Below are 67,732 nucleotides of genomic sequence, written 5' to 3' on the forward strand. Positions count from 1 at the left end.
CCCTGCGTGTCTGGGCTCCCGTCCACAGCCCCAGCTCAGGGAAGCAGCTCCTCAGCCAAGACCTGTAGGAGGCGTCGGGCGCCCCCGGCTGGAAGCCTAGTGCACAGCATGAGGAAAGCGATCCTCCTTGGGAGAAGAGGAGGCAGCCCAGATGCGTGGGGCTGCAATCACTGCTTGGGCGGAGCCGAGTGCGCCTCCAGTATGGCAGAGCTCCAGGTCTGCTCAGAGGCCCGATCTGGCAGAGGGCTGGCGTGAGGCTGCTCTGCCCTGGGCGAGCCTTGCCCAGACTTGCCTCGCGGCTAGGCTTCCAGTCCAGAAAAGAGCGGGCTGCGCGAGACTGGGAGATGCTACTGGCGCCTTCCTGGCCTCAGCTCCACTCCTGCCTTGCCTTTGCACCTAGTGCCCAGGCGTTCTTGTGGAGGGCTTAGTTGACGGTGGGTTGCACACTGACAAGCGCTCCAGCTTGAGGGCTCTATTAGAGGCAAAGTGAGGGCAACTGGAAGTCTATTCTTACGGTTGCTTGACCGCCCAGACTCAGCACAGCACGGAGAGCACAAGGCTCACAGGGCCTCTGGCTGGGGTCTGCAGCCCCACACAAGCGGAGGCTGACTCGGTGAGCGCCCAGAAGGTGCCTGACAGACGTCATTTCCCTAGTGCTCTCCTCCCCAGCAGAGACGTGTGCAGGTGGTTGGGGCCTTCCCCTGCGTGTCTGGGCTCCCGTCCACAGCCCCAGCTCAGGGAAGCAGCTCCTCAGCCAAGACCTGTGGGAGGCGCAGGGGGCCCCGCCTGGAAGCCTAGTTTCCAGCATGCGGGAAGCGAGCCTCCTCGGGAGAAGAGAAGGCAGCCCTGCTGAGTGCGGCTGCATTCACTGCTTTGGCGGAGCCGAGTGCGCCTTCAGTACGGCAGAGCTCCAGCTCTGCTCAGAGGCCCGATCTGGCAGAGTTGCTGGCGTGAGGCTGCTCTGCCTTGGGCGAGCCTTGCCCAAACTTGCCTCGCGGCTAGGCTTCCAGTCCAGAAAGGAGCGGGCTGCGCGACACTGGGAGATGCTACTGGCGCCTTCCTGGCCTCAGCTCCACACCTGCCTTGCCTTTGCACCTAGTCCCCAGGCGTTCTTGTGGAGGGCTTAGTTGCCGGTGGGTTGCACACTGCCAATCGCTCCAGCTTGAGGGCTCTATTAGAGGCAAAGTGAGGGCAACTGGAAATCTATTCTTACGGTTGCTTGACCGCCCAGACTCAGCACAGCACGGAGAGCACAAGGCTCACAGGGCCTCTGGCTGTGGTCTGCAGCCCCACACACGCGGAAGCTGACTCGGTGAGTGCCCAGAAGGTGCCTGACAGACGTCTTTTCCCTAGTGCTCTCCTCCCCAGCAGAGACGTGTGCAGGTGGTTGGGGCCTGCCCCTGCGTGTCTGGGCTCCCGTCCACAGCCCCAGCTCAGGGAAGCAGCTCCTGAGCCAAGACCTGTGGAGAGCGCAGGGGGCCCCGCCTGGAAGCCTAGTTTACAGCATGCGGGAAGCGAGCCTCCTCGGGAGAACAGAAGGCAGCCCTGCTGTGTGCGGCTGCATTCATTGCTTTGGCGGAGCCGAGTGCGCCTCCAGTACGGCAGAGCTCCAGCTCTGCTGAGAGGCCCGATCTGGCAGAGTTGCTGGCGTGAGGCTGCTCTGCCCTGGGCGAGCCTTGCCCAGACTTGCCTCGCGGCTAGGCGTCCAGTCCAGAAAGGAGCGGGCTGCGCGAGACTGGGAGATGCTACTGGCGCCTTCCTGGCCTCAGCACCACTCCTGCCTTACCTTTGAACCTAGTCCTCAGGCGTTCTTGTGGAGGGCTTAGTTGCCGGTGGGTTGCACACTGCCAAGCGCTACAGCAGAGAGGGCTCTATTAGAGGCAATGGGAGGGCAACTGCAGGGCTCCTCCAGCGGTTGCTTGACCGCCCAGACTCAGCACAGCACGGAGAGCACAAGGCTCACAGGGCCTCTGGCTGTGGTCTGCAGCCCCACACACGCTGAGGCTGACTCGGTGAGCGCCCAGAAGGTGCCTGACAGACGTCTTTTCCCTAGTGCACTCCTCCCGAGCAGAGACGTGTGCAGGTGGTTGGGGCCTGCCCCTGCGTGTCTGGGCTCCCGTCCACAGCCCCAGCTCAGGGAAGCAGCTCCTCAGCCAAGACCTGTGGTAGGCGCAGGGGGCCCCGCCTGGAAGCCTAGTTTACAGCATGCGGGAAGCGAGCCTCCTCGGGAGAAGAGAAGGCAGCCCTGCTGTGTGCGGCTGCATTCACTGCTTTGGCGGAGCCGAGTGCGCCTCCAGTACGGCAGAGTTCCAGCTCTGCTCAGAGGCCCGATCTGGCAGAGGGCTGGCGTGAGGCTGCTCTGCCCTGGGCGAGCCTTGCCCAGACTTGCCTCGCGGCTAGGCTTCCAGTCCAGAAAGGAGCGGGCTGCGCGAGACTGGGAGATGCTACTGGCGCCTTCCTGGCCTCAGCTCCACTCCTGCCTTGCCTTTGCACCTAGTCCCCAGGCGTTCTTGTGGAGGGCTTAGTTGCCGGTGGGTTGCACACTGCCAAGCGCTCCAGCTTGAGGGCTCTAGTAGAGGCAAAGTGAGGGCAACTGAAAGTCTATTCTTACGGTTGCTTGACCGCCCAGACTCAGCACAGCACGGAGAGCACAAGGCTCACAGGGCCCGTGGCTGGGGTCTGCAGCCCCACACACGCGGAGGCTGACTCCGTGAGCGCCCAGAAGGTGCCTGACAGACGTCATTTCCCTAGTGCTCTCCTCCCCAGCAGAGACGTGTGCAGGTGGTTGGGGCCTGCCCCTGCGTGTCTGGGCTCCCGTCCACAGCCCCAGCTCAGGGAAGCAGCTCCTGAGCCAAGAACTGTGGGAGGCGCAGGGGGCCCCGCCTGGAAGCCTAGTTTCCTGCATGCGGGAAGCGAGCCTCCTCGGGAGAAGAGAAGGCAGCCCTGCTGTGTGCGGCTGCATTCACTGCATTGGAGGAGCCGAGTGCACCTCCAGTACGGCAGAGCTCCAGCTCTGCTCAGAGGCCCGATCTGGCAGAGTTGCTGGCGTGAGGCTGCTCTGCCATGGGCGAGCCTTGCCCAAACTTGCCTCGAGGCTAGGCTTCCAGTCCAGAAAGCAGCGGGCTGCGCGAGACTGGGAGATGCTACTGGCGCCTTCCTGGCCTCAGCTCCACTCCTGCCTTGCCTTTGCACCTAGTCCCCAGGCGTTCTTGTGGAGGGCTTAGTTGCCGGTGGGTTGCACACTGCCAAGCGCGCCAGCTTGAGGGCTCTAGTAGAGGCAAAGTGAGGGCAACTGAAAGTCTATTCTTACGGTTGCTTGACCGCCCAGACTCAGCACAGCACGGAGAGCACAAGGTTCACAGGGCCTCTGGCTGTGGTCTGCAGCCCCACACACGCTGAGGCTGACTCGGTGAGCGCCCAGAAGGTGCCTGACAGACGTCATTTCCCTAGTGCTCTCCTCCCCAGCAGAGACGTGTGCAGGTGGTTGGGGCCTGCCCCTGCGTGTCTGGGCTCCCGTCCACAGCCCCAGCTCAGGGAAGCAGCTCCTGAGCCAAGACCTGTGGAGGGCGCAGGGGGCCCCGCCTGGAAGCCTAGTTTACAGCATGCGGGAAGTGAGCCTCCTCGAGAGAAGAGAAGGCAGCCCTGCTGTGTGCGGCTGCATTCACTGCTTTGGCGGAGCCGAGTGCGCCTCCAGTACGGCAGAGCTCCAGCTCTGCTCAGAGGCCCGATCTGGCAGAGTTGCTGGCGTGAGGCTGCTCTGTCCTAGGCGAGCCTTGCTCAGACTTGCCTCGCGGCTAGGCTTCCAGTCCAGAAAGGAGCGGGCTGCGCGAGACTGGGAGATGCTACTGGCGCCTTCCTGGCCTCACCACCACGCCTGCCTTACCTTTGCACCTAGTCCTCAGGCGTTCTTGTGGAGGGCTTAGTTGCCGGTGTATTGCACACTGCCAAGCGCTCCAGCAGAGAGGGCTCTATTAGAGGCAATGGGAGGGCAACTGCAGGGCTCCTCCAGCGGTTGCTTGACCGCCCAGACTCAGCACAGCACGGAGAGCACATGGCTCACAGGGCCTCTGGCTGTGGTCTGCAGCCCCACACACGCTGAGGCTGACTCGGTGAGCGCCCAGAAGGTGCCTGACAGACGTCATTTCCCTAGTGCTCTCCTCCCCAGCAGAGACGTGTGCAGGTGGTTGGGGCCTGCCCCTGCGTGTCTGGGCTCCCGTCCACAGCCCCAGCTCAGGGAAGCAGCTCCTCAGCCAAGACCTGTAGGAGGCGTCGGGCGCCCCCGCCTGGAAGCCTAGTGCACAGCATGAGGGAAGCAAGCCTCCTGGGGAGAAGAGGAGGCAGCCCAGATGCGTGGGGCTGCAATCACTGCTTTGGCGGAGCCGAGTGCGCCTCCAGTACGGCAGAGCTCCAGCTCTGCTCAGAGGCCCGATCTGGCAGAGGGCTGGCGTGAGGCTGCTCTGCCCTGGGCGAGCCTTGCCCAGACTTGCCTCGCGGCTAGGCTTCCAGTCCAGAAAGGAGCGGGCTGCGCGAGACTGGGAGATGCTACTGGCGCCTTCCTGGCCTCAGCTCCACTTCTGCCTTGCCTTTGCACCTAGTCCCCAGGCGTTCTTGTGGAGGGGTTAGTTGCCGGTGGGTTGCACACTGCCAAGCGCTCCAGCTTGAGGGCTCTAGTAGAGGCAAAGTGAGGGCAACTGAAAGTCTATTCTTACGGTTGCTTGACCGCCCAGACTCAGCACAGCACGGAGAGCACAAGGCTCACAGGGCCCCTGGCTGGGGTCTGCAGCCCCACACACGCGGAGGCTGACTCGGTGAGCGCCCAGAAGGTGCCTGACAGACGTCATTTCCCTAGTGCTCTCCTCCCAAGCAGAGACGTGTGCAGGTGGTTGGGGCCTGCCCCTGCGTGTCTGGGCTCCCGTCCACAGCCCCAGCTCAGGGAAGCAGCTCCTCAGCCAAGACCTGTGGGAGGCGCAGGGGGCCCCGCCTGGAAATCTAGTTTCCAGAATGCGGGAAGCGAGCCTCCTCGGGAGAACAGAAGGCAGCCCTGCTGTGTGCGGCTGCATTCACTGCTTTGGCGGAGCCGAGTGCGCCTCCAGTACGGCAGAGCTCCAGCTCTGCTCAGAGGCCCGATCTGGCAGAGTTGCTGGCGTGAGGCTGCTCTGCCATGTGCGAGCCTTGCCCAAACTTGCCTCGCGGCTAGGCTTCCAGTCCAGAAAGGAGCGGGCTGCGCGAGACTGGGAGATGCTACTGGCGCCTTCCTGGCCTCAGCTCCACTCTTGCCTTGCCTTTGCACCTAGTCCCCAGGCGTTCTTGTGTAGGGCTTAGTTGCCGGTGGGTTGCACACTGCCAAGCGCTCCAGCTTGAGGGATCTAGTAGAGGCAAAGTGAAGGCAACTGGAAGTCTATTCTTACGGTTGCTTGACCGCCCAGACTCAGCACAGCACGGAGAGCACAAGGCTCACAGGGCCCCTGGCTGGGGTCTGCAGCCCCACACACGCGGAGTCTGACTCGGTGAGCGCCCAGAAGGTGCCTGACAGACATCATTTCCCTAGTGCTCTCCTCCCCAGCAGAGACGTGTGCAGGTGGTTGGGGCCTGCCCCTGCGTGTCTGGGCTCCCGTCCACAGCCCCAGCTCAGGGAAGCAGCTCCTGAGCCAAGACCTGTGGAGGGCGCAGGGGGCCCCGCCTGGAAGCCTAGTTTACAGCATGCGGGACGCGAGCCTCCTCGGGAGAAGAGAAGGCAGCCCTGCTGTGTGCGGCTGCATTCACTGCTTTGGCGGAGCCGAGTGCGCCTCTAGTACGGCAGAGCTCCAGCTCTGCTCAGAGGCCCGATCTGGCAGAGTTGCTGGCGTGAGGCTGCTCTGCCCTGGGCGAGCCTTGCCCAGACTTGCCTCGCGGCTAGGCTTCCAGTCCAGAAAGGAGCGGGCTGCGCGAGACTGGGAGATGCTACTGGCGCCTTCCTGGCCTCAGCACCACTCCTGCCTTACCTTTGCACCTAGTCCCCAGGCGTTCTTGTGGAGGGCTTAGTTGCCGGTGGGTTGCACACTGCCAAGCGCTCCAGCAGAGAGGGCTCTATTAGAGGCAATGGGAGGGCAACTGCAGGGCTCCTCCAGCGGTTGCTTGACCGCCCAGACTCAGCACAGCACGGAGAGCACAAGGCTCACAGGGCCTCTGGCTGTGGTCTACAGCCCCACACACTCGGAGGCTGACTTGATGAGCGCCCAGAAGGTGCCTGACAGACGTCTTTTCCCTAGTGCTCTCCTCCCCAGCAGAGACGTGTGCAGGTGGTTAAGGCCTGCTCCTGCGGGTCTGGGCTCCCGTCCACAGCCCCAGCTCAGGGAAGCAGCTCCTCAGCCAAGACCTGTAGGAGGCGCGGGGCGCCCCCGCCTGGAAGCCTTGTGCACAGCATGAGGGAAGCGATCCTCCTTGGGAGAAGAGGAAGCAGCCCAGATGCGTGGGGCTGCAATCACTGCTTGGGCGGAGCCGAGTGCGCCTCCAGTACGGCAGAGCTCCAGCTCTGCTCAGAGGCCCGATCTGGCAGAGGCCTGGCGTGAGGCTGCTCTGCCCTGGGCGAGCCTTGCCCAGACTTGCCTCGCGGCTAGGCTTCCAGTCCAGAAAGGAGCGGGCTGCGCGAGACTGGGAGATGCTACTGGCGCCTTCCTGGCCTCAGCACCACTCCTGCCTTGCCTTTGCACCTAGTCCTCAGGCGTTCTTGTGGAGGGCTTAGTTGCCGGTGGGTTGCACACTGCCAAGCGCTCCAGCAGAGAGGGCTCTATTAGAGGCAATGGGAGGGCAACTGCAGGGCTCCTCCAGCGGTTGCTTGACCACCCAGACTCAGCACAGCACGGAGAGCACAAGGCTCACAGGGCCTCTGGCTGTGGTCTGCAGCCCCACACACGCGGAGGATGACTCGGTGAGCGCCCAGAAGGTGCCTGACAGACGTCTTTTCCCTAGTGCTCTCCTCCCCAGCAGAGACGTGTGCAGGTGGTTGGGGCCTGCCCCTCCGTGTCTGGGCTCCCGTCCACTGCCCCAGCTCAGGGAAGCAGCTCCTCAGCCAAGACCTGTAGGAGGCGCGGGGCGCCCCCGCCTGGAAGCCTTGTGGACAGCATGAGGGAAGCGAGCCTCCTTGGGAGAAGAGGAAGCAGCCCAGATGCGTTGGGCTGCAATCACTGCTTGGGCGGAGCCGAGTGCGCCTCCAGTACGGCAGAGCTCCAGCTCTGCTCAGAGTCCCGATCTGGCAGAGGGCTGGCGTGAGGCTGCTCTGCCCTGGGCGAGCCTTGCCCAGACTTGCCTCGCGGCTAGGCTTCCAGTCCAGAAAGGAGCGGGCTGCGCGAGACTGGGAGATGCTACTGGCGCCTTCCTGGCCTCAGCTCCACTCCTGCCTTGCCTTTGCACCTAGTCCCCAGGCGTTCTTGTGGAGGGCTTAGTTGCCTGTGGGTTGCACACTGCCAAGCGCTCCAGCTTGAGGGCTCTAGTAGAGGCAAAGTGAGGGCAACTGGAAGTCTATTCTTATGGTTGCTTGACCGCCCAGACTCAGCACAGCACGGAGAGCACAAGGCTCACAGGGCCCCTGGCTGGGGTCTGCAGCCCCACACACGCGGAGCCTGACTCGGTGAGCGCCCAGAAGGTGCCTGACAGACGTCATTTCCCTAGTGCTCTCCTCCCCAGCAGAGACGTGTGCAGGTGGTTTGGGCCTGCCCCTGCGTGTCTGGGCTCCCGTCCACAGCCCCAGCTCAGGGAAGCAGCTCCTGAGCCAAGACCTGTGGAGGGCGCAGGGGGCCCCGCCTGGAAGCCTAGTTTACAGCATGCGGGAAGTGAGCCTCCTCGGGAGAAGAGAAGGCAGCCCTGCTGTGTGCGGCTGCATTCACTTCTTTGGCGGAGCCGAGTGCGCCTCCAGTACGGCAGAGCTCCAGCTCTGCTCAGAGGCCCGATCTGGCAGAGTTGCTGGCGTGAGGCTGCTCTGCCCTGGGCGAGCCTTGCCCAGACTTGCCTCGCGTCTAGGCTTCCAGTCCAGAAAGGAGCGGGCTGCGCCAGACTGGGAGATGCTACTGGCGCCTTCCTGGCCTCAGCACCACTCCTGCCTTACCTTTGCACCTAGTCCCCAGGCGTTCTTGTGGAGGGCTTAGTTGCCGGTGGGATGCACACTGCCAAGCGCTCCAGCTTGAGGGCTCTAGTAGAGGCAAAGAGAGGGCAACTGGAAGTCTATTCTTACGGTTGCTTGACCGCCCAGACTCAGCACAGCACGGAGAGCACAAGGCTCACAGAGCCCCTGGCTGGGGTCTGCAGCCCCACACACGCGGAGGCTGACTCGGTGAGCGCCCAGAAGGTGCCTGACAGACGTCATTTCCCTAGTGCTCTCCTCCCAAGCAGAGACGTGTGCAGGTGGTTGGGGCCTGCCCCTGCGTGTCTGGGCTCCCGTCCACAGCCCCAGCTCAGGGAAGCAGCTCCTGAGCCAAGACCTGTGGGAGGCGCAGGGGGCCCCGCTTGGAAGCCTAGTTTCCAGCATGCGGGAAGCGAGCCTCCTCGGGAGAACAGAAGGCAGCCCTGCTGTGTGCGGCTACATTCACTGCTTTGGCGGAGCCGAGTGCGCCTCCAGTACGGCAGAGCTCCAGCTCTGCTCAGAGGCCCGATCTGGCAGAGTTGCTGGCGTGAGGCTGCTCTGCCATGTGCGAGCCTTGCCCAAACTTGCCTCGCGGCTAGGCTTCCACTCCAGAAAGGAGCGGGCTGCGCGAGACTGGGAGATGCTACTGGCGCCTTCCTGGCCTCAGCTCCACTCCTGCCTTGCCTTTGCACCTAGTCCCCAGGCGTTCTTGTGGAGGGCTAAGTTGCCGGTGGGTTGCACACTGCCAAGCGCTCCAGCTTGAGGGCTCTAGTAGAGGCAAAGTGAGGGCAACTGAAAGTCTATTCTTACGGTTGCTTGACCGCCCAGACTCAGCACAGCACGGAGAGCACAAGGCTCACAGGGCCCCTGGCTGGGGTCTGCAGCCCCACACACGCGGAGGCTGACTCGGTGAGCGCACAGAAGGTGCCTGACAGACGTCATTTCCCTAGTGCTCTCCTCCACAGCAGAGACGTGTGCAGGTGGTTGGGGCCTGCCCCTGCGTGTCTGGGCTCCCGTCCACAGCCCCAGCTCAGGGAAGCAGCTCCTGAGCCAAGACCTGTGGAGGGCGCAGGGGGCCCCGCCTGGAAGCCTAGTTTACAGCATGCGGGAAGTGAGCCTCCTCGGGAGAAGAGAAGGCAGCCCTGCTGTGTGCGGCTGCATTCACTGCTTTGGCGGAGCCGAGTGCGCCTCCAGTACGGCAGAGCTCCAGCTCTGCTCAGAGGCCCGATCTGGCAGAGTTGCTGGCGTGAGGCTGCACTGCCCTGGGCGAGCCTTGCCCAGACTTGCCTCGCGGCTAGGCTTCCAGTCCAGAAAGGAGCGGGCTGCGCGAGACTGGGAGATGCTACTGGCGCCTTCCTGGCCTCAGCACCACTCCTGCCTTACCTTTGCACCTAGTCCTCAGGCGTTCTTGTGGAGGGCTTAGTTTCCGGTGGGTTGCACACTGCCAAGCGCTCCAGCAGAGAGGGCTCTAGTAGAGGCAATGGGAGGGCAACTGCAGGGCTCCTCCAGGGGTTGCTTGACCGCCCAGACTCAGCACAGCACGGAGAGCACAAGGCTCAAAGGGCCTCTGGCTGTGGTCTGCAGCCCCACACACGCTGAGGCTGACTCGGTGAGCGCCCAGAAGGTGCCTGACAGACGTCATTTCCCTAGTGCTCTCCTCCCCAGCAGAGACGTGTGCAGGTGGTTGGGGCCTGCCCCTGCGTGTCTGGGCTCCCGTCCACAGCCCCAGCTCAGGGAAGCAGCTCCTCAGCCAAGACCTGTAGGAGGCGCGGGGCGCCCCCGCCTGGAAGCCTAGTGCACAGCATGAGGGAAGCAAGCCTCCTGGGGAGAAGAGGAGGCAGCCCAGATGCGTGGGGCTGCAATCACTGCTTTGGCGGAGCCGAGTGCGCCTCCAGTACGGCAGAGCTCCAGCTCTGCTCAGAGGCCCGATCTGGCAGAGGGCTGGCGTGAGGCTGCTCTGCCCTGGGCGAGCCTTGCCCAGACTTGCCTCGCGGCTAGGCTTCCAGTCCAGAAAGGAGCGGGCTGCGCGAGACTGGGAGATGCTACTGGCGCCTTCCTGGCCTCAGCTCCACTTCTGCCTTGCCTTTGCACCTAGTCCCCAGGCGTTCTTGTGGAGGGCTTAGTTGCCGGTGGGTTGCACACTGCCAAGCGCTACAGCTTGAGGGCTCTAGTAGAGGCAAAGTGAGGGCAACTGAAAGTCTATTCTTACGGTTGCTTGACCGCCCAGACTCAGCACAGCACGGAGAGCACAAGGCTCACAGGGCCCCTGGCTGGGGTCTGCAGCCCCACACACGCGGAGGCTGACTCAGTGAGCGCCCAGAAGGTGCCTGACAGACGTCATTTCCCTAGTGCTCTCCTCCCAAGCAGAGACGTGTGCAGGTGGTTGGGGCCTGCCCCTGCGTGTCTGGGCTCCCGTCCACAGCCCCAGCTCAGGGAAGCAGCTCCTCAGCCAAGACCTGTGGGAGGCGCAGGGGGCCCCGCCTGGAAATCTAGTTTCCAGAATGCGGGAAGCGAGCCTCCTCGGGAGAACAGAAGGCAGCCCTGCTGTGTGCGGCTGCATTCACTGCTTTGGCGGAGCCGAGTGCGCCTCCAGTACGGCAGAGCTCCAGCTCTGCTCAGAGGCCCGATCTGGCAGAGTTGCTGGCGTGAGGCTGCTCTGCCATGTGCGAGCCTTGCCCAAACTTGCCTCGCGGCTAGGCTTCCAGTCCAGAAAGGAGCGGGCTGCGCGAGACTGGGAGATGCTACTGGCGCCTTCCTGGCCTCAGCTCCACTCCTGCCTTACCTTTGCACCTAGTCCCCAGGCGTTCTTGTGTAGGGCTTAGTTGCCGGTGGGTTGCACACTGCCAAGCGCTCCAGCTTGAGGGATCTAGTAGAGGCAAAGTGAGGGCAACTGGAAGTCTATTCTTACGGTTGCTTGACCGCCCAGACTCAGCACAGCACGGAGAGCACAAGGCTCACAGGACCCCTGGCTGGGGTCTGCAGCCCCACACACGGGGAGTCTGACTCGGTGAGCGCCCAGAAGGTGCCTGACAGACGTCATTTCCCTAGTGCTCTCCTCCCCAGCAGAGACGTGTGCAGGTGGTTGGGGCCTGCCCCTGCGTGTCTGGGCTCCCGTCCACAGCCCCAGCTCAGGGAAGCAGCTCCTGAGCCAAGACCTGTGGAGGGCGCAGAGGGCCCCGCCTGGAAGCCTAGTTTACAGCATGCGGGACGCGAGCCTCCTCGGGAGAAGAGAAGGCAGCCCTGCTGTGTGCGGCTGCATTCACTGCTTTGGCGGAGCCGAGTGCGCCTCTAGTACGGCAGAGCTCCAGCTCTGCTCAGAGGCCCGATCTGGCAGAGTTGCTGGCGTGAGGCTGCTCTGCCCTGGGCGAGCCTTGCCCAGACTTGCCTCGCGTCTAGGCTTCCAGTCCAGAAAGGAGCGGGCTGCGCGAGACTGGGAGATGCTACTGGCGCCTTCCTGGCCTCAGCACCACTCCTGCCTTACCTTTGCACCTAGTCCCCAGGCGTTCTTGTGGAGGGCTTAGTTGCCGGTGGGTTGCACACTGCCAAGCGCTCCAGCAGAGAGGGCTCTATTAGAGGCAATGGGAGGGCAACTGCAGGGCTCCTCCAGCGGTTGCTTGACCGCCCAGACTCAGCACAGCACGGAGAGCACAAGGCTCACAGGGCCTCTGGCTGTGGTCTGCAGCCCCACACACGCGGAGGCTGACTTGGTGAGCGCCCAGAAGGTGCCTGACAGACGTCTTTTCCCTAGTGCTCTCCTCCCCAGCAGAGACGTGTGCAGGTGGTTAAGGCCTGCTCCTGCGGGTCTGGGCTCCCGTCCACAGCCCCAGCTCAGGGAAGCAGCTCCTCAGCCAAGACCTGTAGGAGGCGCGGGGCGCCCCCGCCTGGAAGCCTTGTGCACAGCATGAGGGAAGCGATCCTCCTTGGGAGAAGAGGAAGCAGCCCAGATGCGTGGGGCTGCAATCACTGCTTGGGCGGAGCCGAGTGCGCCTCCAGTACGGCAGAGCTCCAGCTCTGCTCAGAGGCCCGATCTGGCAGAGGCCTGGCGTGAGGCTGCTCTGCCCTGGGCGAGCCTTGCCCAGACTTGCCTCGCGGCTAGGCTTCCAGTCCAGAAAGGAGCGGGCTGCGCGAGACTGGGAGATGCTACTGGCGCCTTCCTGGCCTCAGCACCACTCCTGCCTTGCCTTTGCACCTAGTCCTCAGGCGTTCTTGTGGACGGCTTAGTTGCCGGTGGGTTGCACACTGCCAAGCGCTCCAGCAGAGAGGGCTCTATTAGAGGCAATGGGAGGGCAACTGCAGGGCTCCTCCAGCGGTTGCTTGACCACCCAGACTCAGCACAGCACGGAGAGCACAAGGCTCACAGGGCCTCTGGCTGTGGTCTGCAGCCCCACACACGCGGAGGATGACTCGGTGAGCGCCCAGAAGGTGCCTGACAGACGTCTTTTCCCTAGTGCTCTCCTCCCCAGCAGAGACGTGTGCAGGTGGTTGGGGCCTGCCCCTGCGTGTCTGGGCTCCCGTCCACTGCCCCAGCTCAGGGAAGCAGCTCCTCAGCCAAGACCTGTAGGAGGCGCGGGGCGCCCCCGCCTGGAAGCCTTGTGGACAGCATGAGGGAAGCGAGCCTCCTTGGGAGAAGAGGAAGCAGCCCAGATGCGTTGGGCTGCAATCACTGCTTGGGCGGAGCCGAGTGCGCCTCCAGTACGGCAGAGCTCCAGCTCTGCTCAGAGTCCCGATCTGGCAGAGGGCTGGCGTGAGGCTGCTCTGCCCTGGGCGAGCCTTGCCCAGACTTGCCTCGCGGCTAGGCTTCCAGTCCAGAAAGGAGCGGGCTGCGCGAGACTGGGAGATGCTACTGGCGCCTTCCTGGCCTCAGCTCCACTCCTGCCTTGCCTTTGCACCTAGTCCCCAGGCGTTCTTGTGGAGGGCTTAGTTGCCGGTGGGTTGCACACTGCCAAGCGCTCCAGCTTGAGGGCTCTAGTAGAGGCAAAGTGAGGGCAACTGGAAGTCTATTCTTATGGTTGCTTGACCGCCCAGACTCAGCACAGCACGGAGAGCACAAGGCTCACAGGGCCCCTGGCTGGGGTCTGCAGCCCCACACACGCGGAGCCTGACTCGGTGAGCGCCCAGAAGGTGCCTGACAGACGTCATTTCCCTAGTGCTCTCCTCCCCAGCAGAGACGTGTGCAGGTGGTTTGGGCCTGCCCCTGCGTGTCTGGGCTCCCGTCCACAGCCCCAGCTCAGGGAAGCAGCTCCTGAGCCAAGACCTGTGGAGGGCGCAGGGGGCCCCGCCTGGAAGCCTAGTTTACAGCATGCGGGAAGTGAGCCTCCTCGGGAGAAGAGAAGGCAGCCCTGCTGTGTGCGGCTGCATTCACTTCTTTGGCGGAGCCGAGTGCGCCTCCAGTACGGCAGAGCTCCAGCTCTGCTCAGAGGCCCGATCTGGCAGAGTTGCTGGCGTGAGGCTGCTCTGCCCTGGGCGAGCCTTGCCCAGACTTGCCTCGCGTCTAGGCTTCCAGTCCAGAAAGGAGCGGGCTGCGCGAGACTGGGAGATGCTACTGGCGCCTTCCTGGCCTCAGCACCACTCCTGCCTTACCTTTGCACCTAGTCCCCAGGCGTTCTTGTGGAGGGCTTAGTTGCCGGTGGGATGCACACTGCCAAGCGCTCCAGCTTGAGGGCTCTAGTAGAGGCAAAGAGAGGGCAACTGGAAGTCTATTCTTACGGTTGCTTGACCGCCCAGACTCAGCACAGCACGGAGAGCACAAGGCTCACAGGGCCCCTGGCTGGGGTCTGCAGCCCCACACACGCGGAGGCTGACTCGGTGAGCGCCCAGAAGGTGCCTGACAGACGTCATTTCCCTAGTGCTCTCCTCCCAAGCAGAGACGTGTGCAGGTGGTTGGGGCCTGCCCCTGCGTGTCTGGGCTCCCGTCCACAGCCCCAGCTCAGGGAAGCAGCTCCTCAGCCAAGACCTGTGGGAGGCGCAGGGGGCCCCGCTTGGAAGCCTAGTTTCCAGCATGCGGGAAGCGAGCCTCCTCGGGAGAACAGAAGGCAGCCCTGCTGTGTGCGGCTACATTCACTGCTTTGGCGGAGCCGAGTGCGCCTCCAGTACGGCAGAGCTCCAGCTCTGCTCAGAGGCCCGATCTGGCAGAGTTGCTGGCGTGAGGCTGCTCTGCCATGTGCGAGCCTTGCCCAAACTTGCCTCGAGGCTAGGCTTCCACTCCAGAAAGGAGCGGGCTGCGCGAGACTGGGAGATGCTACTGGCGCCTTCCTGGCCTCAGCTCCACTCCTGCCTTGCCTTTGCACCTAGTCCCCAGGCGTTCTTGTGGAGGGCTAAGTTGCCGGTGGGTTGCACACTGCCAAGCGCTCCAGCTTGAGGGCTCTAGTAGAGGCAAAGTGAGGGCAACTGAAAGTCTATTCTTATGGTTGCTTGACCGCCCAGACTCAGCACAGCACGGAGAGCACAAGGCTCACAGGGCCCCTGGCTGGGGTCTGCAGCCCCACACACGCGGAGGCTGACTCGGTGAGCGCACAGAAGGTGCCTGACAGACGTCATTTCCCTAGTGCTCTCCTCCACAGCAGAGACGTGTGCAGGTGGTTGGGGCCTGCCCCTGCGTGTCTGGGCTCCCGTCCACAGCCCCAGCTCAGGGAAGCAGCTCCTGAGCCAAGACCTGTGGAGGGCGCAGGGGGCCCCGCCTGGAAGCCTAGTTTACAGCATGCGGGAAGTGAGCCTCCTCGGGAGAAGAGAAGGCAGCCCTGCTGTGTGCGGCTGCATTCACTGCTTTGGCGGAGCCGAGTGCGCCTCCAGTACGGCAGAGCTCCAGCTCTGCTCAGAGGCCCGATCTGGCAGAGTTGCTGGCGTGAGGCTGCACTGCCCTGGGCGAGCCTTGCCCAGACTTGCCTCGCGGCTAGGCTTCCAGTCCAGAAAGGAGCGGGCTGCGCGAGACTGGGAGATGCTACTGGCGCCTTCCTGGCCTCAGCACCACTCCTGCCTTACCTTTGCACCTAGTCCTCAGGCGTTCTTGTGGAGGGCTTAGTTTCCGGTGGGTTGCACACTGCCAAGCGCTCCAGCAGAGAGGGCTCTATTAGAGGCAATGGGAGGGCAACTGCAGGGCTCCTCCAGGGGTTGCTTGACCGCCCAGACTCAGCACAGCACGGAGAGCACAAGGCTCAAAGGGCCTCTGGCTGTGGTCTGCAGCCCCACACACGCTGAGGCTGACTCGGTGAGCGCCCAGAAGGTGCCTGACAGACGTCATTTCCCTAGTGCTCTCCTCCCCAGCAGAGACGTGTGCAGGTGGTTGGGGCCTGCCCCTGCGTGTCTGGGCTCCCGTCCACAGCCCCAGCTCAGGGAAGCAGCTCCTCAGCCAAGACCTGTAGGAGGCGCGGGGCGCCCCCGCCTGGAAGCCTAGTGCACAGCATGAGGGAAGCAAGCCTCCTGGGGAGAAGAGGAGGCAGCCCAGATGCGTGGGGCTGCAATCACTGCTTTGGCGGAGCCGAGTGCACCTCCAGTACGGCAGAGCTCCAGCTCTGCTCAGAGGCCCGATCTGGCAGAGGGCTGGCGTGAGGCTGCTCTGCCCTGGGCGAGCCTTGCCCAGACTTGCCTCGCGGCTAGGCTTCCAGTCCAGAAAGGAGCGGGCTGCGCGAGACTGGGAGATGCTACTGGCGCCTTCCTGGCCTCAGCTCCACTTCTGCCTTGCCTTTGCACCTAGTCCCCAGGCGTTCTTGTGGAGGGCTTAGTTGCCGGTGGGTTGCACACTGCCAAGCGCTACAGCTTGAGGGCTCTAGTAGAGGCAAAGTGAGGGCAACTGAAAGTCTATTCTTACGGTTGCTTGACCGCCCAGACTCAGCACAGCACGGAGAGCACAAGGCTCACAGGGCCCCTGGCTGGGGTCTGCAGCCCCACACACGCGGAGGCTGACTCAGTGAGCGCCCAGAAGGTGCCTGACAGACGTCATTTCCCTAGTGCTCTCCTCCCAAGCAGAGACGTGTGCAGGTGGTTGGGGCCTGCCCCTGCGTGTCTGGGCTCCCGTCCACAGCCCCAGCTCAGGGAAGCAGCTCCTCAGCCAAGACCTGTGGGAGGCGCAGGGGGCCCCGCCTGGAAATCTAGTTTCCAGAATGCGGGAAGCGAGCCTCCTCGGGAGAACAGAAGGCAGCCCTGCTGTGTGCGGCTGCATTCACTGCTTTGGCGGAGCCGAGTGCGCCTCCAGTACGGCAGAGCTCCAGCTCTGCTCAGAGGCCCGATCTGGCAGAGTTGCTGGCGTGAGGCTGCTCTGCCATGTGCGAGCCTTGCCCAAACTTGCCTCGCGGCTAGGCTTCCAGTCCAGAAAGGAGCGGGCTGCGCGAGACTGGGAGATGCTACTGGCGCCTTCCTGGCCTCAGCTCCACTCTTGCCTTGCCTTTGCACCTAGTCCCCAGGCGTTCTTGTGTAGGGCTTAGTTGCCGGTGGGTTGCACACTGCCAAGCGCTCCAGCTTGAGGGATCTAGTAGAGGCAAAGTGAGGGCAACTGGAAGTCTATTCTTACGGTTGCTTGACCGCCCAGACTCAGCACAGCACGGAGAGCACAAGGCTCACAGGACCCCTGGCTGGGGTCTGCAGCCCCACACACGGGGAGTCTGACTCGGTGAGCGCCCAGAAGGTGCCTGACAGACGTCATTTCCCTAGTGCTCTCCTCCCCAGCAGAGACGTGTGCAGGTGGTTGGGGCCTGCCCCTGCGTGTCTGGGCTCCCGTCCACAGCCCCAGCTCAGGGAAGCAGCTCCTGAGCCAAGACCTGTGGAGGGCGCAGAGGGCCCCGCCTGGAAGCCTAGTTTACAGCATGCGGGACGCGAGCCTCCTCGGGAGAAGAGAAGGCAGCCCTGCTGTGTGCGGCTGCATTCACTGCTTTGGCGGAGCCGAGTGCGCCTCTAGTACGGCAGAGCTCCAGCTCTGCTCAGAGGCCCGATCTGGCAGAGTTGCTGGCGTGAGGCTGCTCTGCCCTGGGCGAGCCTTGCCCAGACTTGCCTCGCGTCTAGGCTTCCAGTCCAGAAAGGAGCGGGCTGCGCGAGACTGGGAGATGCTACTGGCGCCTTCCTGGCCTCAGCACCACTCCTGCCTTACCTTTGCACCTAGTCCCCAGGCGTTCTTGTGGAGGGCTTAGTTGCCGGTGGGTTGCACACTGCCAAGCGCTCCAGCAGAGAGGGCTCTATTAGAGGCAATGGGAGGGCAACTGCAGGGCTCCTCCAGCGGTTGCTTGACCGCCCAGACTCAGCACAGCACGGAGAGCACAAGGCTCACAGGGCCTCTGGCTGTGGTCTGCAGCCCCACACACGCGGAGGCTGACTTGGTGAGCGCCCAGAAGGTGCCTGACAGACGTCTTTTCCCTAGTGCTCTCCTCCCCAGCAGAGACGTGTGCAGGTGGTTAAGGCCTGCTCCTGCGGGTCTGGGCTCCCGTCCACAGCCCCAGCTCAGGGAAGCAGCTCCTCAGCCAAGACCTGTAGGAGGCGCGGGGCGCCCCCGCCTGGAAGCCTTGTGCACAGCATGAGGGAAGCGATCCTCCTTGGGAGAAGAGGAAGCAGCCCAGATGAGTAGGGCTGCAATCACTGCTTGGGCGGAGCCGAGTGCGCCTCCAGTACAGCAGAGCTCCAGCTCTGCTCAGAGGCCCGATCTGGCAGAGGGCTGGCGTGAGGCTGCTCTGCCCTGGGCGAGCCTTGCCCAGACTTGCCTCGCGGCTAGGCTTCCAGTCCAGAAAGGAGCGGGCTGCGCGAGACTGGGAGATGCTACTGGCGCCTTCCTGGCCTCAGCACCACTCCTGCCTTGCCTTTGCACCTAGTCCTCAGGCGTTCTTGTGGAGGGCTTAGTTGCCGGTGGGTTGCACACTGCCAAGCGCTCCAGCAGAGAGGGCTCTATTAGAGGCAATGGGAGGGCAACTGCAGGGCTCCTCCAGCGGTTGCTTGACCGCCCAGACTCAGCACAGCACGGAGAGCACAAGGCTCACAGGGCCTCTGACTGTGGTCTGCAGCCCCACACACGCGGAGGATGACTCGGTGAGCGCCCAGAAGGTGCCTGACAGACGTCTTTTCCCTAGTGCTCTCCTCCCCAGCAGAGACGTGTGCAGGTGGTTGGGGCCTGCCCCTGCGTGTCTGGGCTCCCGTCCACAGCCCCAGCTCAGGGAAGCAGCTCCTCAGCCAAGACCTGTAGGAGGCGCGGGGCGCCCCCGCCTGGAAGCCTTGTGCACAGCATGAGGGAAGCGAGCCTCCTTGGGAGAAGAGGAAGCAGCCCAGATGCGTTGGGCTGCAATCACTGCTTGGGCGGAGCCGAGTGCGCCTCCAGTACGGCAGAGCTCCAGCTCTGCTCAGAGTCCCGATCTGGCAGAGGGCTGGCGTGAGGCTGCTCTGCCCTGGGCGAGCCTTGCCCAGACTTGCCTCGCGGCTAGGCTTCCAGTCCAGAAAGGAGCGGGCTGCGCGAGACTGGGAGATGCTACTGGCGCCTTCCTGGCCTCAGCTCCACTCCTGCCTTGCCTTTGCACCTAGTCCCCAGGCGTTCTTGTGGAGGGCTTAGTTGCCGGTGGGTTGCACACTGCCAAGCGCTCCAGCTTGAGGGCTCTAGTAGAGGCAAAGTGAGGGCAACTGGAAGTCTATTCTTATGGTTGCTTGACCGCCCAGACTCAGCACAGCACGGAGAGCACAAGGCTCACAGGGCCCCTGGCTGGGGTCTGCAGCCCCACACACGCGGAGGCTGACTCGGTGAGCGCCCAGAAGGTGCCTGACAGACGTCATTTCCCTAGTGCTCTCCTCCCCAGCAGAGACGTGTGCAGGTGGTTTGGGCCTGCCCCTGCGTGTCTGGGCTCCCGTCCACAGCCCCAGCTCAGGGAAGCAGCTCCTGAGCCAAGACCTGTGGAGGGCGCAGGGGGCCCCGCCTGGAAGCCTAGTTTACAGCATGCGGGAAGTGAGCCTCCTCGGGAGAAGAGAAGGCAGCCCTGCTGTGTGCGGCTGCATTCACTTCTTTGGCGGAGCCGAGTGCGCCTCCAGTACGGCAGAGCTCCAGCTCTGCTCAGAGGCCCGATCTGGCAGAGTTGCTGGCGTGAGGCTGCTCTGCCCTGGGCGAGCCTTGCCCAGACTTGCCTCGCGTCTAGGCTTCCAGTCCAGAAAGGAGCGGGCTGCGCGAGACTGGGAGATGCTACTGGCGCCTTCCTGGCCTCAGCACCACTCCTGCCTTACCTTTGCACCTAGTCCCCAGGCGTTCTTGTGGAGGGCTTAGTTGCCGGTGGGTTGCACACTGCCAAGCGCTCCAGCTTGAGGGCTCTAGTAGAGGCAAAGAGAGGGCAACTGGAAGTCTATTCTTACGGTTGCTTGACCGCCCAGACTCAGCACAGCACGGAGAGCACAAGGCTCACAGGGCCCCTGGCTGGGGTCTGCAGCCCCACACACGCGGAGGCTGACTCGGTGAGCGCCCAGAAGGTGCCTGACAGACGTCATTTCCCTAGTGCTCTCCTCCCAAGCAGAGACGTGTGCAGGTGGTTGGGGCCTGCCCCTGCGTGTCTGGGCTCCCGTCCACAGCCCCAGCTCAGGGAAGCAGCTCCTGAGCCAAGAACTGTGGGAGTCGCAGGGGGCCCCGCTTGGAAGCCTAGTTTCCAGCATGCGGGAAGCGAGCCTCCTCGGGAGAACAGAAGGCAGCCCTGCTGTGTGCGGCTGCATTCACTGCTTTGGCGGAGCCGAGTGCGCCTCCAGTACGGCAGAGCTCCAGCTCTGCTCAGAGGCCCGATCTGGCAGAGTTGCTGGCGTGAGGCTGCTCTGCCATGTGCGAGCCTTGCCCAAACTTGCCTCGCGGCTAGGCTTCCAGTCCAGAAAGGAGCGGGCTGCGCGAGACTGGGAGATGCTACTGGCGCCTTCCTGGCCTCAGCTCCACTCCTGCCTTGCCTTTGCACCTAGTCCCCAGGCGTTCTTGTGGAGGGCTAAGTTGCCGGTGGGTTGCACACCGCCAAGCGCTCCAGCTTGAGGGCTCTAGTAGAGGCAAAGTGAGGGCAACTGAAAGTCTATTCTTATGGTTGCTTGACCGCCCAGACTCAGCACAGCACGGAGAGCACAAGGCTCACAAGGCCCCTGGCTGGGGTCTGCAGCCCCACACACGCGGAGGCTGACTCGGTGAGCGCACAGAAGGTGCCTGACAGACGTCATTTCCCTAGTGCTCTCCTCCACAGCAGAGACGTGTGCAGGTGGTTGGGGCCTGCCCCTGCGTGTCTGGGCTCCCGTCCACAGCCCCAGCTCAGGGAAGCAGCTCCTGAGCCAAGACCTGTGGAGGGCGCAGGGGGCCCCGCCTGGAAGCCTAGTTTACAGCATGCGGGAAGTGAGCCTCCTCGGGAGAAGAGAAGGCAGCCCTGCTGTGTGCGGCTGCATTCACTTCTTTGGCGGAGCCGAGTGCGCCTCCAGTACGGCAGAGCTCCAGCTCTGCTCAGAGGCCCTATCTGGCAGAGTTGCTGGCGTGAGGCTGCTCTGCCATGTGCGAGCCTTGCCCAGACTTGCCTCGCGGCTAGGCTTCCAGTCCAGAAAGGAGCGGGCTGCGCGAGACTGGGAGATGCTACTGGCGCCTTCCTGGCCTCAGCACCACTCCTGCCTTACCTTTGCACCTAGTCCTCAGGCGTTCTTGTGGAGGGCTTAGTTTCCGGTGGGTTGCACACTGCCAAGCGCTCCAGCAGAGAGGGCTCTATTAGAGGCAATGGGAGGGCAACTGCAGGGCTCCTCCAGGGGTTGCTTGACCGCCCAGACTCAGCACAGCACGGAGAGCACAAGGCTCAAAGGGCCTCTGGCTGTGGTCTGCAGCCCCACACACGCTGAGGCTGACTCGGTGAGCGCCCAGAAGGTGCCTGACAGACGTCATTTCCCTAGTGCTCTCCTCCCCAGCAGAGACGTGTGCAGGTGGTTGGGGCCTGCCCCTGCGTGTCTGGGCTCCCGTCCACAGCCCCAGCTCAGGGAAGCAGCTCCTCAGCCAAGACCTGTAGGAGGCGCGGGGCGCCCCCGCCTGGAAGCCTAGTGCACAGCATGAGGGAAGCAAGCCTCCTGGGGAGAAGAGGAGGCAGCCCAGATGCGTGGGGCTGCAATCACTGCTTTGGCGGAGCCGAGTGCGCCTCCAGTACGGCAGAGCTCCAGCTCTGCTCAGAGGCCCGATCTGGCAGAGGGCTGGCGTGAGGCTGCTCTGCCCTGGGCGAGCCTTGCCCAGACTTGCCTCGCGGCTAGGCTTCCAGTCCAGAAAGGAGCGGGCTGCGCGAGACTGGGAGATGCTACTGGCGCCTTCCTGGCCTCAGCTCCACTTCTGCCTTGCCTTTGCACCTAGTCCCCAGGCGTTCTTGTGGAGGGCTTAGTTGCCGGTGGGTTGCACACTGCCAAGCGCTACAGCTTGAGGGCTCTAGTAGAGGCAAAGTGAGGGCAACTGAAAGTCTATTCTTACGGTTGCTTGACCGCCCAGACTCAGCACAGCACGGAGAGCACAAGGCTCACAGGGCCCCTGGCTGGGGTCTGCAGCCCCACACACGCGGAGGCTGACTCAGTGAGCGCCCAGAAGGTGCCTGACAGACGTCATTTCCCTAGTGCTCTCCTCCCAAGCAGAGACGTGTGCAGGTGGTTGGGGCCTGCCCCTGCGTGTCTGGGCTCCCGTCCACAGCCCCAGCTCAGGGAAGCAGCTCCTCAGCCAAGACCTGTGGGAGGCGCAGGGGGCCCCGCCTGGAAATCTAGTTTCCAGAATGCGGGAAGCGAGCCTCCTCGGGAGAACAGAAGGCAGCCCTGCTGTGTGCGGCTGCATTCACTGCTTTGGCGGAGCCGAGTGCGCCTCCAGTACGGCAGAGCTCCAGCTCTGCTCAGAGGCCCGATCTGGCAGAGTTGCTGGCGTGAGGCTGCTCTGCCATGTGCGAGCCTTGCCCAAACTTGCCTCGCGGCTAGGCTTCCAGTCCAGAAAGGAGCGGGCTGCGCGAGACTGGGAGATGCTACTGGCGCCTTCCTGGCCTCAGCTCCACTCTTGCCTTGCCTTTGCACCTAGTCCCCAGGCGTTCTTGTGTAGGGCTTAGTTGCCGGTGGGTTGCACACTGCCAAGCGCTCCAGCTTGAGGGATCTAGTAGAGGCAAAGTGAGGGCAACTGGAAGTCTATTCTTACGGTTGCTTGACCGCCCAGACTCAGCACAGCACGGAGAGCACAAGGCTCACAGGACCCCTGGCTGGGGTCTGCAGCCCCACACACGGGGAGTCTGACTCGGTGAGCGCCCAGAAGGTGCCTGACAGACGTCATTTCCCTAGTGCTCTCCTCCCCAGCAGAGACGTGTGCAGGTGGTTGGGGCCTGCCCCTGCGTGTCTGGGCTCCCGTCCACAGCCCCAGCTCAGGGAAGCAGCTCCTGAGCCAAGACCTGTGGGAGGCGCAGAGGGCCCCGCCTGGAAGCCTAGTTTACAGCATGCGGGACGCGAGCCTCCTCGGGAGAAGAGAAGGCAGCCCTGCTGTGTGCGGCTGCATTCACTGCTTTGGCGGAGCCGAGTGCGCCTCTAGTACGGCAGAGCTCCAGCTCTGCTCAGAGGCCCGATCTGGCAGAGTTGCTGGCGTGAGGCTGCTCTGCCCTGGGCGAGCCTTGCCCAGACTTGCCTCGCGTCTAGGCTTCCAGTCCAGAAAGGAGCGGGCTGCGCGAGACTGGGAGATGCTACTGGCGCCTTCCTGGCCTCAGCACCACTCCTGCCTTACCTTTGCACCTAGTCCCCAGGCGTTCTTGTGGAGGGCTTAGTTGCCGGTGGGTTGCACACTGCCAAGCGCTCCAGCAGAGAGGGCTCTATTAGAGGCAATGGGAGGGCAACTGCAGGGCTCCTCCAGCGGTTGCTTGACCGCCCAGACTCAGCACAGCACGGAGAGCACAAGGCTCACAGGGCCTCTGGCTGTGGTCTGCAGCCCCACACACGCGGAGGCTGACTTGGTGAGCGCCCAGAAGGTGCCTGACAGACGTCTTTTCCCTAGTGCTCTCCTCCCCAGCAGAGACGTGTGCAGGTGGTTAAGGCCTGCTCCTGCGGGTCTGGGCTCCCGTCCACAGCCCCAGCTCAGGGAAGCAGCTCCTCAGCCAAGACCTGTAGGAGGCGCGGGGCGCCCCCGCCTGGAAGCCTTGTGCACAGCATGAGGGAAGCGATCCTCCTTGGGAGAAGAGGAAGCAGCCCAGATGAGTAGGGCTGCAATCACTGCTTGGGCGGAGCCGAGTGCGCCTCCAGTACGGCAGAGCTCCAGCTCTGCTCAGAGGCCCGATCTGGCAGAGGGCTGGCGTGAGGCTGCTCTGCCCTGGGCGAGCCTTGCCCAGACTTGCCTCGCGGCTAGGCTTCCAGTCCAGAAAGGAGCGGGCTGCGCGAGACTGGGAGATGCTACTGGCGCCTTCCTGGCCTCAGCACCACTCCTGCCTTGCCTTTGCACCTAGTCCTCAGGCGTTCTTGTGGAGGGCTTAGTTGCCGGTGGGTTGCACACTGCCAAGCGCTCCAGCAGAGAGGGCTCTATTAGAGGCAATGGGAGGGCAACTGCAGGGCTCCTCCAGCGGTTGCTTGACCGCCCAGACTCAGCACAGCACGGAGAGCACAAGGCTCACAGGGCCTCTGACTGTGGTCTGCAGCCCCACACACGCGGAGGATGACTCGGTGAGCGCCCAGAAGGTGCCTGACAGACGTCTTTTCCCTAGTGCTCTCCTCCCCAGCAGAGACGTGTGCAGGTGGTTGGGGCCTGCCCCTGCGTGTCTGGGCTCCCGTCCACAGCCCCAGCTCAGGGAAGCAGCTCCTCAGCCAAGACCTGTAGGAGGCGCGGGGCGCCCCCGCCTGGAAGCCTTGTGCACAGCATGAGGGAAGCGAGCCTCCTTGGGAGAAGAGGAAGCAGCCCAGATGCGTTGGGCTGCAATCACTGCTTGGGCGGAGCCGAGTGCGCCTCCAGTACGGCAGAGCTCCAGCTCTGCTCAGAGTCCCGATCTGGCAGAGGGCTGGCGTGAGGCTGCTCTGCCCTGGGCGAGCCTTGCCCAGACTTGCCTCGCGGCTAGGCTTCCAGTCCAGAAAGGAGCGGGCTGCGCGAGACTGGGAGATGCTACTGGCGCCTTCCTGGCCTCAGCTCCACTCCTGCCTTGCCTTTGCACCTAGTCCCCAGGCGTTCTTGTGGAGGGCTTAGTTGCCGGTGGGTTGCACACTGCCAAGCGCTCCAGCTTGAGGGCTCTAGTAGAGGCAAAGTGAGGGCAACTGGAAGTCTATTCTTATGGTTGCTTGACCGCCCAGACTCAGCACAGCACGGAGAGCACAAGGCTCACAGGGCCCCTGGCTGGGGTCTGCAGCCCCACACACGCGGAGGCTGACTCGATGAGCGCCCAGAAGGTGCCTGACAGACGTCATTTCCCTAGTGCTCTCCTCCCCAGCAGAGACGTGTGCAGGTGGTTTGGGCCTGCCCCTGCGTGTCTGGGCTCCCGTCCACAGCCCCAGCTCAGGGAAGCAGCTCCTGAGCCAAGACCTGTGGAGGGCGCAGGGGGCCCCGCCTGGAAGCCTAGTTTACAGCATGCGGGAAGTGAGCCTCCTCGGGAGAAGAGAAGGCAGCCCTGCTGTGTGCGGCTGCATTCACTTCTTTGGCGGAGCCGAGTGCGCCTCCAGTACGGCAGAGCTCCAGCTCTGCTCAGAGGCCCGATCTGGCAGAGTTGCTGGCGTGAGGCTGCTCTGCCCTGGGCGAGCCTTGCCCAGACTTGCCTCGCGTCTAGGCTTCCAGTCCAGAAAGGAGCGGGCTGCGCGAGACTGGGAGATGCTACTGGCGCCTTCCTGGCCTCAGCACCACTCCTGCCTTACCTTTGCACCTATTCCCCAGGCGTTCTTGTGGAGGGCTTAGTTGCCGGTGGGTTGCACACTGCCAAGCGCTCCAGCTTGAGGGCTCTAGTAGAGGCAAAGAGAGGGCAACTGGAAGTCTATTCTTACGGTTGCTTGACCGCCCAGACTCAGCACAGCACGGAGAGCACAAGGCTCACAGGGCCCCTGGCTGGGGTCTGCAGCCCCACACACGCGGAGGCTGACTCGGTGAGCGCCCAGAAGGTGCCTGACAGACGTCATTTCCCTAGTGCTCTCCTCCCAAGCAGAGACGTGTGCAGGTGGTTGGGGCCTGCCCCTGCGTGTCTGGGCTCCCGTCCACAGCCCCAGCTCAGGGAAGCAGCTCCTGAGCCAAGACCTGTGGGAGTCGCAGGGGGCCCCGCTTGGAAGCCTAGTTTCCAGCATGCGGGAAGCGAGCCTCCTCGGGAGAACAGAAGGCAGCCCTGCTGTGTGCGGCTGCATTCACTGCTTTGGCGGAGCCGAGTGCGCCTCCAGTACGGCAGAGCTCCAGCTCTGCTCAGAGGCCCGATCTGGCAGAGTTGCTGGCGTGAGGCTGCTCTGCCATGTGCGAGCCTTGCCCAAACTTGCCTCGCGGCTAGGCTTCCAGTCCAGAAAGGAGCGGGCTGCGCGAGACTGGGAGATGCTACTGGCGCCTTCCTGGCCTCAGCTCCACTCCTGCCTTGCCTTTGCACCTAGTCCCCAGGCGTTCTTGTGGAGGGCTAAGTTGCCGGTGGGTTGCACACCGCCAAGCGCTCCAGCTTGAGGGCTCTAGTAGAGGCAAAGTGAGGGCAACTGAAAGTCTATTCTTATGGTTGCTTGACCGCCCAGACTCAGCACAGCACGGAGAGCACAAGGCTCACAGGGCCCCTGGCTGGGGTCTGCAGCCCCACACACGCGGAGGCTGACTCGGTGAGCGCACAGAAGGTGCCTGACAGACGTCATTTCCCTAGTGCTCTCCTCCACAGCAGAGACGTGTGCAGGTGGTTGGGGCCTGCCCCTGCGTGTCTGGGCTCCCGTCCACAGCCCCAGCTCAGGGAAGCAGCTCCTGAGCCAAGACCTGTGGAGGGCGCAGGGGGCCCCGCCTGGAAGCCTAGTTTACAGCATGCGGGAAGTGAGCCTCCTCGGGAGAAGAGAAGGCAGCCCTGCTGTGTGCGGCTGCATTCACTGCTTTGGCGGAGCCGAGTGCGCCTCCAGTACGGCAGAGCTCCAGCTCTGCTCAGAGGCCCGATCTGGCAGAGTTGCTGGCGTAAGGCTGCACTGCCCTGGGCGAGCCTTGCCCAGACTTGCCTCGCGGCTAGGCTTCCAGTCCAGAAAGGAGCGGGCTGCGCGAGACTGGGAGATGCTACTGGCGCCTTCCTGGCCTCAGCACCACTCCTGCCTTACCTTTGCACCTAGTCCTCAGGCGTTCTTGTGGAGGGCTTAGTTTCCGGTGGGTTGCACACTGCCAAGCGCTCCAGCAGAGAGGGCTCTATTAGAGGCAATGGGAGGGCAACTGCAGGGCTCCTCCAGGGGTTGCTTGACCGCCCAGACTCAGCACAGCACGGAGAGCACAAGGCTCACAGGGCCTCTGGCTGTGGTCTGCAGCCCCACAAACGCTGAGGCTGACTCGGTGAGCGCCCAGAAGTTGCCTGACAGACGTCATTTCCCTAGTGCTCTCCTCCCCAGCAGAGACGTGTGCAGGTGGTTGGGGCCTGCCCCTGCGTGTCTGGGCTCCCGTCCACAGCCCCAGCTCAGGGAAGCAGCTCCTCAGCCCAGACCTGTAGGAGGCGCGGGGCGCCCCCGCCTGGAAGCCTAGTGCACAGCATGAGGGAAGCGAGCCTCCTTGGGAGAAGAGGAGGCAGCCCAGATGCGTGGGGCTGCAATCACTGCTTGGGCGGAGCCGAGTGCGCCTCCAGTACGGCAGAGCTCCAGCTCTGCTCAGAGGCCCGATCTGGCAGAGGGCTGGCGTGAGGCTGCTCTGCCCTGGGCGAGCCTTGCCCAGACTTGCCTCGCGGCTAGGCTTCCAGTCCAGAAAGGAGCGGGCTGCGCGAGACTGGGAGATGCTACTGGCGCCTTCCTGGCCTCAGCTCCACTCCTGCCTTGCCTTTGCACCTAGTCCCCAGGCGTTCTTGTGGAGGGCTTAGTTGCCGGTGGGTTGCACACTGCCAAGCGCTCCAGCTTGAGGGCTCTAGTAGAGGCAAAGTGAGGGCAACTGGAAGTCTATTCTTATGGTTGCTTGACCGCCCAGACTCAGCACAGCACGGAGAGCACAAGGCTCACAGGGCCCCTGGCTGGGGTCTGCAGCCCCACACACGCGGAGGCTGACTCGGTGAGCGCCCAGAAGGTGCCTGACAGACGTCATTTCCCTAGTGCTCTCCTCCCCAGCAGAGACGTGTGCAGGTGGTTGGGGCCTGCCCCTGCGTGTCTGGGCTCCCGTCCACAGCCCCAGCTCAGGGAAGCAGCTCCTGAGCCAAGACCTGTGGAGGGCGCAGGGGGCCCCGCCTGGAAGCCTAGTTTGCAGCATGCGGGAAGTGAGCCTCCTCGGGAGAAGAGAAGGCAGCCCTGCTGTGTGCGGCTGCATTCACTGCTTTGGCGGAGCCGAGTGCGCCTCCAGTACGGCAGAGCTCCAGCTCTGCTCAGAGGCCCGATCTGGCAGAGTTGCTGGCGTGAGGCTGCACTGCCCTGGGCGAGCCTTGCCCAGACTTGCTTCGCGGCTAGGCTTCCAGTCCAGAAAGGAGCGGGCTCCGTGAGACTGGGAGATGCTACTGGCGCCTTCCTGGCCTCAGCACCACTCCTGCCTTACCTTTGCACCTAGTCCTCAGGCGTTCTTGTGGAGGGCTTAGTTTCCGGTGGGTTACACACTGCCAAGCGCTCCAGCAGAGAGGGCTCTATTAGAGGCAATGGGAGGGCAACTGCAGGGCTCCTCCAGCGGTTGCTTGACCGCCCAGACTCAGCACAGCACGGAGAGCACAAGGCTCACAGGGCCTCTGGCTGTGGTCTGCAACCCCACACACGCTGAGGCTGACTCGGTGAGCGCCCAGAAGGTGCCTGACAGACGTCATTTCCCTAGTGCTCTCCTCCCCAGCAGAGACGTGTGCAGGTGGTTGGGGCCTGCCCCTGCGTGTCTGGGCTCCCGTCCACAGCCCCAGCTCAGGGAAGCAGCTCCTGAGCCAAGACCTGTGGAGGGCGCAGGGGGCCCCGCCTGGAAGCCTAGTTTACAGCATGCGGGAAGTGAGCCTCCTCGGGAGAAGAGAAGGCAGCCCTGCTGTGTGCGGCTGCATTCACTGCTTTGGCGGAGCCGAGTGCGCCTCCAGTACGGCAGAGCTCCAGCTCTGCTCAGAGGCCCGATCTGGCAGAGTTGCTGGCGTGAGGCTGCTCTGTCCTAGGCGAGCCTTGCCCAGACTTGCCTCGCGGCTAGGCTTCCAGTCCAGAAAGGAGCGGGCTGCGCGAGACTGGGAGATGCTACTGGCGCCTTCCTGGCCTCACCACCACTCCTGCCTTGCCTTTGCACCTAGTCCCCAGGCGTTCTTGTGGAGGGCTTAGTTGCCGGTGGGTTGCACACTGCCAAGCGCTCCAGCTTGAGGGCTCTAGTAGAGGCAAAGTGAGGGCAACTGGAAGTCTATTCTTATGGTTGCTTGACCGCCCAGACTCAGCACAGCACGGAGAGCACAAGGCTCACAGGGCCCCTGGCTGGGGTCTGCAGCCCCACACACGCGGAGGCTGACTCGGTGAGCGCCCAGAAGGTGCCTGACAGACGTCATTTCCCTAGTGCTCTCCTCCCCAGCAGAGACGTGTGCAGGTGGTTGGGGCCTGCCCCTGCGTGTCTGGGCTCCCGTCCACAGCCCCAGCTCAGGGAAGCAGCTCCTGAGCCAAGACCTGTGGAGGGCGCAGGGGGCCCCGCCTGGAAGCCTAGTTTATAGCATGCGGGAAGTGAGCCTCCTCGGGAGAAGAGAAGGCAGCCCTGCTGTGTGCGGCTGCATTCACTGCTTTGGCGGAGCCGAGTGCGCCTCCAGTACGGCAGAGCTCCAGCTCTGCTCAGAGGCCCGATCTGGCAGAGGGCTGGCGTGAGGCTGCTCTGCCCTGGGCGAGCCTTGCCCAGACTTGCCTCGCGGCTAGGCTTCCAGTCCAGAAAGGAGCGGGCTGCGCGAGACTGGGAGATGCTACTGGCGCCTTCCTGGCCTCAGCACCACTCCTGCCTTGCCTTTGCACCTAGTCCTCAGGCGTTCTTGTGGAGGGCTTAGTTGCCGGTGGGTTGCACACTGCCAAGCGCTCCAGCAGAGAGGGCTCTATTAGAGGCAATGGGAGGGCAACTGCAGGGCTCCTCCAGCGGTTGCTTGACCGCCCAGACTCAGCACAGCACGGAGAGCACAAGGCTCACAGGGCCTCTGGCTGTGGTCTGCAGCCCCACACACGCTGAGGCTGACTCGGTGAGCGCCCAGAAGGTGCCTGACAGACGTCATTTCCCTAGTGCTCTCCTCCCCAGCAGAGACGTGTGCAGGTGGTTGGGGCCTGCCCCTGCGTGTCTGGGCTCCCGTCCACAGCCCCAGCTCAGGGAAGCAGCTCCTCAGCCAAGACCTGTAGGAGGCGTGGGGCGCCCCCTCCTGGAAGCCTAGTGCACAGCATGAGGGAAGCGATCCTCCTTGGGAGAAGAGGTGGCAGCCCAGATGCGTGGGGCTGCAATCACTGCTTGGGCGGAGCCGGGTGCGCCTCCAGTACGGCAGAGCTCCAGCTCTGCTCAGAGGCCCGATCTGGCAGAGGGCTGGCATGAGGCTGCTCTGCCCTGGGAGAGCCTTGCCCAGACTTGCCTCGCGGCTAGGCTTCCAGTCCAGAAAGGAGCGGGCTGCGCGAGACTGGGAGATGCTACTGGCGCCTTCCTGGCCTCAGCTCCACTCCTGCCTTGCCTTTGCACCTAGTCCCCAGGCGTTCTTGTGGAGGGCTTAGTTGCCGGTGGGTTGCACACTGCCAAGCGCTCCAGCTTGAGGGCTCTAGTAGAGGCAAAGTGAGGGCAACTGGAAGTCTATTCTTACGGTTTCTTGACCGCAAAGACTCAGCACAGCACGGAGAGCACAAGGCTCACAGGGCCCCTGGCTGGGGTCTGCAGCCCCACACACGCGGAGGCTGACTCGGTGAGCGCCCAGAAGGTGCCTGACAGACGTCATTTCCCTAGTGCTCTCCTCCCAAGCAGAGACGTGTGCAGGTGGTTGGGGCCTGCCCCTGCGTGTCTGGGCTCCCGTCCACAGCCCCAGCTCAGGGAAGCAGCTCCTGAGCCAAGACCTGTGGGAGGCGCAGGGGGCCCCGCCTGGAAGCCTAGTTTCCAGCATGCGGGAAGCGAGCCTCCTCGGGAGAACAGAAGGCAGCCCTGCTGTGTGCGGCTGCATTCACTGCTTTGGCGGAGCCGAGTGCGCCTCCAGTACGGCAGAGCTCCAGCTCTGCTCAGAGGCCCGATCTGGCAGAGTTGCTGGCGTGAGGCTGCTCTGCCATGTGCGAGCCTTGCCCAAACTTGCCTCGCGGCTAGGCTTCCAGTCCAGAAAGGAGCGGGCTGCGCGAGACTGGGAGATGCTACTGGCGCCTTCCTGGCCTCAGCTCCACTCTTGCCTTGCCTTTGCACCTAGTCCCCAGGCGTTCTTGTGGAGGGCTTAGTTGCCGGTGGGTTGCACACTGCCAAGCGCTCCAGCTTGAGGGCTCTAGTAGAGGCAAAGTGAGGGCAACTGGAAGTCTATTCTTACGGTTGCTTGACCGCCCAGACTCAGCACAGCACGGAGAGCACAAGGCTCACAGGGCCTCTGGCTGTGGTCTGCAGCCCCACACACGCGGAGGCTGACTCGGTGAGCGCCCAGAAGGTGCCTGACAGACGTCTTTTCCCTAGTGCTCTCCTCCCCAGCAGAGACGTGTGCAGGTGGTTGGGGCCTGCCCCTGCGTGTCTGGGCTCCCGTCCACAGCCCCAGCTCAGGGAAGCAGCTCCTCAGCCAAGACCTGTGGAGGGCGCAGGATGCCCCGCCTGGAAGCCTAGTTTCCAGCATGCGGGAAGTGAGCCGCCTCGGGAGAAGAGAAGGCAGCCCTGCTGTGTGCGGCTGCATTCACTGCTTTGGCGGAGCCGAGTGCGCCTCCAGTACGGCAGAGCTCCAGCTCTGCTCAGAGGCCCGATCTGGCAGAGGGCTGGCGTGAGGCTGCTCTGCCCTGGCCGAGCCTTGCCCAGACTTGCCTCGCGGCTAGGCTTCTAGTCCAGAAAGGAGCGGGCTGCGCGAGACTGGGAGATGCTACTGTGCCTTCCTGGCCTCAGCTCCACTCCTGCATTGCCTTTGCACCTAGTCCCCAGGCGTTCTTGGGGAGGGCTTAGTTGCCGGTGGGTTGCACACTGCCAAGCGCTCCAGCTTGAGGGCTCTAGTAGAGGCAAAGTGAGGGCAACTGAAAGTCTATTCTTACGGTTGCTTGACCGCCCAGACTCAGCACAGCACGGAGAGCACAAGGCTCACAGGGCCCCTGGCTGGGGTCTGCAGCCCCACACACGCGGAGGCTGACTCGGTGAGCTCCCAGAAGGTGCCTGACAGACGTCATTTCCCTAGTGCTCTCCTCCCCAGCAGAGACGTGTGCAGGTGGTTGGGGCCTGCCCCTGCGTGTCTGGGCTCCCGTCCACAGCCCCAGCTCAGGGAAGCAGCTCCTGAGCCAAGACCTGTGGGAGGCGCAGGGGGCCCCGCCTGGAAGCCTAGTTTCCAGCATGCGGGAAGCGAGCCTCCTCGGGAGAAGAGAAGGCAGCCCTGCTGTGTGCGGCTGCATTCACTGCTTTGGCGGAGCTGAGTGGGCCTCCAGTACGGCAGAGCTCCAGCTCTGCTCAGAGGCTCGATCTGGCAGAGTTGCTGGCGTGAGGCTGCTCTGCCATGTGCGAGCCTTGCCCAAACTAGCCTCGCGGCTAGGCTTCCAGTCCAGAAAGGAGCGGGCTGCGCGAGACTGGGAGATGCTACTGGCGCCTTCCTGGCCTCAGCTCCACTCCTGCCTTGCCTTTGCACCTAGTCCCCAGGCGTTCTTGTGGAGGGCTTAGTTGCCGGTGGGTTGCACACTGCCAAGCGCTCCAGCTTGAGGGCTCTAGTAGAGGCAAAGTGAGGGCAACTGGAAGTCTATTCTTACGGTTTCTTGACCGCCCAGACTCAGCACAGCACGGAGAGCACAAGGCTCACAGGGCCCCTGGCTGGGGTCTGCAGCCCCACACACGCGGAGGCTGACTCGGTGAGCGCCCAGAAGGTGCCTGACAGACGTCATTTCCCTAGTGCTCTCCTCCCAAGCAGAGACGTGTGCAGGTGGTTGGGGCCTGCCCCTGCGTGTCTGGGCTCCCGTCCACAGCCCCAGCTCAGGGAAGCAGCTCCTCAGCCAAGACCTGTAGGAGGCGTGGGGCGCCCCCGCCTGGAAGCCTAGTGCACAGCATGAGGGAAGCGAGCCTCCTTGGGAGAAGAGGAGGCAGCCCAGATGCGTGGGGCTGCAATCACTGCTTGGGCGGAGCCGGGTGCGCCTCCAGTACGGCAGAGCTCCAGCTCTGCTCAGAGGCCCGATCTGGCAGAGGGCTGGCGTGAGGCTGCTCTGCCCTGGGCGAGCCTTGCCCAGACTTGCCTCGCGGCTAGGCTTCCAGTCCAGAAAGGAGCGGGCTGCGCGAGACTGGGAGATGCTACTGGCGCCTTCCTGGCCTCAGCTCCACTCCTGCCTTGCCTTTGCTCCTAGTCCCCAGGCGTTTTTGTGGAGGGCTTAGTTGCCGGTGGGTTGCACACTGCCAAGCGCTCCAGCTTGAGGGCTCTAGTAGAGGCAAAGTGAGGGCAACTGGAAGTCTATTCTTACGGTTGCTTGACCGCCCAGACTCAGCACAGCACGGAGAGCACAAGGCTCACAGGGCCCCTGGCTGGGGTCTGCAGCCCCACACACGCGGAGGCTGACTCGGTGAGCGCCCAGAAGGTGCCTGACAGACGTCATTTCCCTAGTGCTCTCCTCCCAAGCAGAGACGTGTGCAGGTGGTTGGGGCCTACCCCTGCGTGTCTGGGCTCCCGTCCACAGCCCCAGCTCAGGGAAGCAGCTCCTGAGCCAAGACCTGTGGGAGGCGCAGGGGGCCCCGCCTGGAAGCCTAGTTTCCAGCATGCGGGAAGCGAGCCTCCTCGGGAGAACAGAAGGCAGCCCTGCTGTGTGCGGCTGCATTCACTGCTTTGGCGGAGCCGAGTGCGCCTCCAGTACGGCAGAGCTCCAGCTCTGCTCAGAGGCCCGATCTGGCAGAGTTGCTGGCGTGAGGCTGCTCTGCCATGTGCGAGCCTTGCCCAAACTTGCCTCGCGGCTAGGCTTCCAGTCCAGAAAGGAGCGGGCTGCGCGAGACTGGGAGATGCTACTGGCGCCTTCCTGGCCTCAGCTCCACTCTTGCCTTGCCTTTGCACCTAGTCCCCAGGCGTTCTTGTGGAGGGCTTAGTTGCCGGTGGGTTGCACACTGCCAAGCGCTCCAGCTTGAGGGCTCTAGTAGAGGCAAAGTGAGGGCAACTGAAAGTCTATTCTTACGGTTGCTTGACCGCCCAGACTCAGCACAGCACGGAGAGCACAAGGCTCACAGGGCCTCTGGCTGTGGTCTGCAGCCCCACACACGCGGAGGCTGACTCGGTGAGCGCCCAGAAGGTGCCTGACAGACGTCTTTTCCCTAGTGCTCTCCTCCCCAGCAGAGACGTGTGCAGGTGGTTGGGGCCTGCCCCTGCGTGTCTGGGCTCCCGTCCACAGCCCCAGCTCAGGGAAGCAGCTCCTCAGCCAAGACCTGTGGAGGGCGCAGGATGCCCCGCCTGGAAGCCTAGTTTCCAGCATGCGGGAAGTGAGCCGCCTCGGGAGAAGAGAAGGCAGCCCTGCTGTGTGCGGCTGCATTCACTGCTTTGGCGGAGCCGAGTGCGCCTCCAGTACGGCAGAGCTCCAGCTCTGCTCAGAGGCCCGATCTGGCAGAGGGCTGGCGTGAGGCTGCTCTGCCCTGGCCGAGCCTTGCCCAGACTTGCCTCGCGGCTAGGCTTCTAGTCCAGAAAGGAGCGGGCTGCGCGAGACTGGGAGATGCTACTGTGCCTTCCTGGCCTCAGCTCCACTCCTGCATTGCCTTTGCACCTAGTCCCCAGGCGTTCTTGGGGAGGGCTTAGTTGCCGGTGGGTTGCACACTGCCAAGCGCTCCAGCTTGAGGGCTCTAGTAGAGGCAAAGTGAGGGCAACTGAAAGTCTATTCTTACGGTTGCTTGACCGCCCAGACTCAGCACAGCACGGAGAGCACAAGGCTCACAGGGCCCCTGGCTGGGGTCTGCAGCCCCACACACGCGGAGGCTGACTCGGTGAGCTCCCAGAAGGTGCCTGACAGACGTCATTTCCCTAGTGCTCTCCTCCCCAGCAGAGACGTGTGCAGGTGGTTGGGGCCTGCCCCTGCGTGTCTGGGCTCCCGTCCACAGCCCCAGCTCAGGGAAGCAGCTCCTGAGCCAAGACCTGTGGGAGGCGCAGGGGGCCCCGCCTGGAAGCCTAGTTTCCAGCATGCGGGAAGCGAGCCTCCTCGGGAGAAGAGAAGGCAGCCCTGCTGTGTGCGGCTGCATTCACTGCTTTGGCGGAGCTGAGTGGGCCTCCAGTACGGCAGAGCTCCAGCTCTGCTCAGAGGCTCGATCTGGCAGAGTTGCTGGCGTGAGGCTGCTCTGCCATGTGCGAGCCTTGCCCAAACTAGCCTCGCGGCTAGGCTTCCAGTCCAGAAAGGAGCGGGCTGCGCGAGACTGGGAGATGCTACTGGCGCCTTCCTGGCCTCAGCTCCACTCCTGCCTTGCCTTTGCACCTAGTCCCCAGGCGTTCTTGTGGAGGGCTTAGTTGCCGGTGGGTTGCACACTGCCAAGCGCTCCAGCTTTAGGGCTCTAGTAGAGGCAAAGTGAGGGCAACTGAAAGTCTATTCTTACGGTTGCTTGACCGGCCAGACTCAGCACAGCACGGAGAGCACAAGGCTCACAGGGCCTCTGGCTGTGGTCTGCAGCCCCACACACACGGAGCCTGACTCGGTGAGCGCCCAGAAGGTGCCTGACAGACGTCTTTTCCCTAGTGCTCTCTTCCCCAGCAGAGACGTGTGCAGGTGGTTGGGGCCTGCCCCTGCGTGTCTGGGCTCCCGTCCACAGCCCCAGCTCAGGGAAGCAGCTCCTCAACCAAGACCTGTAGGAGGCGCGGGGCGCCCCCGCCTGGAAGCCTTGTGCACAGCATGAGGGAAGCGAGCCTCCTTGGGAGAAGAGGAAGCAGCCCAGATGCGTGGGGCTGCAATCACTGCTTGGGCGGAGCCGAGTGCGCCTCCAGTACGGCAGAGCTCCAGCTCTGCTCAGAGGCCCGATCTGGCAGAGGGCTGGTGTGAGGCTGCTCTGCCCTGGGCGAGCCTTGCCCAGACTTGCCTCGCGGCTAGGCTTCCAGTCCAGAAAGGAGCGGGCTGCGCGAGACTGGGAGATGCTACTGGCGCCTTCCTGGCCTCAGCTCCACTCCTGCCTTGCCTTTGCACCTAGTCCCCAGGCGTTCTTGTGGAGGGCTTAGTTGCCGGTGGGTTGCACACTGCCAAGCGCTCCAGCTTGAGGGCTCTAGTAGAGGCAAAGTGAGGGCAACTGAAAGTCTATTCTTATGGTTGCTTGACCGCCCAGACTCAGCACAGCACGGAGAGCACAAGGCTCACAGGGCCCCTGGCTGGGGTCTGCAGCCCCACACACGCGGAGGCTGACTCGGTGAGCGCACAGAAGGTGCCTGACAGACGTCATTTCCCTAGTGCTCTCCTCCACAGCAGAGACGTGTGCAGGTGGTTGGGGCCTGCCCCTGCGTGTCTGGGGTCCCGTCCACAGCCCCAGCTCAGGGAAGCAGCTCCTGAGCCAAGACCTGTGGAGGGCGCAGGGGGCCCCGCCTGGAAGCCTAGTTTACAGCATGCGGGAAGTCAGCCTCCTCGGGAGAAGAGAAGGCAGCCCTGCTGTGTGCGGCTGCATTCACTGCTTTGGCGGAGCTGAGTGCGCCTCCAGTACGGCAGAGCTCCAGCTCTGCTCAGAGGCCCGATCTGGCAGAGTTGCTGGCGTGAGGCTGCACTGCCCTGGGCGAGCCTTGCCCAGACTTGCCTCGCGGCTAGGCTTCCAGTCCAGAAAGGAGCGGGCTGCGCGAGACTGGGAGATGCTACTGGCGCCTTCCTGGCCTCAGCACCACTCCTGCCTTACCTTTGCACCTAGTCCTCAGGCGTTCTTGTGGAGGGCTTAGTTTCCGGTGGGTTGCACACTGCCAAGCGCTCCAGCAGAGAGGGCTCTATTAGAGGCAATGGGAGGGCAACTGCAGGGCTCCTCCAGCGGTTGCTTGACCGCCCAGACTCAGCACAGCACGGAGAGCACAAGGCTCACAGGGCCTCTGGCTGTGGTCTGCAGCCCCACACACGCTGACGCTGACTCGGTGAGCACCCAGAAGGTGCCTGACAGACGTCATTTCCCTAGTGCTCTCCTCCCCAGCAGAGACGTGTGCAGGTGGTTGGGGCCTGGCCCTGCGTGTCTGGGCTCCCGTCCACAGCCCCAGCTCAGGGAAGCAGCTCCTCAGCCAAGACCTGTAGGAGGCGCGGGGCGCCCCCGCCTGGAAGCCTTGTGCACATCATGAGGGAAGCGAGCCTCCTTGGGAGAAGAGGAAGCAGCCCAGATGCGTGGGGCTGCAATCACTGCTTGGGCGGAGCCGAGTGCGCCTCCAGTACGGCAGAGCTCCAGCTCTGCTCAGAGGCCCGATCTGGCAGAGGGTTGGCGTGAGGCTGCTCTGCCCTGGGCGAGCCTTGCCCAGACTTGCCACGCGGCTAGGCTTCCAGTCCAGAAAGGAGCGGGCTGCGCGAGACTGGGAGATGCTACTGGCGCCTTCCTGGCCTCAGCTCCACTCCTTCCTTGCCTTTGCACCTAGTCCCCAGGCGTTCTTGTGGAGGGCTTAGTTGTCGGTGGGTTGCATACTGCCAAGCTCTCCAGCTTGAGGGCTCTAGTAGAGGCAAAGGGAGGGCAACTGGAAGTCTATTCTTATGGTTGCTTGACCGCCCAGACTCAGCACAGCACGGAGAGCACAAGGCTCACAGGGCCTCTGGCTGTGGTCTGCAGCCCCACACACGCTGAGGCTGACTCGGTGAGCGCCCAGAAGGTGCCTGACAGACGTCATTTCCCTAGTGCTCTCCTCCCCAGCAGAGACGTGTGCAGGTGGTTGGGGCCTGCCCCTGCGTGTCTGGGCTCCCGTCCACAGCCTCAGCTCAGGGAAGCAGCTCCTCAGCCAAGACCTGTAGGAGGCGTGGGGCGCCCCCTCCTGGAAGCCTAGTGCACAGCATGAGGGAAGCGATCCTCCTTGGGAGAAGAGGAGGCAGCCCAGATGCGTGGGGCTGCAATCACTGCTTGGGCGGAGCCGGGTGCGCCTCCAGTACGGCAGAGCTCCAGCTCTGCTCAGAGGCCCGATCTGGCAGAGGGCTGGCAAGAGGCTGCTCTGCCCTGGGAGAGCCTTGCCCAGACTTGCCTCGCGGCTAGGCTTCCAGTCCAGAAAGGAGCGGGCTGCGCGAGACTGGGAGATGCTACTGGCGCCTTCCTGGCCTCAGCTCCACTCCTGCCTTGCCTTTGCACCTAGTCCCCAGGCGTTCTTGTGGAGGGCTTAATTGCCGGTGGGTTGCACACTGCCAAGCGCTCCAGCTTGAGGGCTCTAGTAGAGGCAAAGTGAGGGCAACTGGAAGTCTATTCTTACGGTTGCTTGACCGCCCAGACTCAGCACATCACGGAGAGCACAAGGCTCACAGGGCCCCTGGCTGGGGTCTGCAGCCCCACACACGCGGAGGCTGACTCGGTGAGCGCCCAGAAGGTGCCTGACAGACGTCATTTCCCTAGTGCTCTCCTCCCCAGCAGAGACGTGTGCAGGTGGTTGGGGCCTGCCCCTGCGTGTCTGGGCTCCCGTCCACAGCCCCAGCTCAGGGAAGCGGCTCCTGAGCCAAGACCTGTGGAGGGCGCAGGGGGCCCCGCCTGGAAGCCTAGTTTCGAGCATGCGGGAAGCGAGCCTCCTCGGGAGAAGAGAAGGCAGCCCTGCTGTGTGCGGCTGCATTCACTGCTTTGGCGGAGCCGAGTGCGCCTCCAGTACGGCAGAGCTCCAGCTCTGCTCAGAGGCCCGATCTGGCAGAGTTGCTGGCGTGAGGCTGCTCTGCCCTGGGCGAGCCTTGCCCAGACTTGCCTCGCGGCTAGGCTTCCAGTCCAGAAAGGAGCGGGCTGCGCGAGACTGGGAGATGCTACTGGCGCCTTCCTGGCCTCAGCTCCACTCCTGCCTTACCTTTGCACCTAGTCCTCAGGCGTTCTTGTGGAGGGCTTAGTTGCCGGTGGGTTGCACACTGCCAAGCGCTCCAGCACAGAGGGCTCTATTAGAGGCAATGGGAGGGCAACTGCAGGGCTCCTCCAGCGGTTGCTTGACCGCCCAGACTCAGCACAGCACGGAGAGCACAAGGCTCACAGGGCCTCTGGCTGTGGTCTGCAGCCCCACACACGCGGAGGCTGACTCGGTGAGCGCCCAGAAGGTGCCTGACAGACGTCTTTTCCCTAGTGCTCTCCTCCCCAGCAGAGACGTGTGCAGGTGGTTGGGGCCTGCCCCTGCGTGTCTGGGCTCCCGTCCACAGCCCCAGCTCAGGGAAGCAGCTCCTCAGCCAAGACCTGTGGAGGGCGCAGGATGCCCCGCCTGGAAGCCTAGTTTCCAGCATGCGGGAAGTGAGCCGCCTCGGGAGAAGAGAAGGCAGCCCTGCTGTGTGCGGCTGCATTCACTGCTTTGGCGGAGCCGAGTGCGCCTCCAGTACGGCAGAGCTCCAGCTCTGCTCAGAGGCCCGATCTGGCAGAGGGCTGGCGTGAGGCTGCTCTGCCCTGGCCGAGCCTTGCCCAGACTTGCCTCGCGGCTAGGCTTCCAGTCCAGAAAGGAGCGGGCTGCGCGAGACTGGGAGATGCTACTGTGCCTTCCTGGCCTCAGCTCCACTCCTGCATTGCCTTTGCACCTAGTCCCCAGGCGTTCTTGGGGAGGGCTTAGTTGCCGGTGGGTTGCACACTGCCAAGCGCTCCAGCTTGAGGGCTCTAGTAGAGGCAAAGTGAGGGCAACTGAAAGTCTATTCTTACGGTTGCTTGACCGCCCAGACTCAGCACAGCACGGAGAGCACAAGGCTCACAGGGCCCCTGGCTGGGGTCTGCAGCCCCACACACGCGGAGGCTGACTCGGTGAGCTCCCAGAAGGTGCCTGACAGACGTCATTTCCCTAGTGCTCTCCTCCCCAGCAGAGACGTGTGCAGGTGGTTGGGGCCTGCCCCTGCGTGTCTGGGCTCCCGTCCACAGCCCCAGCTCAGGGAAGCAGCTCCTGAGCCAAGACCTGTGGGAGGCGCAGGGGGCCCCGCCTGGAAGCCTAGTTTCCAGCATGCGGGAAGCGAGCCTCCTCGGGAGAAGAGAAGGCAGCCCTGCTGTGTGCGGCTGCATTCACTGCTTTGGCGGAGCTGAGTGGGCCTCCAGTACGGCAGAGCTCCAGCTCTGCTCAGAGGCTCGATCTGGCAGAGTTGCTGGCGTGAGGCTGCTCTGCCATGTGCGAGCCTTGCCCAAACTTGCCTCGCGGCTAGGCTTCCAGTCCAGAAAGGAGCGGGCTGCGCGAGACTGGGAGATGCTACTGGCGCCTTCCTGGCCTCAGCTCCACTCCTGCCTTGCCTTTGCACCTAGTCCCCAGGCTTTCTTGTGTAGGGCTTAGTTGCCGGTGGGTTGCACACTGCCAAGCGCTCCAGCTTTAGGGCTCTAGTAGAGGCAAAGTGAGGGCAACTGAAAGTCTATTCTTACGGTTGCTTGACCGGCCAGACTCAGCACAGCACGGAGAGCACAAGGCTCACAGGGCCTCTGGCTGTGGTCTGCAGCCCCACACACTCGGAGCCTGACTCGGTGAGCGCCCAGAAGGTGCCTGACAGACGTCTTTTCCCTAGTGCTCTCTTCCCCAGCAGAGACGTGTGCAGGTGGTTGGGGCCTGCCCCTGCGTGTCTGGGCTCCCGTCCACAGCCCCAGCTCAGGGAAGCAGCTCCTCAACCAAGACCTGTAGGAGGCGCGGGGCGCCCCCGCCTGGAAGCCTTGTGCACAGCATGAGGGAAGCGAGCCTCCTTGGGAGAAGAGGAAGCAGCCCAGATGCGTGGGGCTGCAATCACTGCTTGGGCGGAGCCGAGTGCGCCTCCAGTACGGCAGAGCTCCAGCTCTGCTCAGAGGCCCGATCTGGCAGAGGGCTGGTGTGAGGCTGCTCTGCCCTGGGCGAGCCTTGCCCAGACTTGCCTCGCGGCTAGGCTTCCAGTCCAGAAAGGAGCGGGCTGCGCGAGACTGGGAGATGCTACTGGCGCCTTCCTGGCCTCAGCTCCACTCCTGCCTTGCCTTTGCACCTAGTCCCCAGGCGTTCTTGTGGAGGGCTTAGTTGCCGGTGGGTTGCACACTGCCAAGCGCTCCAGCTTGAGGGCTCTAGTAGAGGCAAAGTGAGGGCAACTGAAAGTCTATTCTTATGGTTGCTTGACCGCCCAGACTCAGCACAGCACGGAGAGCACAAGGCTCACAGGGCCCCTGGCTGGGGTCTGCAGCCCCACACACGCGGAGGCTGACTCGGTGAGCGCACAGAAGGTGCCTGACAGACGTCATTTCCCTAGTGCTCTCCTCCACAGCAGAGACGTGTGCAGGTGGTTGGGGCCTGCCCCTGCGTGTCTGGGGTCCCGTCCACAGCCCCAGCTCAGGGAAGCAGCTCCTGAGCCAAGACCTGTGGAGGGCGCACGGGCCCCGCCTGGAAGCCTAGTTTACAGCATGCGGGAAGTCAGCCTCCTCGGGAGAAGAGAAGGCAGCCCTGCTGTGTGCGGCTGCATTCACTGCTTTGGCGGAGCTGAGTGCGCCTCCAGTACGGCAGAGCTCCAGCTCTGCTCAGAGGCCCGATCTGGCAGAGTTGCTGGCGTGAGGCTGCACTGCCCTGGGCGAGCCTTGCCCAGACTTGCCTCGCGGCTAGGCTTCCAGTCCAGAAAGGAGCGGGCTGCGCGAGACTGGGAGATGCTACTGGCGCCTTCCTGGCCTCAGCACCACTCCTGCCTTACCTTTGCACCTAGTCCTCAGGCGTTCTTGTGGAGGGCTTAGTTTCCGGTGGGTTGCACACTGCCAAGCGCTCCAGCAGAGAGGGCTCTATTAGAGGCAATGGGAGGGCAACGGCAGGGCTCCTCCAGCGGTTGCTTGACCGCCCAGACTCAGCACAGCACGGAGAGCACAAGGCTCACAGGGCCTCTGGCTGTGGTCTGCAGCCCCACACACGCTGAGGCTGACTCGGTGAGCGCCCAGAAGGTGCCTGACAGACGTCATTTCCCTAGTGCTCTCCTCCCCAGCAGAGACGTGTGCAGGTGGTTGGGGCCTGCCCCTGCGTGTCTGGGCTCCCGTCCACAGCCCCAGCTCAGGGAAGCAGCTCCTCAGCCAAGACCTGTAGGAGGCGTGGGGCGCCCCCTCCTGGAAGCCTAGTGCACAGCATGAGGGAAGCGATCCTCCTTGGGAGAAGAGGAGGCAGCCCAGATGCGTGGGGCTGCAATCACTGCTTGGGCGGAGCCGAGTGCGCCTCCAGTACGGCAGAGCTCCAGCTCTGCTCAGAGGCCCGATCTGGCAGAGGGCTGGCAAGAGGCTGCTCTGCCCTGGGAGAGCCTTGCCCAGACTTGCCTCGCGGCTAGGCTTCCAGTCCAGAAAGGAGCGGGCTGCGCGAGACTGGGAGATGCTACTGGCGCCTTCCTGGCCTCAGCTCCACTCCTGCCTTGCCTTTGCACCTAGTCCCCAGGCGTTCTTGTGGAGGGCTTAATTGCCGGTGGGTTGCACACTGCCAAGCGCTCCAGCTTGAGGGCTCTAGTAGAGGCAAAGTGAGGGCAACTGGAAGTCTATTCTTACGGTTGCTTGACCGCCCAGACTCAGCACATCACGGAGAGCACAAGGCTCACAGGGCCCCTGGCTGGGGTCTGCAGCCCCACACACGCGGAGGCTGACTCGGTGAGCGCCCAGAAGGTGCCTGACAGACGTCATTTCCCTAGTGCTCTCCTCCCCAGCAGAGACGTGTGCAGGTGGTTGGGGCCTGCCCCTGCGTGTCTGGGCTCCCGTCCACAGCCCCAGCTCAGGGAAGCGGCTCCTGAGCCAAGACCTGTGGAGGGCGCAGGGGGCCCCGCCTGGAAGCCTAGTTTCGAGCATGCGGGAAGCGAGCCTCCTCGGGAGAAGAGAAGGCAGCCCTGCTGTGTGCGGCTGCATTCACTGCTTTGGCGGAGCCGAGTGCGCCTCCAGTACGGCAGAGCTCCAGCTCTGCTCAGAGGCCCGATCTGGCAGAGTTGCTGGCGTGAGGCTGCTCTGCCCTGGGCGAGCCTTGCCCAGACTTGCCTCGCGGCTAGGCTTCCAGTCCAGAAAGGAGCGGGCTGCGCGAGACTGGGAGATGCTACTGGCGCCTTCCTGGCCTCAGCACCACTCCTGCCTTACCTTTGCACCTAGTCCTCAGGCGTTCTTGTGGAGGGCTTAGTTGCCGGTGGGTTGCACACTGCCAAGCGCTCCAGCAGTGAGGGCTCTATTAGAGGCAATGGGAGGGCAACTGCAGGGCTCCTCCAGCGGTTGCTTGACCGCCCAGACTCAGCACAGCACGGAGAGCACAAGGCTCACAGGGCCTCTGGCTGTGGTCTGCACCCCAACACACGCTGAGGCTGACTCGGTGAGCGCCCAGAAGGTACCTGACAGACGTCATTTCCCTAGTGCTCTCCTCCCCAGCAGAGACGTGTGCAGGTGGTTGGGGCCTGCCCCTGCGTGTCTGGTCTCCCGTCCACAGCCCCATCTCAGGGAAGCAGCTCCTGAGCCAAGACCTGTGGAGGGCGCAGGGGGCCCCGCCTGGAAGCCTAGTTTCCAGCATGCGGGAAGCGAGCCTCCTCGGGAGAAGAGAAGGCACCCCTGCTGTGTGCGGCTGCATTCACTGCTTTGGCGGAACCGAGTGCGCCTCCAGTACGGCAGAGCTCCAGCTCTGCTCAGAGGCCCGATCTGGCAGAGTTGCTGGCGTGAGGCTGCTCTGCCCTGGGCGAGCCTTGCCCAGACTTGCCTCGCTTCTAGGCTTCCAGTCCAGAAAGGAGCGGGCTGCGCGAGACTGGGAGATGGTACTGGCGCCTTCCTGGCCTCAGCACCACTCCTGCCTTACCTTTGCACTTAGTCCTCAGGTGTTCTTGTGGAGGGCTTAGTTTCCGGTGGGTTGCACACTGCCAAGCGCTCCAGCAGAGAGGGCTCTATTAGAGGCAATGGGAGGGCAACTGCAGGGCTCCTCCAGCGGTTGCTTGACCGCCCAGACTCAGCACAGCACGGAGAGCACAAGGCTCACAGGGCCTCTGGCTGTGGTCTGCAGCCCCACACACGCTGACGCTGACGCGGTGAGCGCCCAGAAGGTGCCTGACAGACGTCAATTCCCTAGTGCTCTCCTCCCCAGCAGAGACGTGTGCAGGTGGTTGGGGCCTACCCCTGCGTGTCTGGGCTCCCGTCCACAGCCCCATCTCAGGGAAGCAGCTCCTGAGCCAAGACCTGTGGAGGGCGCAGGGGGCCCCGCCTGGAAGCCTAGTTTCCAGCATGCGGGAAGCGAGCCTCCTCGGGAGAAGAGAAGGCAGCCCTGCTGTGTGCGGCTGCATTCACTGCTTTGGCGGAGCCGAGTGCGCCTCCAGTACGGCAGAGCTCCAGCTCTGCTCAGAGGCCCGATCTGGCAGAGTTGCTGGCGTGAGGCTGCTCTGCCCTGGGCGAGCCTTGCCCAGACTTGCCTCGCTTCTAGGCTTCCAGTCCAGAAAGGAGCGGGCTGCGCGAGACTGGGAGATGCTACTGGCGCCTTCCTGGCCTCAGCACCACTCCTGCCTTGCCTTTGCACCTAGTCCTCAGGCGTTCTTGTGGAGGGCTTAGTTGCCGGTGGGTTGCACACTGCCAAGCGCTCCAGCAGAGAGGGCTCTATTAGAGGCAATGGGAGGGCAACTGCAGGGCTCCTCCAGCGGTTGCTTGACCGCCCAGACTCAGCACAGCACGGAGAGCACAAGGCTCACAGGGCCTCTGGCTGTGGTCTGCAGCCCCACACACGCTGAGGCTGACTCGGTGAGCGCCCAGAAGGTGCCTGACAGACGTCATTTCCCTAGTGCTCTCCTCCCCAGCAGAGACGTGTGCAGGTGGTTGGGGCCTGGCCCTGCGTGTCTGGGCTCCCGTCCACAGCCCCAGCTCAGGGAAGCAGCTCCTCAGCCAAGACCTGTAGGAGGCGCGGGGCGCCCCCGCCTGGAAGCCTAGTGCACAGCATGAGGGAAGCGAGCCTCCTTGGGAGAAGAGGAGGCAGCCCAGATGCGTGGGGCTGCAATCACTGCTTGGGCGGAGCCGAGTGCGCCTCCAGTACGGCAGAGCTCCAGCTCTGCTCAGAGGCCCGATCTGGCAGAGGGCTGGCGTGAGGCTGCTCTGCCCTGGGCGAGCCTTGCCCAGACTTGCCTCGCGGCTAGGCTTCTAGTCCAGAAAGGAGCGGGCTGCGCGAGACTGGGAGATGCTACTGTGCCTTCCTGGCCTCAGCTCCACTCCTGCCTTGCCTTTGCACCTAGTCCCCAGGCGTTCTTGTGGAGGGCTTAGTTGCCGGTGGGTTGCACACTGCCAAGCGCTCCAGCTTGAGGGCTCTAGTAGAGGCAAAGTGAGGGCAACTGAAAGTCTATTCTTACGGTTGCTTGACCGCCCAGACTCAGCACAGCACGGAGAGCACAAGGCTCACAGGGCCCCTGGCTGGGGTCTGCAGCCCCACACACGCGGAGGCTGACTCGCTGAGCGACCAGAAGGTGCCTGACAGACGTCATTTCCCTAGTGCTCTCCTCCCCAGCAGAGACGTGTGCAGGTGGTTGGGGCCTGCCCCTTCGTGTCTGGGCTCCCGTCCACAGCCCCAGCTCAGGGAAGCAGCTCCTGAGCCAAGACCTGTGGGAGGCGCAGGGGGCCCCGCCTGGAAGCCTAGTTTCCAGCATGCGGGAAGCGAGCCTCCTCGGGAGAAGAGAAGGCAGCCCTGCTGTGTGCGGCTGCATTCACTGCTTTGGCGGAGCTGAGTGGGCCTCCAGTACGGCAGAGCTCCAGCTCTGCTCAGAGGCTCGATCTGGCAGAGTTGCTGGCGTGAGGCTGCTCTGCCATGTGCGAGCCTTGCCCAAACTAGCCTCGCGGCTAGGCTTCCAGTCCAGAAAGGAGCGGGCTGCGCGAGACTGGGAGATGCTACTGGCGCCTTCCTGGCCTCAGCTCCACTCCTGCCTTGCCTTTGCACCTAGTCCCCAGGCGTTCTTGTGGAGGGCTTAGTTGCCGGTGGGTTGCACACTGCCAAGCGCTCCAGCTTGAGGGCTCTAGTAGAGGCAAAGTGAGGGCAACTGGAAGTCTATTCTTACGGTTTCTTGACCGCCCAGACTCAGCACAGCACGGAGAGCACAAGGCTCACAGGGCCCCTGGCTGGGGTCTGCAGCCCCACACACGCGGAGGCTGACTCGGTGAGCGCCCAGAAGGTGCCTGACAGACGTCATTTCCCTAGTGCTCTCCTCCCAAGCAGAGACGTGTGCAGGTGGTTGGGGCCTGCCCCTGCGTGTCTGGGCTCCCGTCCACAGCCCCAGCTCAGGGAAGCAGCTCCTCAGCCAAGACCTGTAGGAGGCGTGGGGCGCCCCCGCCTGGAAGCCTAGTGCACAGCATGAGGGAAGCGAGCCTCCTTGGGAGAAGAGGAGGCAGCCCAGATGCGTGGGGCTGCAATCACTGCTTGGGCGGAGCCGGGTGCGCCTCCAGTACGGCAGAGCTCCAGCTCTGCTCAGAGGCCCGATCTGGCAGAGGGCTGGCGTGAGGCTGCTCTGCCCTGGGCGAGCCTTGCCCAGACTTGCCTCGCGGCTAGGCTTCCAGTCCAGAAAGGAGCGGGCTGCGCGAGACTGGGAGATGCTACTGGCGCCTTCCTGGCCTCAGCTCCACTCCTGCCTTGCCTTTGCTCCTAGTCCCCAGGCGTTTTTGTGGAGGGCTTAGTTGCCGGTGGGTTGCACACTGCCAAGCGCTCCAGCTTGAGGGCTCTAGTAGAGGCAAAGTGAGGGCAACTGGAAGTCTATTCTTACGGTTGCTTGACCGCCCAGACTCAGCACAGCACGGAGAGCACAAGGCTCACAGGGCCCCTGGCTGGGGTCTGCAGCCCCACACACGCGGAGGCTGACTCGGTGAGCGCCCAGAAGGTGCCTGACAGACGTCATTTCCCTAGTGCTCTCCTCCCAAGCAGAGACGTGTGCAGGTGGTTGGGGCCTACCCCTGCGTGTCTGGGCTCCCGTCCACAGCCCCAGCTCAGGGAAGCAGCTCCTGAGCCAAGACCTGTGGGAGGCGCAGGGGGCCCCGCCTGGAAGCCTAGTTTCCAGCATGCGGGAAGCGAGCCTCCTCGGGAGAACAGAAGGCAGCCCTGCTGTGTGCGGCTGCATTCACTGCTTTGGCGGAGCCGAGTGCGCCTCCAGTACGGCAGAGCTCCAGCTTTGCTCAGAGGCCCGATCTGGCAGAGTTGCTGGCGTGAGGCTGCTCTGCCATGTGCGAGCCTTGCCCAAACTTGCCTCGCGGCTAGGCTTCCAGTCCAGAAAGGAGCGGGCTGCGCGAGACTGGGAGATGCTACTGGCGCCTTCCTGGCCTCAGCTCCACTCTTGCCTTGCCTTTGCACCTAGTCCCCAGGCGTTCTTGTGGAGGGCTTAGTTGCCGGTGGGTTGCACACTGCCAAGCGCTCCAGCTTGAGGGCTCTAGTAGAGGCAAAGTGAGGGCAACTGAAAGTCTATTCTTACGGTTGCTTGACCGCCCAGACTCAGCACAGCACGGAGAGCACAAGGCTCACAGGGCCTCTGGCTGTGGTCTGCAGCCCCACACACGCGGAGGCTGACTCGGTGAGCGCCCAGAAGGTGCCTGACAGACGTCTTTTCCCTAGTGCTCTCCTCCCCAGCAGAGACGTGTGCAGGTGGTTGGGGCCTGCCCCTGCGTGTCTGGGCTCCCGTCCACAGCCCCAGCTCAGGGAAGCAGCTCCTCAGCCAAGACCTGTGGAGGGCGCAGGATGCCCCGCCTGGAAGCCTAGTTTCCAGCATGCGGGAAGTGAGCCGCCTCGGGAGAAGAGAAGGCAGCCCTGCTGTGTGCGGCTGCATTCACTGCTTTGGCGGAGCCGAGTGCGCCTCCAGTACGGCAGAGCTCCAGCTCTGCTCAGAGGCCCGATCTGGCAGAGGGCTGGCGTGAGGCTGCTCTGCCCTGGCCGAGCCTTGCCCAGACTTGCCTCGCGGCTAGGCTTCTAGTCCAGAAAGGAGCGGGCTGCGCGAGACTGGGAGATGCTACTGTGCCTTCCTGGCCTCAGCTCCACTCCTGCATTGCCTTTGCACCTAGTCCCCAGGCGTTCTTGGGGAGGGCTTAGTTGCCGGTGGGTTGCACACTGCCAAGCGCTCCAGCTTGAGGGCTCTAGTAGAGGCAAAGTGAGGGCAACTGAAAGTCTATTCTTACGGTTGCTTGACCGCCCAGACTCAGCACAGCACGGAGAGCACAAGGCTCACAGGGCCCCTGGCTGGGGTCTGCAGCCCCACACACGCGGAGGCTGACTCGGTGAGCTCCCAGAAGGTGCCTGACAGACGTCATTTCCCTAGTGCTCTCCTCCCCAGCAGAGACGTGTGCAGGTGGTTGGGGCCTGCCCCTGCGTGTCTGGGCTCCCGTCCACAGCCCCAGCTCAGGGAAGCAGCTCCTGAGCCAAGACCTGTGGGAGGCGCAGGGGGCCCCGCCTGGAAGCCTAGTTTCCAGCATGCGGGAAGCGAGCCTCCTCGGGAGAAGAGAAGGCAGCCCTGCTGTGTGCGGCTGCATTCACTGCTTTGGCGGAGCTGAGTGGGCCTCCAGTACGGCAGAGCTCCAGCTCTGCTCAGAGGCTCGATCTGGCAGAGTTGCTGGCGTGAGGCTGCTCTGCCATGTGCGAGCCTTGCCCAAACTAGCCTCGCGGCTAGGCTTCCAGTCCAGAAAGGAGCGGGCTGCGCGAGACTGGGAGATGCTACTGGCGCCTTCCTGGCCTCAGCTCCACTCCTGCCTTGCCTTTGCACCTAGTCCCCAGGCGTTCTTATGGAGGGCTTAGTTGCCGGTGGGTTGCACACTGCCAAGCGCTCCAGCTTTAGGGCTCTAGTAGAGGCAAAGTGAGGGCAACTGAAAGTCTATTCTTACGGTTGCTTGACCGGCCAGACTCAGCACAGCACGGAGAGCACAAGGCTCACAGGGCCTCTGGCTGTGGTCTGCAGCCCCACACACGCGGAGCCTGACTCGGTGAGCGCCCAGAAGGTGCCTGACAGACGTCTTTTCCCTAGTGCTCTCTTCCCCAGCAGAGACGTGTGCAGGTGGTTGGGGCCTGCCCCTGCGTGTCTGGGCTCCCGTCCACAGCCCCAGCTCAGGGAAGCAGCTCCTCAACCAAGACCTGTAGGAGGCGCGGGGCGCCCCCGCCTGGAAGCCTTGTGCACAGCATGAGGGAAGCGAGCCTCCTTGGGAGAAGAGGAAGCAGCCCAGATGCGTGGGGCTGCAATCACTGCTTGGGCGGAGCCGAGTGCGCCTCCAGTACGGCAGAGCTCCAGCTCTGCTCAGAGGCCCGATCTGGCAGAGGGCTGGTGTGAGGCTGCTCTGCCCTGGGCGAGCCTTGCCCAGACTTGCCTCGCGGCTAGGCTTCCAGTCCAGAAAGGAGCGGGCTGCGCGAGACTGGGAGATGCTACTGGCGCCTTCCTGGCCTCAGCTCCACTCCTGCCTTGCCTTTGCACCTAGTCCCCAGGCGTTCTTGTGGAGGGCTTAGTTGCCGGTGGGTTGCACACTGCCAAGCGCTCCAGCTTGAGGGCTCTAGTAGAGGCAAAGTGAGGGCAACTGAAAGTCTATTCTTATGGTTGCTTGACCGCCCAGACTCAGCACAGCACGGAGAGCACAAGGCTCACAGGGCCCCTGGCTGGGGTCTGCAGCCCCACACACGCGGAGGCTGACTCGGTGAGCGCACAGAAGGTGCCTGACAGACGTCATTTCCCTAGTGCTCTCCTCCACAGCAGAGACGTGTGCAGGTGGTTGGGGCCTGCCCCTGCGTGTCTGGGGTCCCGTCCACAGCCCCAGCTCAGGGAAGCAGCTCCTGAGCCAAGACCTGTGGAGGGCGCAGGGGGCCCCGCCTGGAAGCCTAGTTTACAGCATGCGGGAAGTCAGCCTCCTCGGGAGAAGAGAAGGCAGCCCTGCTGTGTGCGGCTGCATTCACTGCTTTGGCGGAGCTGAGTGCGCCTCCAGTACGGCAGAGCTCCAGCTCTGCTCAGAGGCCCGATCTGGCAGAGTTGCTGGCGTGAGGCTGCACTGCCCTGGGCGAGCCTTGCCCAGACTTGCCTCGCGGCTAGGCTTCCAGTCCAGAAAGGAGCGGGCTGCGCGAGACTGGGAGATGCTACTGGCGCCTTCCTGGCCTCAGCACCACTCCTGCCTTACCTTTGCACCTAGTCCTCAGGCGTTCTTGTGGAGGGCTTAGTTTCCGGTGGGTTGCACACTGCCAAGCGCTCCAGCAGAGAGGGCTCTATTAGAGGCAATGGGAGGGCAACTGCAGGGCTCCTCCAGCGGTTGCTTGACCGCCCAGACTCAGCACAGCACGGAGAGCACAAGGCTCACAGGGCCTCTGGCTGTGGTCTGCAGCCCCACACACGCTGACGCTGACTCGGTGAGCACCCAGAAGGTGCCTGACAGACGTCATTTCCCTAGTGCTCTCCTCCCCAGCAGAGACGTGTGCAGGTGGTTGGGGCCTGGCCCTGCGTGTCTGGGCTCCCGTCCACAGCCCCAGCTCAGGGAAGCAGCTCCTCAGCCAAGACCTGTAGGAGGCGCGGGGCGCCCCCGCCTGGAAGCCTTGTGCACATCATGAGGGAAGCGAGCCTCCTTGGGAGAAGAGGAAGCAGCCCAGATGCGTGGGGCTGCAATCACTGCTTGGGCGGAGCCGAGTGCGCCTCCAGTACGGCAGAGCTCCAGCTCTGCTCAGAGGCCCGATCTGGCAGAGGGTTGGCGTGAGGCTGCTCTGCCCTGGGCGAGCCTTGCCCAGACTTGCCACGCGGCTAGGCTTCCAGTCCAGAAAGGAGCGGGCTGCGCGAGACTGGGAGATGCTACTGGCGCCTTCCTGGCCTCAGCTCCACTCCTTCCTTGCCTTTGCACCTAGTCCCCAGGCGTTCTTGTGGAGGGCTTAGTTGTCGGTGGGTTGCATACTGCCAAGCTCTCCAGCTTGAGGGCTCTAGTAGAGGCAAAGGGAGGGCAACTGGAAGTCTATTCTTATGGTTGCTTGACCGCCCAGACTCAGCACAGCACGGAGAGCACAAGGCTCACAGGGCCTCTGGCTGTGGTCTGCAGCCCCACACACGCTGAGGCTGACTCGGTGAGCGCCCAGAAGGTGCCTGACAGACGTCATTTCCCTAGTGCTCTCCTCCCCAGCAGAGACGTGTGCAGGTGGTTGGGGCCTGCCCCTGCGTGTCTGGGCTCCCGTCCACAGCCCCAGCTCAGGGAAGCAGCTCCTCAGCCAAGACCTGTAGGAGGCGTGGGGCGCCCCCTCCTGGAAGCCTAGTGCACAGCATGAGGGAAGCGATCCTCCTTGGGAGAAGAGGAGGCAGCCCAGATGCGTGGGGCTGCAATCACTGCTTGGGCGGAGCCGGGTGCGCCTCCAGTACGGCAGAGCTCCAGCTCTGCTCAGAGGCCCGATCTGGCAGAGGGCTGGCAAGAGGCTGCTCTGCCCTGGGAGAGCCTTGCCCAGACTTGCCTCGCGGCTAGGCTTCCAGTCCAGAAAGGAGCGGGCTGCGCGAGACTGGGAGATGCTACTGGCGCCTTCCTGGCCTCAGCTCCACTCCTGCCTTGCCTTTGCACCTAGTCCCCAGGCGTTCTTGTGGAGGGCTTAATTGCCGGTGGGTTGCACACTGCCAAGCGCTCCAGCTTGAGGGCTCTAGTAGAGGCAAAGTGAGGGCAACTGGAAGTGTATTCTTACGGTTGCTTGACCGCCCAGACTCAGCACATCACGGAGAGCACAAGGCTCACAGGGCCCCTGGCTGGGGTCTGCAGCCCCACACACGCGGAGGCTGACTCGGTGAGCGCCCAGAAGGTGCCTGACAGACGTCATTTCCCTAGTGCTCTCCTCCCCAGCAGAGACGTGTGCAGGTGGTTGGGGCCTGCCCCTGCGTGTCTGGGCTCCCGTCCACAGCCCCAGCTCAGGGAAGCGGCTCCTGAGCCAAGACCTGTGGAGGGCGCAGGGGGCCCCGCCTGGAAGCCTAGTTTCGAGCATGCGGGAAGCGAGCCTCCTCGGGAGAAGAGAAGGCAGCCCTGCTGTGTGCGGCTGCATTCACTGCTTTGGCGGAGCCGAGTGCGCCTCCAGTACGGCAGAGCTCCAGCTCTGCTCAGAGGCCCGATCTGGCAGAGTTGCTGGCGTGAGGCTGCTCTGCCCTGGGCGAGCCTTGCCCAGACTTGCCTCGCGGCTAGGCTTCCAGTCCAGAAAGGAGCGGGCTGCGCGAGACTGGGAGATGCTACTGGCGCCTTCCTGGCCTCAGCACCACTCCTGCCTTACCTTTGCACCTAGTCCTCAGGCGTTCTTGTGGAGGGCTTAGTTGCCGGTGGGTTGCACACTGCCAAGCGCTCCAGCACAGAGGGCTCTATTAGAGGCAATGGGAGGGCAACTGCAGGGCTCCTCCAGCGGTTGCTTGACCGCCCAGACTCAGCACAGCACGGAGAGCACAAGGCTCACAGGGCCTCTGGCTGTGGTCTGCAGCCCCACACACGCTGACGCTGACTCGGTGAGCGCCCAGAAGGTGCCTGACAGACGTCAATTCCCTAGTGCTCTCCTCCCCAGCAGAGACGTGTGCAGGTGGTTGGGGCCTGCCCCTGCGTGTCTGGGCTCCCGTCCACAGCCCCATCTCAGGGAAGCAGCTCCTGAGCCAAGACCTGTGGAGGGCGCAGGGGGCCCCGCCTGGAAGCCTAGTTTCCAGCATGCGGGAAGCGAGCCTCCTCGGGAGAAGAGAAGGCAGCCCTGCTGTGTGCGGCTGCATTCACTGCTTTGGCGGAGCCGAGTGCGCCTCCAGTACGGCAGAGCTCCAGCTCTGCTCAGAGGCCCGATCTGGCAGAGTTGCTGGCGTGAGGCTGCTCTGCCCTGGGCGAGCCTTGCCCAGACTTGCCTCGCTTCTAGGCTTCCAGTCCAGAAAGGAGCGGGCTGCGCGAGACTGGGAGATGCTACTGGCGCCTTCCTGGCCTCAGCAACACTCCTGCCTTGCCTTTGCACCTAGTCCTCAGGCGTTCTTGTGGAGGGCTTAGTTGCCGGTGGGTTGCACACTGCCAAGCGCTCCAGCAGAGAGGGCTCTATTAGAGGCAATGGGAGGGCAACTGCAGGGCTCCTCCAGCGGTTGCTTGACCGCCCAGACTCAGCACAGCACGGAGAGCACAAGGCTCACAGGGCCTCTGGCTGTGGTCTGCAGCCCCACACACGCTGAGGCTGACTCGGTGAGCGCCCAGAAGGTGCCTGACAGACGTCATTTCCCTAGTGCTCTCCTCCCCAGCAGAGACGTGTGCAGGTGGTTGGGGCCTGGCCCTGCGTGTCTGGGCTCCCGTCCACAGCCCCAGCTCAGGGAAGCAGCTCCTCAGCCAAGACCTGTAGGAGGCGCGGGGCGCCCCCGCCTGGAAGCCTAGTGCACAGCATGAGGGAAGCGAGCCTCCTTGGGAGAAGAGGAGGCAGCCCAGATGCGTGGGGCTGCAATCACTGCTTGGGCGGAGCCGAGTGCGCCTCCAGTACGGCAGAGCTCCAGCTCTGCTCAGAGGCCCGATCTGGCAGAGGGCTGGCGTGAGGCTGCTCTGCCCTGGGCGAGCCTTGCCCAGACTTGCCTCGCGGCTAGGCTTCTAGTCCAGAAAGGAGCGGGCTGCGCGAGACTGGGAGATGCTACTGTGCCTTCCTGGCCTCAGCTCCACTCCTGCCTTGCCTTTGCACCTAGTCCCCAGGCGTTCTTGTGGAGGGCTTAGTTGCCGGTGGGTTGCACACTGCCAAGCGCTCCAGCTTGAGGGCTCTAGTAGAGGCAAAGTGAGGGCAACTGAAAGTCTATTCTTACGGTTGCTTGACCGCCCAGACTCAGCACAGCACGGAGAGCACAAGGCTCACAGGGCCCCTGGCTGGGGTCTGCAGCCCCACACACGCGGAGGCTGACTCGGTGAGCGCCCAGAAGGTGCCTGACAGACGTCATTTCCCTAGTGCTCTCCTCCCCAGCAGAGACGTGTGCAGGTGGTTGGGGCCTGCCCCTTCGTGTCTGGGCTCCCGTCCACAGCCCCAGCTCAGGGAAGCAGCTCCTGAGCCAAGACCTGTGGGAGGCGCAGGGGGCCCCGCCTGGAAGCCTAGTTTCCAGCATGCGGGAAGCGAGCCTCCTCGGGAGAAGAGAAGGCAGCCCTGCTGTGTGCGGCTGCATTCACTGCTTTGGCGGAGCTGAGTGCGCCTCCAGTACGGCAGAGCTCCAGCTCTGCTCAGAGGCCCGATCTGGCAGAGTTGCTGGCGTGAGGCTGCTCTGCCATGTGCGAGCCTTGCCCAAACTTGCCTCGCGGCTAGGCTTCCAGTCCAGAAAGGAGCGGGCTGCGCGAGACTGGGAGATGCTACTGGCGCCTTCCTGGCCTCAGCTCCACTCCTGCCTTGCCTTTGCACCTAGTCCCCAGGCGTTCTTGTGTAGGGCTTAGTTGCCGGTGGGTTGCACACTGCCAAGCGCTCCAGCTTGAGGGCTCTAGTAGAGGCAAAGTGAGGGCAACTGAAAGTCTATTCTTACGGTTGCTTGACCGCCCAGACTCAGCACAGCACGGAGAGCACAAGGCTCACAGGGCCTCTGGCTGTGGTCTGCAGCCCCACACACGCGGAGGCTGACTCGGTGAGCGCCCAGAAGGTGCCTGACAGACGTCTTTTCCCTAGTGCTCTCCTCCCCAGCAGAGACGTGTGCAGGTGGTTGGGGCCTGCCCCTGCGTGTCTGGGCTCCCGTCCACAGCCCCAGCTCAGGGAAGCAGCTCCTCAACCAAGACCTGTAGGAGGCGCGGGGCGCCCCCGCCTGGAAGCCTTGTGCACAGCATGAGGGAAGCGAGCCTCCTTGGGAGAAGAGGAAGCAGCCCAGATGCGTGGGGCTGCAATCACTGCTTGGGCGGAGCCGAGTGCGCCTCCAGTACGGCAGAGCTCAAGCTCTGCTCAGAGGCCCGATCTGGCAGAGGGCTGGCGTGAGGCTGCTCTGCCCTGGGCGAGCCTTGCCCAGACTTGCCTCGCGGCTAGGCTTCCAGTCCAGAAAGGAGCGGGCTGCGCGAGACTGGGAGATGCCACTGGCGCCTTCGTGGCCTCAGCTCCACTCCTGCCTTGCCTTTGCACCAAGTCCCCAGGCGTTCTTGTGGAGGGCTTAGTTGCCGGTGGGTTGCACACTGCCAAGCGCTCCAGCTTAAGGGCTCTAGTAGAGGCAAAGTGAGGGCAACTGGAAGTCTATTCTTATGGTTGCTTGACCGCCCAGACTCAGCACAGCACGGAGAGCACAAGGCTCACAGGGCCCCTGGCTGGGGTCTGCAGCCCCACACACGCGGAGGCTGACTCGGTGAGCGCCCAGAAGGTGCCTGACAGACGTCATTTCCCTAGTGCTCTCCTCCACAGCAGAGACGTGTGCAGGTGGTTGGGGCCTGCCCCTGCGTGTCTGGGCTCCCGTCCACAGCCCCAGCTCAGGGAAGCAGCTCCTGAGCCAAGACCTGTGGAGGGCGCAGGGGGCCCCGCCTGGAAGCCTAGTTTACAGTATGCGGGAAGTCAGCCTCCTCGGGAGAAGAGAAGGCAGCCCTGCTGTGTGCGGCTGCATTCACTGCTTTGGCGGAGCCGAGTGCCCCTCCAGTACGGCAGAGCTCCAGCTCTGCTCAGAGGCCCGATCTGGCAGAGTTGCTGGCGTGAGGCTGCACTGCCCTGGGCGAGCCTTGCCCAGACTTGCCTCGCGGCTAGGCTTCCAGTCCAGAAAGGAGCGGGCTGCGCGAGACTGGGAGATGCTACTGGCGCCTTCCTGGCCTCAGCACCACTCCTGCCTTACCTTTGCACCTAGTCCTCAGGCGTTCTTGTGGAGGGCTTAGTTTCCGGTGGGTTGCACACTGCCAAGCGCTCCAGCAGAGAGGGCTCTATTAGAGGCAATGGGAGGGCAACTGCAGGGCTCCTCCAGCGGTTGCTTGACCGCCCAGACTCAGCACAGCACGGAGAGCACAAGGCTCACAGGGCCTCTGGCTGTTGTCTGCAGCCCCACACACGCTGACGCTGACTCGGTGAGCGCCCAGAAGGTGCCTGACAGACGTCATTTCCCTAGTGCTCTCCTCCCCAGCAGAGACGTGTGCAGGTGGTTGGGGCCTGCCCCTGCGTGTCTGGGCTCCCGTCCACAGCCCCAGCTCAGGGAAGCAGCTCCTCAGCCCAGACCTGTAGGAGGCGCGGGGCGCCCCCGCCTGGAAGCCTAGTGCAGAGCATGAGGGAAGCGAGCCTCCTTGGGAGAAGAGGAGGCAGCCCAGATGCGTGGGGCTGCAATCACTGCTTGGGCGGAGCCGAGTGCGCCTCCAGTACGGCAGAGGTCCAGCTCTGCTCAGAGGCCCGATCTGGCAGAGGGCTGGCGTGAGGCTGCTCTGCCCTGGGCGAGTCTTGCCCAGACTTGCCTCGCGGCTAGGCTTCCAGTCCAGAAAGGAGCGGGCTGCGCGAGACTGGGAGATGCTACTGGCGCCATCCTGGCCTCAGCTCCACTCCTGCCTTGCCTTTGCACCTAGTCCCCAGGCGTTCTTGTGTAGGGCTTAGTTGGCGGTGGGTTGCACACTGCCAAGCGCTCCAGCTTGAGGGCTCTAGTAGAGGCAAAGTGAGGGCAACTGAAAGTCTATTCTTACGGTTGCTTGACCGCCCAGACTCAGCACAGCACGGAGAGCACAAGGCTCACAGGGCCTCTGGCTGTGGTCTGCAGCCCCTCACACGCGGAGGCTGACTCGGTGAGCGCCCAGAAGGTGCCTGACAGACGTCTTTTCCCTAGTGCTCTCCTCCCCAGCAGAGACGTGTGCAGGTGGTTGGGGCCTGCCCCTGCGTGTCTGGGCTCCCGTCCACAGCCCCAGCTCAGGGAAGCAGCTCCTCAGCCAAGACCTGTAGGAGGCGCGGGGCGCCCCCGCCTGGAAGCCTTGTGCACAGCATGAGGGAAGCGAGCCTCCTTGGGAGAAGAGGAAGCAGCCCAGATGCGTGGGGCTGCAATCACTGCTTGGGCGGAGCCGAGTGCGCCTCCAGTACGGCAGAGCTCCAGCTCTGCTCAGAGGCCCGATCTGGCAGAGTTGCTGGCGTGAGGCTGCTCTGCCCTGGGCGAGCCTTGCCCAGACTTGCCTCGCGGCTAGGCTTCCAGTCCAGAAAGGAGCGGGCTGCGCGAGACTGGGAGATGCTACTGGCGCCTTCCTGGCCTCAGCACCACTCCTGCCTTACCTTTGCACCTAGTCCCCAGGCGTTCTTGTGTAGGGCTTAGTTGGCGGTGGGTTGCACACTGCCAAGCGCTCCAGCTTGAGGGCTCTAGTAGAGGCAAAGTGAGGGCAACTGAAAGTCTATTCTTACGGTTGCTTGACCGCACAGACTCAGCACAGCACGGAGAGCACAAGGCTCACAGGGCCCCTGGCTGGGGTCTGCAGCCCCACACACGCGGAGGCTGACTCGGTGAGCGCCCAGAAGGTGCCTGACAGACGTCATTACCCTAGTGCTCTCCTCCCCAGCAGAGACGTGTGCAGGTGGTTGGGGCCTGCCCCTGCGTGTCTGGGCTCCCGTCCACAGCCCCAGCTCAGGGAAGCAGCTCCTTAGCCATGACCTGTGGGAGGCGCAGGGGGCCCCGCCTGGAAGCCTAGTTTCCAGCATGCGGGAAGCGAGCCTCCTCGGGAGAAGAGAAGGCAGCCCTGCTGTGTGCGGCTGCATTCACTGCTTTGGCGGAGCTGAGTGCGCCTCCAGTACGGCAGAGCTCCAGCTCTGCTCAGAGGCCCGATCTGGCAGAGTTGCTGGCGTGAGGCTGCTCTGCCATGTGCGAGCCTTGCCCAAACTTGCCTCTCGGCTAGGCTTCCAGTCCAGAAAGGAGCGGGCTGCGCGAGACTGGGAGATGCTACTGGTGCCTTCCTGGCCTCAGCTCCACTCCTGCCTTGCCTTTGCACCTAGTCCCCAGGCGTTCTTGTGGAGGGCTTAGTTGCCGGTGGGTTGCACACTGCCAAGCGCTCCAGCTTGAGGGCTCTAGTAGAGGCAAAGTGAGGGCAACTGAAAGTCTATTCTTACGGTTGCTTGACCGCCCAGACTCAGCACAGCACGGAGAGCACAAGGCTCACAGGGCCTCTGGCTGTGGTCTGCAGCCCCACACACGCTGAGGCTGACTCGGTGAGCGCCCAGAAGGTGCCTGACAGACGTCATTTCCCTAGTGCTCTCCTCCCCAGCAGAGACGTGTGCAGGTGGTTGGGGCCTGCCCCTGCGTGTCTGGGCTCCCGTCCACAGCCCCAGCTCAGGGAAGCAGCTCCTCAGCCCAGACCTGTAGGAGGCGCGGGGCGCCCCCGCCTGGAAGCCTAGTGCAGAGCATGAGGGAAGCGAGCCTCCTTGGCAGAAGAGGAGGCAGCCCAGATGCGTGGGGCTGCAATCACTGCTTGGGCGGAGCCGAGTGCGCCTCCAGTACGGCAGAGGTCCAGCTCTGCTCAGAGGCCCGATCTGGCAGAGGGCTGGCGTGAGGCTGCTCTGCCCTGGGCGAGCCTTGCCCAGACTTGCCTCGCGGCTAGGCTTCTAGTCCAGAAAGGAGCGGGCTGCGCGAGACTGGGAGATGCTACTGTGCCTTCCTGGCCTCAGCTCCACTCCTGCCTTGCCTTTGCACCTAGTCCCCAGGCGTTCTTGTGGAGGGCTTAGTTGCCGGTGTGTTGCACACTGCCAAGCGCTCCAGCTTGAGGGCTCTAGTAGAGGCAAAGTGAGGGCAACTGAAAGTCTATTCTTACGGTTGCTTGACCGCCCAGACTCAGCACAGCACGGAGAGCACAAGGCTCACAGGGCCCCTGGCTGGGGTCTGCAGGCCCACACACGCGGAGGCTGACTCGGTGAGCGCACAGAAGGTGCCTGACAGACGTCATTTCCCTAGTGCTCTCCTCCCCAGCAGAGACGTGTGCAGGTGGTTGGGGCCTGCCCCTGCGTGTCTGGGCTCCCGTCCACAGCCCCAGCTCAGGGAAGCAGCTCCTGAGCCAAGACCTGTGGAGGGCGCAGGGGGCCCCGCCTGGAAGCCTAGTTTACAGTATGCGGGAAGTCAGCCTCCTCGGGAGAAGAGAAGGCAGCCCTGCTGTGTGCGGCTGCATTCACTGCTTTGGCGGAGCCGAGTGCCCCTCCAGTACGGCAGAGCTCCAGCTCTGCTCAGAGGCCCGATCTGGCAGAGTTGCTGGCGTGAGGCTGCACTGCCCTGGGCGAGCCTTGCCCAGACTTGCCTCGCGGCTAGGCTTCCAGTCCAGAAAGGAGCGGGCTGCGCGAGACTGGGAGATGCTACTGGCGCCTTCCTGGCCTCAGCACCACTCCTGCCTTACCTTTGCACCTAGTCCTCAGGCGTTCTTGTGGAGGGCTTAGTTTCCGGTGGGTTGCACACTGCCAAGCGCTCCAGCAGAGAGGGCTCTATTAGAGGCAATGGGAGGGCAACTGCAGGGCTCCTCCAGCGGTTGCTTGACCGCCCAGACTCAGCACAGCACGGAGAGCACAAGGCTCACAGGGCCTCTGGCTGTTGTCTGCAGCCCCACACACGCTGAGGCTGACTCGGTGAGCGCCCAGAAGGTGCCTGACAGACGTCATTTCCCTAGTGCTCTCCTCCCCAGCAGAGACGTGTGCAGGTGGTTGGGGCCTGGCCCTGCGTGTCTGGGCTCCCGTCCACAGCCCCAGCTCAGGGAAGCAGCTCCTCAGCCCAGACCTGTAGGAGGCGCGGGGCGCCCCCGCCTGGAAGCCTAGTGCAGAGCATGAGGGAAGCGAGCCTCCTTGGGAGAAGAGGAGGCAGCCCAGATGCGTGGGGCTGCAATCACTGCTTGGGCGGAGCCGAGTGCGCCTCCAGTACGGCAGAGGTCCAGCTCTGCTCAGAGGCCCGATCTGGCAGAGGGCTGGCGTGAGGCTGCTCTGCCCTGGGCGAGTCTTGCCCAGACTTGCCTCGCGGCTAGGCTTCCACTCCAGAAAGGAGCGGGCTGCGCGAGACTGGGAGATGCTACTGGCGCCTTCCTGGCCTCAGCTCCACTCCTGCCTTGCCTTTGCACCTAGTCCCCAGGCGTTCTTGTGTAGGGCTTAGTTGGCGGTGGGTTGCACACTGCCAAGCGCTCCAGCTTGAGGGCTCTAGTAGAGGCAAAGTGAGGGCAACTGAAAGTCTATTCTTACGGTTGCTTGACCGCCCAGACTCAGCACAGCACGGAGAGCACAAGGCTCACAGGGCCTCTGGCTGTGGTCTGCAGCCCCTCACACGCGGAGGCTGACTCGGTGAGCGCCCAGAAGGTGCCTGACAGACGTATTTTCCCTAGTGCTCTCCTCCCCAGCAGAGACGTGTGCAGGTGGTTGGGGCCTGCCCCTGCGTGTCTGGGCTCCCGTCCACAGCCCCAGCTCAGGGAAGCAGCTCCTCAGCCAAGACCTGTAGGAGGCGCGGGGCGCCCCCGCCTGGAAGCCTTGTGCACAGCATGAGGGAAGCGAGCCTCCTTGGGAGAAGAGGAAGCAGCCCAGATGCGTGGGGCTGCAATCACTGCTTGGGCGGAGCCGAGTGCGCCTCCAGTACGGCAGAGCTCCAGCTCTGCTCAGAGGCCCGATCTGGCAGAGTTGCTGGCGTGAGGCTGCTCTGCCCTGGGCGAGCCTTGCCCTGACTTGCCTCGCGGCTAGGCTTCCAGTCCAGAAAGGAGCGGGCTGCGCGAGACTGGGAGATGCTACTGGCGCCTTCCTGGCCTCAGCACCACTCCTGCCTTACCTTTGCACCTAGTCCTCAGGCGTTCTTGTGTAGGGCTTAGTTGCCGGTGGGTTGCACACTGCCAAGCGCTCCAGCAGAGAGGGCTCTATTAGAGGCAATGGGAGGGCAACTGCAGGGCTCCTCCAGCGGTTGCTTGACCGCCCAGACTCAGCACAGCACGGAGAGCACAAGGCTCACAGGGCCTCTGGCTGTGGTCTGCAGCCCCACACACGCTGAGGCTGACTCGGTGAGCGCCCAGAAGGTGCCTGACAGACGTCATTTCCCTAGTGCTCTCCTCCCCAGCAGAGACGTGTGCAAGTGGTTGGGGCCTGGCCCTGCGTGTCTGGGCTTCCGTCCACAGCCCCAGCTCAGGGAAGCAGCTCCTCAGCCAAGACCTGTAGGAGGCGCGGGGCGCCCCCGCCTGGAAGCCTAGTGCACAGCATGAGGGAAGCGAGCCTCCTTGGGAGAAGAGGAGGCAGCCCAGATGCGTGGGGCTGCAATCACTGCTTGGGCGGAGCCGAGTGCGCCTCCAGTACGGCAGAGGTCCAGCTCTGCTCAGAGGCCCGATCTGGCAGAGGGCTGGCGTGAGGCTGCTCTGCCCTGGGCGAGCCTTGCCCAGACTTGCCTCGCGGCTAGCCTTCTAGTCCAGAAAGGAGCGGGCTGCGCGAGACTGGGAGATGCTACTGTGCCTTCCTGGCCTCAGCTCCACTCCTGCCTTGCCTTTGCACCTAGTCCCCAGGCGTTCTTGTGGAGGGCTTAGTTGCCGGTGTGTTGCACACTGCCAAGCGCTCCAGCTTGAGGGCTCTAGTAGAGGCAAAGTGAGGGCAACTGAAAGTCTATTCTTACGGTTGCTTGACCGCCCAGACTCAGCACAGCACGGAGAGCACAAGGCTCACAGGGCCCCTGGCTGGGGTCTGCAGGCCCACACACGCGGAGGCTGACTCGGTGAGCGCACAGAAGGTGCCTGACAGACGTCATTTCCCTAGTGCTCTCCTCCCCAGCAGAGACGTGTGCAGGTGGTTGGGGCCTGCCCCTGCGTGTCTGGGCTCCCGTCCACAGCCCCAGCTCAGGGAAGCAGCTCCTGAGCCAAGACCTGTGGAGGGCGCAGGGGGCCCCGCCTGGAAGCCTAGTTTACAGTATGCGGGAAGTCAGCCTCCTCGGGAGAAGAGAAGGCAGCCCTGCTGTGTGCGGCTGCATTCACTGCTTTGGCGGAGCCGAGTGCCCCTCCAGTACGGCAGAGCTCCAGCTCTGCTCAGAGGCCCGATCTGGCAGAGTTGCTGGCGTGAGGCTGCACTGCCCTGGGCGAGCCTTGCCCAGACTTGCCTCGCGGCTAGGCTTCCAGTCCAGAAAGGAGCGGGCTGCGCGAGACTGGGAGATGCTACTGGCGCCTTCCTGGCCTCAGCACCACTCCTGCCTTACCTTTGCACCTAGTCCTCAGGCGTTCTTGTGGAGGGCTTAGTTTCCGGTGGGTTGCACACTGCCAAGCGCTCCAGCAGAGAGGGCTCTATTAGAGGCAATGGGAGGGCAACTGCAGGGCTCCTCCAGCGGTTGCTTGACCGCCCAGACTCAGCACAGCACGGAGAGCACAAGGCTCACAGGGCCTCTGGCTGTTGTCTGCAGCCCCACACACGCTGAGGCTGACTCGGTGAGCGCCCAGAAGGTGCCTGACAGACGTCATTTCCCTAGTGCTCTCCTCCCCAGCAGAGACGTGTGCAGGTGGTTGGGGCCTGGCCCTGCGTGTCTGGGCTCCCGTCCACAGCCCCAGCTCAGGGAAGCAGCTCCTCAGCCCAGACCTGTAGGAGGCGCGGGGCGCCCCCGCCTGGAAGCCTAGTGCAGAGCATGAGGGAAGCGAGCCTCCTTGGGAGAAGAGGAGGCAGCCCAGATGCGTGGGGCTGCAATCACTGCTTGGTCGGAGCCGAGTGCGCCTCCAGTACGGCAGAGGTCCAGCTCTGCTCAGAGGCCCGATCTGGCAGAGGGCTGGCGTGAGGCTGCTCTGCCCTGGGCGAGTCTTGCCCAGACTTGCCTCGCGGCTAGGCTTCCACTCCAGAAAGGAGCGGGCTGCGCGAGACTGGGAGATGCTACTGGCGCCTTCCTGGCCTCAGCTCCACTCCTGCCTTGCCTTTGCACCTAGTCCCCAGGCGTTCTTGTGTAGGGCTTAGTTGGCGGTGGGTTGCACACTGCCAAGCGCTCCAGCTTGAGGGCTCTAGTAGAGGCAAAGTGAGGGCAACTGAAAGTCTATTCTTACGGTTGCTTGACCGCCCAGACTCAGCACAGCACGGAGAGCACAAGGCTCACAGGGCCTCTGGCTGTGGTCTGCAGCCCCTCACACGCGGAGGCTGACTCGGTGAGCGCCCAGAAGGTGCCTGACAGACGTATTTTCCCTAGTGCTCTCCTCCCCAGCAGAGACGTGTGCAGGTGGTTGGGGCCTGCCCCTGCGTGTCTGGGCTCCCGTCCACAGCCCCAGCTCAGGGAAGCAGCTCCTCAGCCAAGACCTGTAGGAGGCGCGGGGCGCCCCCGCCTGGAAGCCTTGTGCACAGCATGAGGGAAGCGAGCCTCCTTGGGAGAAGAGGAAGCAGCCCAGATGCGTGGGGCTGCAATCACTGCTTGGGCGGAGCCGAGTGCGCCTCCAGTACGGCAGAGCTCCAGCTCTGCTCAGAGGCCCGATCTGGCAGAGTTGCTGGCGTGAGGCTGCTCTGCCCTGGGCGAGCCTTGCCCTGACTTGCCTCGCGGCTAGGCTTCCAGTCCAGAAAGGAGCGGGCTGCGCGAGACTGGGAGATGCTACTGGCGCCTTCCTGGCCTCAGCACCACTCCTGCCTTACCTTTGCACCTAGTCCTCAGGCGTTCTTGTGTAGGGCTTAGTTGCCGGTGGGTTGCACACTGCCAAGCGCTCCAGCAGAGAGGGCTCTATTAGAGGCAATGGGAGGGCAACTGCAGGGCTCCTCCAGCGGTTGCTTGACCGCCCAGACTCAGCACAGCACGGAGAGCACAAGGCTCACAGGGCCTCTGGCTGTGGTCTGCAGCCCCACACACGCTGAGGCTGACTCGGTGAGCGCCCAGAAGGTGCCTGACAGACGTCATTTCCCTAGTGCTCTCCTCCCCAGCAGAGACGTGTGCAAGTGGTTGGGGCCTGGCCCTGCGTGTCTGGGCTCCCGTCCACAGCCCCAGCTCAGGGAAGCAGCTCCTCAGCCAAGACCTGTAGGAGGCGCGGGGCGCCCCCGCCTGGAAGCCTAGTGCACAGCATGAGGGAAGCGAGCCTCCTTGGGAGAAGAGGAGGCAGCCCAGATGCGTGGGGCTGCAATCACTGCTTGGGCGGAGCCGAGTGCGCCTCCAGTACGGCAGAGCTCCAGCTCTGCTCAGAGGCCCGATCTGGCAGAGGGCTGGCGTGAGGCTGCTCTGCCCTGGGCGAGCCTTGCCCAGACTTGCCTCGCGGCTAGGCTTCTAATCCAGAAAGGAGCGGGCTGCGCGAGACTGGGAGATGCTACTGTGCCTTCCTGGCCTCAGCTCCACTCCTGCCTTGCCTTTGCACCTAGTCCCCAGGCGTTCTTGTGGAGGGCTTAGTTGCCGGTGGGTTGCACACTGCCAAGCGCTCCAGCTTGAGGGCTCTCGTAGAGGCAAAGTGAGGGCAACTGAAAGTCTATTCTTACGGTTGCTTGACCGCCCAGACTCAGCACAGCACGGAGAGCACAAGGCTCACAGGGCCCCTGGCTGGGGTCTGCAGCCCCACACACGCGGAGGCTGACTCGGTGAGCTCCCAGAAGGTGCCTGACAGACGTCATTACCCTAGTGCTCTCCTCCCCAGCAGAGACGTGTGCAGGTGGTTGGGGCCTGCCCCTGCGTGTCTGGGCTCCCGTCCACAGCCCCAGCTCAGGGAAGCAGCTCCAGAGCCAAGACCTGTGGGAGGCGCAGGGGGCCCCGCCTGGAAGCCTAGTTTCCAGCATGCGGGAAGCGAGCCTCCTCGGGAGAAGAGAAGGCAGCCCTGCTGTGTGCGGCTGCATTCACTGCTTTGGCGGAGCTGAGTGCGCCTCCAGTACGGCAGAGCTCCAGCTCTGCTCAGAGGCCCGATCTGGCAGAGTTGCTGGCGTGAGGCTGCTCTGCCATGTGCGAGCCTTGCCCAAACTTGCCTCGCGGCTAGGCTTCCAGTCCAGAAAGGAGCGGGCTGCGCGAGACTGGGAGATGCTACTGGCGCCTTCCTGGCCTCAGCTCCACTCCTGCCTTGCCTTTGCACCTAGTCCCCAGGCGTTCTTGTGTAGGGTTAGTTGGCGGTGGGTTGCACACTGCCAAGCGCTCCAGCTTGAGGGCTCTAGTAGAGGCAAAGTGAGGGCAACTGAAAGTCTATTCTTACGGTTGCTTGACCGCCCAGACTCAGCACAGCACGGAGAGCACAAGGCTCACAGGGCCTCTGGCTGTGGTCTGCAGCCCCACACACGCGGAGGCTGACTCGGTGAGCGCCCAGAAGGTGCCTGACAGACGTCTTTTCCCTAGTGCTCTCCTCCCTAGCAGAGACGTGTGCAGGTGGTTGGGGCCTGCCCCTGCGTGTCTGGGCTCCCGTCCACAGCCCCAGCTCAGGGAAGCAGCTCCTCAACCAAGACCTGTAGGAGGCGCGGGGCGCCCCCGCCTGGAAGCGTTGTGCACAGCATGAGGGAAGCGAGCCTCCTTGGGAGAAGAGGAAGCAGCCCAGATGCGTGGGGCTGCAATCACTGCTTGGGCGGAGCCGAGTGCGCCTCCAGTACGGCAGAGCTCCAGCTCTGCTCAGAGGCCCGATCTGGCAGAGGGCTGGCGTGAGGCTGCTCTGCCCTGGGCGAGCCTTGCCCAGACTTGCCTCGCGGCTAGGCTTCCAGTCCAGAAAGGAGCGGGCTGCGCGAGACTGGGAGATGCTACTGGCGCCTTCCTGGCCTCAGCTCCACTCCTGCCTTGCCTTTGCACCTAGTCCCCAGGCGTTCTTGTGGAGGGCTTAGTTGCCGGTGGGTTGCACACTGCCAAGCGCTCCAGCTTGAGGGCTCTAGTAGAGGCAAAGTGAGGGCAACTGAAAGTCTATTCTTATGGTTGCTTGACCGCCCAGACTCAGCACAGCACGGAGAGCACAAGGCTCACAGGGCCCTGGCTGGGGTCTGCAGGCCCACACACGCGGAGGCTGACTCGGTGAGCGCACAGAAGGTGCCTGACAGACGTCATTTCCCTAGTGCTCTCCTCCACAGCAGAGACGTGTGCAGGTGGTTGGGGCCTGCCCCTGCGTGTCTGGGCTCCCGTCCACAGCCCCAGCTCAGGGAAGCAGCTCCTGAGCCAAGACCTGTGGAGGGCGCAGGGGGCCCCGCCTGGAAGCCTAGTTTACAGTATGCGGGAAGTCAGCCTCCTCGGGAGAAGAGAAGGCAGCCCTGCTGTGTGCGGCTGCATTCACTGCTTTGGCGGAGCCGAGTGCCCCTCCAGTACGGCAGAGCTCCAGCTCTGCTCAGAGGCCCGATCTGGCAGAGTTGCTGGCGTGAGGCTGCACTGCCCTGGGCGAGCCTTGCCCAGACTTGCCTCGCGGCTAGGCTTCCAGTCCAGAAAGGAGCGGGCTGCGCGAGACTGGGAGATGCTACTGGCGCCTTCCTGGCCTCAGCACCACTCCTGCCTTACCTTTGCACCTAGTCCTCAGGCGTTCTTGTGGAGGGCTTAGTTTCCGGTGGGTTGCACACTGCCAAGCGCTCCAGCAGAGAGGGCTCTATTAGAGGCAATGGGAGGGCAACTGCAGGGCTCCTCCAGCGGTTGCTTGACCGCCCAGACTCAGCACAGCACGGAGAGCACAAGGCTCACAGGGCCTCTGGCTGTTGTCTGCAGCCCCACACACGCTGACGCTGACTCGGTGAGCGCCCAGAAGGTGCCTGACAGACGTCATTTCCCTAGTGCTCTCCTCCCCAGCAGAGACGTGTGCAGGTGGTTGGGGCCTGCCCCTGCGTGTCTGGGCTCCCGTCCACAGCCCCAGCTCAGGGAAGCAGCTCCTCAGCCCAGACCTGTAGGAGGCGCGGGGCGCCCCCGCCTGGAAGCCTAGTGCAGAGCATGAGGGAAGCGAGCCTCCTTGGGAGAAGAGGAGGCAGCCCAGATGCGTGGGGCTGCAATCACTGCTTGGGCGGAGCCGAGTGCGCCTCCAGTACGGCAGAGGTCCAGCTCTGCTCAGAGGCCCGATCTGGCAGAGGGCTGGCGTGAGGCTGCTCTGCCCTGGGCGAGTCTTGCCCAGACTTGCCTCGCGGCTAGGCTTCCACTCCAGAAAGGAGCGGGCTGCGCGAGACTGGGAGATGCTACTGGCGCCTTCCTGGCCTCAGCTCCACTCCTGCCTTGCCTTTGCACCTAGTCCCCAGGCGTTCTTGTGTAGGGCTTAGTTGGCGGTGGGTTGCACACTGCCAAGCGCTCCAGCTTGAGGGCTCTAGTAGAGGCAAAGTGAGGGCAACTGAAAGTCTATTCTTACGGTTGCTTGACCGCCCAGACTCAGCACAGCACGGAGAGCACAAGGCTCACAGGGCCTCTGGCTGTGGTCTGCAGCCCCTCACACGCGGAGGCTGACTCGGTGAGCGCCCAGAAGGTGCCTGACAGACGTCTTTTCCCTAGTGCTCTCCTCCCCAGCAGAGACGTGTGCAGGTGGTTGGGGCCTGCCCCTGCGTGTCTGGGCTCCCGTCCACAGCCCCAGCTCAGGGAAGCAGCTCCTCAGCCAAGACCTGTAGGAGGCGCGGGGCGCCCCCGCCTGGAAGCCTTGTGCACAGCATGAGGGAGGCGAGCCTCCTTGGGAGAAGAGGAAGCAGCCCAGATGGGTGGGGCTGCAATCACTGCTTGGGCGGAGCCGAGTGCGCCTCCAGTACGGCAGAGCTCCAGCTCTGCTCAGAGGCCCGATCTGGCAGAGTTGCTGGCGTGAGGCTGCTCTGCCCTGGGCGAGCCTTGCCCAGACTTGCCTCGCGGCTAGGCTTCCAGTCCAGAAAGGAGCGGGCTGCGCGAGACTGGGAGATGCTACTGGCGCCTTCCTGGCCTCAGCACCACTCCTGCCTTACCTTTGCACCTAGTCCTCAGGCGTTCTTGTGTAGGGCTTAGTTGCCGGTGGGTTGCACACTGCCAAGCGCTCCAGCAGAGAGGGCTCTATTAGAGGCAATGGGAGGGCAACTGCAGGGCTCCTCCAGCGGTTGCTTGACCGCCCAGACTCAGCACAGCACGGAGAGCACAAGGCTCACAGGGCCTCTGGCTGTGGTCTGCAGCCCCACACACGCTGAGGCTGACTCGGTGAGCGACCAAAAGGTGCCTGACAGACGTCATTTCCCTAGTGCTCTCCTCCCCAGCAGAGACGTGTGCAAGTGGTTGGGGCCTGGCCCTGCGTGTCTGGGCTCCCGTCCACAGCCCCAGCTCAGGGAAGCAGCTCCTCAGCCAAGACCTGTAGGAGGCGCGGGGCGCCCCCGCCTGGAAGCCTAGTGCACAGCATGAGGGAAGCGAGCCTCCTTGGGAGAAGAGGAGGCAGCCCAGATGCGTGGGGCTGCAATCAGTGCTTGGGCGGAGCCGAGTGCGCCTCCAGTACGGCAGAGCTCCAGCTCTGCTCAGAGGCCCGATCTGGCAGAGGGCTGGCGTGAGGCTGCTCTGCCCTGGGCGAGCCTTGCCCAGACTTGCCTCGCGGCTAGGCTTCTAATCCAGAAAGGAGCGGGCTGCGCGAGACTGGGAGATGCTACTGTGCCTTCCTGGCCTCAGCTCCACTCCTGCCTTGCCTTTGCACCTAGTCCCCAGGCGTTCTTGTGGAGGGCTTAGTTGCCGGTGGGTTGCACACTGCCAAGCGCTCCAGCTTGAGGGCTCTAGTAGAGGCAAAGTGAGGGCAACTGAAAGTCTATTCTTACGGTTGCTTGACCGCACAGACTCAGCACAGCACGGAGAGCACAAGGCTCACAGGGCCCCTGGCTGGGGTCTGCAGCCCCACACACGCGGAGGCTGACT

The sequence above is a fragment of the Capricornis sumatraensis genome, chromosome 11, assembly GCF_032405125.1.
Source record: "Capricornis sumatraensis isolate serow.1 chromosome 11, serow.2, whole genome shotgun sequence".
NCBI lineage: Eukaryota > Metazoa > Chordata > Mammalia > Artiodactyla > Bovidae > Capricornis > Capricornis sumatraensis.